Source organism: Pelecanus crispus, chromosome 1, assembly GCF_030463565.1.
Source record: "Pelecanus crispus isolate bPelCri1 chromosome 1, bPelCri1.pri, whole genome shotgun sequence".
NCBI classification, from domain to species: Eukaryota; Metazoa; Chordata; class Aves; order Pelecaniformes; family Pelecanidae; genus Pelecanus; species Pelecanus crispus.
This window is the reverse complement of record NC_134643.1, coordinates 108,322,438-108,394,526: the sequence shown is the minus strand read 5'-3', so window position 1 is coordinate 108,394,526 and position 72,089 is coordinate 108,322,438. Positions and strand designations below refer to the sequence as shown.

The 72,089-nt window shown below is 42.3% G+C and overlaps 3 protein-coding genes across 4 annotated transcripts; 1 reads left to right on the top strand and 2 right to left on the bottom strand.

The window, feature by feature from the left end:
- The first annotated feature begins 22,446 nt into the window (after window positions 1–22,446).
- PDZK1 (PDZ domain containing 1) lies at window positions 22,447–29,239 on the top strand. The gene is made up of 8 exons (XM_009492782.2): window positions 22,447–22,656; window positions 22,969–23,221; window positions 24,244–24,380; window positions 25,658–25,853; window positions 26,114–26,310; window positions 26,818–27,012; window positions 27,829–28,128; window positions 29,134–29,239. The coding sequence occupies exons 1-8, from the start codon at window positions 22,447–22,449 to the stop codon at window positions 29,209–29,211; spliced, it is 1,566 nt and encodes a 521-aa protein (XP_009491057.2). The 3' UTR covers window positions 29,212–29,239.
- Window positions 29,240–30,534: 1,295 nt separating this feature from the next.
- On the bottom strand, window positions 30,535–48,612 carry GPR89B (G protein-coupled receptor 89B). Its single transcript, XM_075712214.1, has 14 exons — window positions 48,571–48,612; window positions 45,745–45,804; window positions 44,753–44,856; window positions 43,138–43,244; window positions 42,141–42,242; window positions 38,850–38,970; window positions 38,508–38,588; window positions 35,070–35,179; window positions 33,685–33,773; window positions 33,164–33,256; window positions 32,725–32,820; window positions 32,066–32,155; window positions 31,355–31,420; window positions 30,535–31,194 (listed from the first exon to the last, which is right to left on the bottom strand). The coding sequence occupies exons 1-14, from the start codon at window positions 48,610–48,612 to the stop codon at window positions 30,988–30,990; spliced, it is 1,368 nt and encodes a 455-aa protein (XP_075568329.1). The 3' UTR covers window positions 30,535–30,987.
- A 9,150-nt stretch (window positions 48,613–57,762) lies between these two features.
- GJA8 (gap junction protein alpha 8) lies at window positions 57,763–58,962 on the bottom strand. Of its 2 annotated transcripts, XM_075709197.1 has the most exons (2): window positions 57,988–58,962; window positions 57,763–57,927 (listed from the first exon to the last, which is right to left on the bottom strand). In XM_075709197.1, exons 1-2 carry the CDS (start codon window positions 58,960–58,962, stop codon window positions 57,763–57,765), a joined length of 1,140 nt encoding a protein of 379 aa, XP_075565312.1. The 2 variants fall into 2 exon arrangements, with proteins under 2 accessions (XP_075565312.1, XP_009483408.1); XM_009485133.2 differs by having other exon boundaries at window positions 57,763–58,962.
- Window positions 58,963–72,089: the final 13,127 nt, after the last annotated feature.

The window sequence follows — 72,089 nt, the reverse complement described above, 5'->3', positions numbered from 1 at the left end:
TAAGAAATCTGTTATCTCAATGAAGGCAAAACCTGGAAGAACTGACATTAGATGCAAGACAATTTCAACTCTAGGACTAAAAAAGGCATGAAGAAATTCTTCTTCTCTGCCTAGGAGATAAATGGGTTGACAGGGAAAGTGAATAAGACCAATGAACCAGTACCAGGAAGTCCAGAAATAAGTCCCTCAAAACCTTGAAGTGTGCCATGAAACACAATGTGAATGCCAGACATTCATCATGCGCAATAAAGTGAAGTTGTTCTTACAGCATCTCAGGAATATTATCATGTTTATGCAAAGCAGCTCAGACTTCACAGTGTCTTCATGGTATGAGTCCTTGGGTAGAAAAAAAGACAAACACATACACACACGCACTAAAAAAAAAAAAATCTACCAGTATTCAGGAGCAAAATGTACCAATCCAAATTAATAAAACACAAGCTTATTCAAAAAGTGACTAATGCAAGACCACACCTCAAGAGGTTATATTGAGGGGTCATCTGGCCAAGAAGAGAGACTTTCACACATCTAATTCAACTGCATGAGCTCAGGCTCAGTATTTAATTTGCAAGATACCTTATGTCACATTAGCACGCAACTACATATTCCCAAAAGGCCATACAGGAGGCATCTGAAGTCCATAAAACAATGGTCCTATGCTTGTTCAGTGCACTCTGTTTTGGCATGACCAGGAATTGGACACTGAGCCAGGTGACTTCTGTGGATGTTGGCTGGAATCCAGCTGTCCTGGTTTCAGCTGGGATAGAGTTAATTTTCTTCCTGGTAGCAGGCATAGTGCTGTGTTTTGGATTTAGTATGAGAAGAATGTTGATAACACACTGATGTTTTAGTTGTTGCTAAGTACTGCTTATGCTAGTCAAGGACATTTCAGCTTCCCATGCTCTGCCAGGTGCACAAGAAACTGGGAGCGGGCACAGCCAGAACATTTGATCCAAACTGACCAAAGGGCTATTCCATACCATATGACGTCATGCTCAGTATATAAACTGGGGGGGGGTTGGCCGGGGAACAGCGATCGCTGCTCGGGAACTGTCTGGGTATCGGTCGGCGGGTGGTGAGCAATTGCATTGTGCATCACTTGCTTTGGATATTATTATTATTTTTATTGTTATATTGTTATTATCATCATTATGATTTTACTTTATTTCAACTATTAAACTGTTCTTATCTCAACCCAGGAGTGTTTCTCACTCTTACTTCTCCAATTCTCTTCCCCATCCCACCGAGGTAGGGGGAGTGAGCGAGCGGCTGCGTGGTGCTTAGTTGCTGGCTGGGGCTAAACCACGACACCAGCTCAGCTGCACCTTTGCAAAATCGCTCAAAACCAAAACGAATACCAATGCAAGTTAGTTGGGATCATTTCACCTTCCTGCCTGGGGAGTTTTAGCCTGCTAACCTCTATGGAATTATTACAATAGGAAAGGGGGAGTCATTAAATATATGGGCCATGCCAGAAACCCACCTGTGAGACCTGTGATTTTATAAAATCAATCATAAGCTTTACCTTCAGAAAAGATAGATGAATAGATAGATCGATCGATCTTCTTACCTTTGACATACACAATTAGCCAGGATATCATGACCACAGCCCACATCATCTCCAGCTCAGAATTCACCCTCAGAGCTTTGTTCCACTCCTCCGTCCACTCTGTGGTATTGTCAGGGTTCTCACCTGATATAATGATGACCAACATGCAAATAAAATTCTGCAGATCTGCATCTTTCCTTACCTGAAACTTGGTGGCAAAAATGTGACTGAAGGTGTAATTTTTGTTTTATTTTTAGTCAAAATATGTTGGAGAAAACTCTGAGAAGGCAAAAGGATTCATATAATCCCTACATCTTAACAAAGCTGGGAGAACAGCTTGGAAGGAATATGAGCTGGTTTCTCAGCCTGCCCCTGATGAAAACCAACCTACAAAGCTTTAGTAGCTCACCACCACCACCACAACCATCAGATGAGAACCTCAGCTAGTTAGGCCAAATAGATATTCCCTTCTGCTGGAGGCTTGGAGCTGAAGTCACTGGGCACAAGTTGAGGACACCATACTATATGATCAGTTAAGACCTGTATAGAAATGATTGCACAGGGGCACTGACACTGTATGTTTCAGCCCTCCAAGTCTTTCTGCACAATATTTTTTTCTCTTCTAAGTAATGAAGCAAGAGGAAAAAAAAAAAATCACCTCAATAAGAACAAAATAATTCACAGTGGTGGCTGACATATCTCAAGTCCCACTCCCTGTAAGCACCAATCCTCCCTGAGGTCTACATACACTACAATGAATTCAAGAGGTGATAGGGCTAGACTATTTACATATGCAAAGGTCTCCATTTAGGAAAATACATAGATCTCCATTTTAGAGACAATAACTTTACATCCTATGAATATAGCTATGGCTATAAACCCAGAACAGATGCTAGGTGAACTGGGGTAGATTTGTGTCCAACCGGAGACTAACATACATCTTTCCACACTGCTTTTTCCACCCAATTCCTTTCAGCTCTGGTAACAGTGCTTGGAGTAGAAATCCCATGGGAAACTATTCACATTAACTCAGAGATCCACAGCCAATCTAAAACAAATCCCCAACATTTTTCACATGTCAGTCTTGCATTTAGCATGCATAGATGAAGAGACAGAGGAGTATGAAACTTATTCCACATGTCACAATGTGGCAGCAATCATTTTTAGTTTCACACCCTAGGAGAAGAGGATACATCTTCGTGAACACAGTCCTTATCATGCAGAAATTTCGCTTCAGAGACAACCTTGTGATATCCCAACTCCCTCTGCAAGAAAGCTCCTGGACACAGAGCTTACCTGTTATATTCACTCTAATAACGTGGGCCACAGCAGTTAGGACAGTATTGTTTATTTTGGCCCTGCATTGATAGCAGGCACTGTCTGTCTGGCTGACATTCTGAATTTTAAGAACCAGAGAGGACACATCTTCCACTTTGGGGTCTGAGTTTTGTGAGAGGTGCAAGCTTTCCATCTTCCTTCCAAACCCAGTCTTGTTTTGCTGCTTTGCTTTTTTATACCAGTGAGCTTCCGTTTGTGACAACTGATCCTGCTGATGCCTGATGCAGCAATTCAAATTCAGGGTCTCTCCTTCTTCCAGGTATTTTGTGGTAGATGCATAAATGAGTTCCAGCATACTGTGTTCTGTGGTGGAAGAAAGCAGACATTAACTGAACTGACCTTTGTGCCAGGCCAACTCCCCCTCCCTCACCATACTTCTCCATTTGTTTATGCGCTATGAAAGCAGGGGCTATCTTATGCTCCAGATGTGCACAGAGTGCCCAGGATAACAGGTACCACAATAAAACCAATGCTTTTTCCCTCATGTGAGAGGAAGAAAAATCTCTGTTTCCTATCATGGATCTTGCAGCAAAGGCGTTATGCTAACAGAATATTCTCTGTAAGTGTTGCTGTTTTCATAAAAATGGAAGATGAGAACATCCTTTCTTCAAAAAAGAAAGCAAAAGCATCAGGGGAGAAAGATATTGGGGGGGGGGGTGGTGTTTGGTTTTTTCCTCTTCAACTTGAATGTTTTTGCTTTCATCAAATATTGAACTATTCCATAGAAAGATAATGTAAAAATACTAATTGGTTCAAAATACTGTTGGGGTCAGATTTCACCTCCTAGCTCCCTAGGCAAAATTCAACATGGAGAACAAAAGGCTGAAAAACATCATGCAGAGCATACCCCGCTGGAAGCTTATTACAATAAACATTCTTTCTTTCCCATAACCCAGGCAGCATCTCCTGGCCACGCCAAGTAACTCCTAAACAGGATTAAAAAAAATGCCAACTGCATGCTTCTCCTTGCCAGGGCTCGTCCTTACCTGATACCAGCATTGCCAGAGCTGCCATTTGGAACATCAGAACAGGGCTGCTGCCTCCAGCCCTAGCAAGAAACCCTGCGATCAGGGTCATCTTCTGCACTAAAAAGAGAAGGGGGAAAAAAAAAAAAAAAAATCAGGCAGTTATCCACAAGTTCTTCTCATGGTACAGAGGAGAGCTAGTATCACTTCACTTGGTACTGCAAGCCTGTCCTAGCACTTAGAGAGCCATCAAAAGTGCACAGACCTTCCCCTGAAGCAATGAGCTTTTAAATGACAAAGTAACCCTCTGCATTTAAATAAGACACAGACATGAAAGCACATATCTCCTTTTTTTTTGGGAAAAAAAACCCCAAAAACAACAACAAACCACAAAACCAAACAACAAACCAACAAGATGACAGATGCCACAAACCAGAACACCCACATATGCATACTATCTGTAAACTCAAGTTGCAGGCAACAGCCTTATTGAGGCTCAGAGGGCACTAGCTAAAACAGCTGAAAGTTAGGACTTAGACCACAATCACACAATTATTTCTGCAGTCTACAGTGAATTGAACAACTGTCAACAAATTCCTAAAAGCTAACAAAATTCCTTCATAATTGTTTCTCCTCCTCAAGAGGGCACCTGCATCAAATTATTTGGCTAGCACAGGCAAGAGCCTGGCTCTTAGCAAACTGTCTCAGGACATTAAAATGAATGTACAGAACAACAGGCTACTGGCATGTCTTTTTCAGCGATGAAAAAAAAAATTCAATTCTTGTTACTAATGTTACTGTGTTTGTACTCTGAGTAGGAGAATTTTGATGTGGGCCTCAGAAAAAAATAGAGACATTCTAAAGAAAAAAAAAAATGCTTACCACAACATCATCCTGTTTCAGACTAGCGTTAAGAGGCAGGAGAGCTTCTTTCTTTACCTCAGAATATAGATTTTCCTTTTCCCTAGAAAAACAAAGCTGTCTTTTTGAAATGTCTTTAAGTGCCAGACCAGCAGGTAGGGCTTGGCACAGTGCTGGGAAGGAGAAAAGCAAGAGTGGTTTGCTTGGCTTCCATTTCCCAAATAGGGAGGTGCCTTGAAAGATTCTGAGGCTAAACAAGTAACCAAAAATCAAAAGCTTTGGTTTTGTTTTTTTCCGCCCCTTCTCACCTACCCCCTTAGACCAAGACATGGAAGAAAGACATGGCAGGACTTCTGGTTGTTCCATTGTCCAGTGCTTGTAATCTGTGTATTTGTGTGAGTTAAATCAGTTCTTTTGGGTATGCTCCGATCTTCCTCTTGGTAGGTGAGGACAGCAAAATGGCGGAAGTGAAAGTGACAACCAAGCATTTATCTGCACTTTTCTATACTGCAAAGAAGTTCCTGTGTAGGCCGTACTTGCAAGAAGTTGAATGTCTGGTTGGTTTCTCTATTATTTTAACTACAATATACATTCTTCACTTATTCTTATCTTTCAGCTTTTTATCAGCTTTCTAAAAGGGTCCCCATACACCTTCTGGCATCAAGCTTTCAGTTATAGTCAGCTGCCCAGGACCAGGAGATTTTATTGGCTTTTACCAGCTAAGGCCGGCTTAGCTAACATGTCCTCTCTTAGATGACCCAGTAATTTTTGGACCCTTGAAAGACTCAGAAGAGGTCTCATTTTCAGAGTGCAGACAAGAAGCACAAGTTCAGTTGCTCTTTTAACATGTGTAGACCATAGTGGTTAATGTAAGGGGAATAACCAGAGGTGCCAGTTCACAGCCTCTGCAACTCATTAAAGAAACCAAAATCCTTGCTATCAGCAGAAAGTAGTTCAGTGTCCCAAACACATTTACTGAAAATGTACACTCTCTGTGTGGCAAAGCCATTCATTTCCACAGTTGCTTCCAGCTTCCTTAAGATGACACCGCATCCATGAAAGGTGCTGACTTGAAAGCTCAGACACAAACACCAGCCATTCACAAAGCATGCACAATTCATAGAGCAAAGCAAGAATTTTTTTTTTTATTTTTTCTCCTTCCACTTTCTCTCATATCTCAGGCCAATCCCAAAGCAATCACTTCTCCTGCAGAGCAAGCAACATGTTCTTTGAAGTCCATTCAGCATCAGGTATGAGCGTAATCCCAGTTACTCAGCCTTCACGGTGGAGCCTGTGGATACATATTCACGAGCAAACAAGACTGAACATGTCTCTGAGGTTTCTCCTCAGAAATAGGGCAGTGAACAGCCTTTTTATTTGAGAAAGGCCTAGGAAGGCTTTAAGCCAACACCGTGAGCTGTGCCTACATTCTCAACAGGTATCTGAGCTGAGTAACATAGGAAAATCTTGAGGGTGCAATGGAACACCCCCTAGCACACCCACCATGTTACTTCAAACAGGGCTTAAAAGAGGAAAAAAATCCCCCATTTCAACCATACCAAAAAAAAAAAAAAAAAAAAAAGCAAGTAGCAAAGTTCTACTTGCTGAGTAAATCTGAATAGGTGCCCATTTGCTTTAAGGCAAGTGAGATCTCCTCAGATGTCTCAGCGTTAGTAAATCCATCAGATTCATTACAACAGTTAACAAATTTTCATTACAAGATTGCAAGGCAAGGATATATCAGGGCTAGGAAAAACATAGATCATAAGATCAGACAATATATTCTCCAGTGTCCTCATGTATCCTATGTATTTCCTGCTTTAAGTATCTACCTCTTCATGAAAGAAGAGGAAAGGAGGGAAAAAAAAAAAAGATGCTTTCATCTCTTGTGTGTGTTTATATTAAAACAAAAGATAACACCAGTGATAGATTTTAGCTATTGAAATCCTGATATTTTCATCCTACTTTTTTTTAACTAAAAAAAAAAAAGGCAACATGGGAGAAATACATACCCTAAAAAAATGTGTCCTGAGGCTGCTTTGACCTACCACCTTCACATATACATGCCCATGATAATGAAAGAAAACTTTCAGGTAAAGCAAATTCCAGGATTTGCCTTAGTGGTATGCAAATCATATTCAGATAGCAAGAGAGAAAGTAAAGTTCAGTTTCACCTAAATCATCTGTTACAAATGACAAATAGAATACTTCATGAGGAAAAACATATACAGAAGATAACCAAGTCAGATGAAGCAGTTCACAGCAACTGGTCTAGAACTAGGTAACACCATAGTCTGTATCTGCAACAGAGGTTCCAGAAACGCACTTCAGAGGACCTGCCAAGTTTTCCTAGAACCGAATCCTGACAGCTCCAGCTCCAGCTTTCAGCTCTGTAAATAAGATGTTGGGAAAGCCTGGTCCTCATCAAATTTGTGAAGAAGGATGTATCTTCTAGGTGGTCTGGAACTGCTCTTTCACCACTTTGGACACAAGTGCACCAGGAAGAGGCATGACACAGCTGTGCACCAGACGCTCTGGACTTCTAATAGTGCTGCTTGTAATCTGTACTAGACACTTGTCTTTGCCCTGATCATATGGCAGGACTGCATTTTGGATGCATTGGTCTGCAATTCAATGATGACCAAAAGGCACCCTTTTACCCTCCCACTTTATCTCAGTTTAAGAGGTAGTTTGCTGAGTTTGCTTTTGTAGGATACCACTTCGTCATTATACATCTTATACACTGGCTTCCATAAATGACAAATGGGCTGTCATTTTTACTTTCTTATATATAGAATTAAAAAAAAAAAAAACCCACAAAAAAATCAAAACCCGGGTCCTACACTGAATTAAAACATAAGGCTTTTTTCCATAGTGATCATTATTTTTACTATTCATACTGTGAAGCAACTTAGAACTAATTTTGAAGAGAAGACAAAGAGCTTACAAATTTCGTACCTCAAGATATATGTATTCTTAACTGTAAAGAGAATAGGCCCAGGTACCAACTAGTGAAAAGATCCACCTTCTTTTTTTGTTTTTTTTTAAAAATCAAAATAATAAAATTAATAATGTCAATCAAATAACACAAAAGCAAGCAAACCTTGAGAAATCAATGCTCCACTGTTATTTAAGCTGATTAAACATGTAACTTCACAGTATTACAGTGAATCAACAGACTAACATAGTCAAGTGATCAAACCCTCAAACTAATATAACAGATTATCACCACTCAAATTCTCCTAGGGTTAACTTTGTAAGACAATGACAACATCCCTTCAGTTTCAATTCCCTTACTTAACATAAATGCCTACCTGATTACCATTAGCTACTTTTTTCTTACACCTTACTGTCACTAAACACAGTTAGGGAGGGTTCTTAGTCCATCATCCTCTTCTTCAAAAGGACACAGTGGGCTTTAAAGAAGGTATGACAGTTAAATCACATAGCAGCAGCTTAAAATACAACCATTAAGACAAAAGAATCTGACTCAGTGACAAGTTGTGGTTTAAGTTTAGGAAATCATTAAAGGACTCTGTTGGGAATCTCTCATGCACAGACAAAGGAACACCAAGAGACAACAGTACAACTCCCCCTCCCCCTGCAAAGGCGAAACAAAAAGCACAAGAGAGTAGAACAAACTACTTCTGCTTAACTTCTTGGGATCTTGCCATTGGCCAAATACTGTGGAGCTTACTGCCACACACACGAGTTCCATTCAGGCTTATGCTGGATTCCCCAGTGACACAAGTCTTTAAGTTCGTCCTCCTCTGGATGACCTACCTGCCCAAGGAAACAGCTTCATGTAACTTCAGATATGTCCGTGGATAACAGAATTTTTCTTTTTCCTTCTCTGGTCTTTACTGCTTGAGAAGGCATGTCCCGCTTGCTCCAGCTCTGAACCCAGTTCAGCATTTCAGGATCACCTAGTTTTTTAGGCCCAGATACAGTCATGTCTCTCAGGATGATCTCCATGACAGGCAATAAGCTAAGATACAGGTGGGTATTTCCTAGAAAGTTTGAGTGTCATCTTCCAGCTGAAACCAGGGACACAAGCTCTGCTGTCACCAAAACCAGTCTGACACTTACAACCAAGCCAACCTTATTTCCATGTATGCATTTTATGGACATTTATTCTGTCCTTAGTACTTAGGCATGGATTTCTGGTATGATCTGTTGCTTGTTTGGAAGGGATTTTAAATGAATAAATACAAGCTCATAACCAACTCTACTGGCTTTTATACCATATTAAAATAATTTAATTTTATACTATTTTTTTCTCATATTAAAGTAATCGTGGGCTCAAACAGTGTCTAGATTTATATTCCTCCCAAAGCTTGTAACAGTTTTCAATAGTTATGCAGGAAAAGGGCTGCATTCTGCATTTCTGTAGTGCCAAGCATAGCAGTAGCCATTTCCTTGTTGTGATAACAGATAACAAGCCTTTCAAAGACACAAAGTGACAAGAACTAATAAAGAGCAGGCATTATCCACCCCCACGTTTCTATTAACAGTTCTATAAGCATCATATAAGCCTCACCAGAGCAGAACACAAGAGTTCCCCCAACACTACAGCAAATATACAGTGACCAAGAAGATGGAAACTTCTACAGGAAGTTTGTATTTCTCTTTGCCTTCAAGGCTACATTCAGACTTTCCATTATGATCACTGATCTCAGAAATGAGAAGAGCAAATTAATGCTATTCCAATTTAAATCCTTCTTGTAGCAAATTTGAAGCAAAAGTTAGGTCCTTGGCATACGGAAGAGAGCCAAAATAATTCTCCTGGATTCTGTGAAGAAACATATTTGCTGAGGCTAATGCATTTTACTCCTCCAGACATCAGTTCAGCCTGAGCTTAGGGTAATGAAATGTCAGAATAGCATCTTTATTGACAAAGTGAAATTAAATACTCAATAATATAGAGGTTAATACAGAAATTAGGGACAGTTTCTGGATGGATTACAGACTTGGAGGGGGACAGGACAAGATGGGACACAGGCAGCAGGAAGACGAATGGAAGATAGAAGAGAAAGAGATTCACACTTGCTGCTGTCAAAGCCTTTGGCCTGGACAATTCCTGTCTCACAGGGCTGTATTTCTGGAGGAAGAGTATATGCTTTCTATAGTGATTGCATTAGCATCTCTTCCTCATGCTCCTTGAAGAAAATAGTGAAGTAGACATAGTACTTATTATTTATACATTTCAAAAGCTTCAAAGAAAAGGAACACAGTCTACTGTCAAATTCAGAAATCCATCTCCAGAGGGCAAGAAATGCACATGCAACTGAGATCTAAGTAACTTACTCAGTTCTTTCATAGATCAGAGAAAAACAGTTTTATAAGGGTACATACCTTAGGAAAAAGAAAGCTCTACGTGCTGAATGGAAAAAGCCAGACTAGTAGATTTATAACATTATTTTTTATGTCTCAGCATCTTGCATGTCCAAAGACTACTGAATGATACAGCAATTAAAAGGCAGAACTGAAGAAATACATGTCCAGAAAATGCCCAATGGAAGGAGCTGGAAAGTAAAGTCTTCCCACATGTTACAAGTGCCAGAGGGAAGAAAAGAATTCCAAAGGTATTGCCATTTGAGCAGCATTAATCAAACCAACTTCAGTTGCCGTTATCCAGTCCTGCAGACAGCCTGATTGCTGTGCATACCTGTGAATATATATACATGCGTACAGCCATTTACTATGCACACACAGCTCCACTGAAAAGTCTACTTAGCTCACATAATTCCTCATTTTTAAGACCTTCAAATGTTTGCTTCAACAGAGATGGCCAGTTTTTAACATCGATTTCAGCCTGACATGACAGCAAAAGAAGCTGCACAGACACACTTCACAGTTAACTCGGTAAAAAATTCTGCCTCTAAAAGCCCAAGTTCATGATCAATACAGAATATTTGTTGAATAGCTAAAGAAGAAAGCATTGTTTATATTCTCCAGTAAAAAGGTCACTAGGGAAAACAATATTTAAAGCACAAAGAGCAAAGCCTGGGGGAAGAGGACTGCCGCTATAATTCCTTACTGACAGGTCCAGGGGATAACAGAATAGCTTTCTTTGCTATTCTGGGACAGCAAATTTTTTTTTTTCCTCCCCCATTTTTTAGGACGACATAAGCCCAAAACACTAGAGGAGGGGTATTCTCCCCTCCCTCTGCAAGCCTGCAAACCAGCAGGATTGCAACATCATTCCTGTTTGCTTCCCCTTTTTCTCCCACTGACTCTTTTTACCATATCAGGAGCATGCGGTCACCAGAAGAGAAAGAATTAATTACCACTTGGCTATGTGCAGGATGACTGATGAATATTCATTTGGTAGCTCAAACGGACTTTGCCTCATGATTAAGGAGGACTTCAGTGAACCAAGTATTTCTATTACCAAATCACATGGTGCTTTATATAACACTTGCCAAACGGGAGTGGAAAAACCATCACTGGCAAAATAAGGGGCAAAGGGAAAGGGCTGTACTGATTTTGAACAGCTTAAATACAAGAACAAATAAAATGTGCCTTTGTGTTACTCTGCTGAAGGAGACCTTAAAGCCGTCCAAGCTCTGATTCACAGTCCCTGCCAGACTTAGCTGTGGAAGGAAAGACTTAGCCGAAGAGGCCGCTGCCCCCTCGGATGGGAACAGCAACTTCTTCAGGAAGCATATCTCTGCCTGACAGAGGTTGCAAATCACAGCCTTCAGGCATCGCAGCTCACAGCCTTGCATATTAATATAAATTGAAAGTGATGTTGCCTCTTGTTAATACATTGGGTTGCAGTGGCTTAGACCAGGTGTATCACCTTCTGGAACTCAGCTGCAGCGGCATCATTTTCTGCAGGGAGTAGGGGACAGCTTTACAGTTGTCGCAGCTAGAGTCAGCAGAGGACATGAATAAGACTGTGTTCTCCCAACATGCTGCATTTGAAAATGAATTTTCATTAACTAGTTTGTTATGAATCCAAGAAAAGAATGGCATTGCAAGGAGACTAGTGAGCTTGTGGTCAGCAAGTATACAGTAAGCTATATAGGTAAACAAGCACTATTTAGAAATCCTCATTACATCAATTTTTAAGAGATGTACATGATCCCAGGCAAGAAAGTTCAGCTGTGATCGGTACAGTCGCCATCATAAAAATTTAAGAGAGGGAATGTTTTTACAGCAAAATATCTACATAAACCTTTTGGCTATAGAACAATGCTGGCAGCAATACATATCATTTGAGCACAACTTTATTTTCAGAACCAAACATATGAATGATATTCATTCAAATTTAGGGTTGGACTCCTTGTACAACTGTGTTAATAACAAAAGGCACCTTTTAGTCTACTGACTTTTGTAACTTTACACTTGTATTATTAATATTAAAGATCTACGCCACCAATTCATTAACAGCTCTGTTTTCTACTCCTCATCCAGTGGAATAGTCATGAAAGTGGTTTCTTCACCGTCTGTTAACACAACCTTGGTGAGTCACAATTTAAGAAAAACAAAATAAAACCACTTACAAAAAAAATTAGAAGTGATCCAGAGGTTAGCTACATTTTTTTTTTTCTCTTTTTTTTTTCTTTTTTAAAAACTCAGACATAAATTTGTATAAACTCTTCAGATGTAAACAAGTTAAATAAGGGCCATCGTCCTGGCACCAATGGGCACACACTCTCCTCATGTCTGTGTCCAAAACAGGGCCAGGAGGTGACCTGGACCACCTACTTCCTGACAAAGAGCAAGACTTTGGTAAATAGTACTTACTTAAACTACGCCCTGGCACAATGCAGCAGCTGCACCGGGTTTGGCGCTCTCCATTCTGCAGCACTCTGCCAGCACTGTGAGACTCTGGAAACAAGCCACATGAACCCCCAGTTTCAGGTTATTAGAACATGTGCAGCACAGCTCTCATCTTATTTCAAATGCTAAATAGGAAAAATACCATTACCTTTAGTGTCACAATTGTCCATTTGCCAGCAGAGGACACATTCACCCTTCCTTGAAGTTAGACAGCTCCTCATGTTGTTATGAAGAATGTGTGGACAAGGATGCTGAGGCACTTTCTGTTACTGCTATGTGCTCATGTCAACTTCTTTGAAAGCCTTCCAGAGGATCAAAATAAGGTGCCTCAGACAGACAATACCAAAACATCTCTACAGTCAGTGCTATTATTCCAGGTGGCCTGCTGGAAGCACTAGAAAGTGAGAAGTTTTTGCTTTGGGGGAAGGAGGCTAGGAGTTATCAAAACCTGTGAATTTACTGAAGCCAGAGATCCTAGCAAGTACCGAAGTTAAGAACACAGGTGCTTCTCTCCATTTTCCAACAAGCTGAAGAAACCATGTGATCACATACAACTACTAGAAAATGCTTATTTCTCATAATTTTTGGTAACACAGGTTAAGTATCACAGAATTTCTTCTAACTGAACATCAGAAAAGCTTTCGCAAAAAGAATGATTGAAAATATTTTGTAAATGTTAACCCACAGGAGAATGCAATGAGGATAGGAACAAAGGTCCTTATATTACTGCAACCAGGCTATAGATGAAAAGGGACATACCTTGGAGAAAGGAGACCCCCCTAAGTCTAGTCCCTATGCTAACAAAACCGTACCACCTAAGTCACTGTGGCCAACCCCTGCAATATAACAATACTGTAAATTCAGAGGTTTTCCCAGGTTTTATCACTTTTCCTAAAGTGTTAAAAGGTAAAATCACTTTTTTTTTTTTTTGAGTTAGGTTCCTCATTTTTGTAGCTGCATGAATACGCTTGAGAACATTCTTCCAAAAGGCTCAAGAACCAGAAGAAGAGATATTGCAAGCTGCCTTTACTCCCATCCATTCTTAAATAATTTTCATTCTAGTGGTGGAAAAATAGGAGAATTTTTGAATTTTTGGCCTCAAGGCCTTGTCAATATTGGATGCATTACTACACCTTCCACACAATTTACACCTCAGCCCCACAGATGCAAAGAACAGCTCTAAGACACACAGGGTCCTGTTCTTGAGCAGTCATAGAGATACATCCTCCTTGCACCTAGTCATCAGCACCCCATTCAACCTCCTGTCATGGCCCTAGGGCTAACCGCCAGCCTCAACTCAAAGAACCTTCCCCTTGCCATGTGTATATACTAACATTTCATAATTCACCATGCCAGACTGCTAGACCTTTCTCCCTCATCTTTCTTTTCAAAACCTTTTGAAACTGCTGCACAGCCTCCGCCTCCTTCCCATTTGGAACATGACCATACTTTCCCTTCTAGAAACACAGAATGTTTCTATGTTTCACTAACATTTTACATTTGTGTAGCACCTTATTCTTGAAAAATCTTGTCTGGACCCAAAATGACTTCAAGTGACTATCACATTGGCACTACAATAAAAAAGTACATCTTGCTTCAAATGCTGTGTTGCTTCCTTGTATGCTGACCTGAGATCCTTGCATGTGTTCCCATCTCCACTGTGCTTAGCTGCAAAACTATGAGCCACTGTGATTCCCTTTCTCTATGTCTCTCCTCATCCAGTCTTTGTCTTACTTGTCTGAAAGACTGCAAGCAGAGGACAGGGCAGGGTCTGACTTCTCTGGTGCTTACAACATTAGAGCTCGCTCACTTAGGTTTGTAGATTTATGTTACACAAAGAGGAACAACTCCTAGTCACAACAGGCTTGCAAATCTACTTAGAGTAAGTGGATTACAGTAAGGCTTTTAAAACATCAATGACTGTTCTGTTGCAGCACATTTAGGTTATGCTTATTTCTATTACCTTTCCTTTGAATTAAACAGTTGGAGCAGACAGCCAAGGAAAACACAGGTATTATTTCTAATAATCGAATTCCACAGCAAGTTAATGAGGGAAATAAGTCATTTTAAAGCTTTCTAAAATTGAATGAGATTTTTTAACAAGAACATCACACTTCACACAGTCAATTCATTAAGTATCTTGGTATACTAAGATCTAAAATTTGGAGGCTTCCCTCCTCATTAGAAATGCCATCAGTTCAGTCTGTGCCTATAAGCATATCCTGCACATGCTTACAGCCAGTGGATAAGATACGCCCTTGTAGTAGGTTGACCCCAACCAGCAGCCAAACACCCACCCTGACTCCCTCTCACTCCTCTCCTGCAAGATGGGGAAAAAATAAAAGGAAGGCAAGAAGACTTATGAATCAAGATAGCGACAGTTTGATAGGGAAAGGAAAGCTGCACATGCAAGCAAAGAAAAACAGGAATTTATTCACTACTTCCCATCAGCAGGCAGATCTTTCGCTACCTTCATGGGAAACAGCACCTCAACACGCACAACAGTTGCTTGGGAAGACTGCCATAACCGCAGACATCTGCCCTTCCTTCTCCTTTCACTGAGCTTTTAATGCTGAGCACGACATCAAATAGTATGCAATATCCCTTTGGTCAGTTCGGGTCAGCTGTCTCGGCTCTGTCCCCTCTCAACCTATGTCTCAACCCCAGCCTACTCGCTTGGGAGGGCATGGGGGAGAGAAAGCCAGCACTGTTCAACAGCAGCCAAAAAAGTGGTGTGTTATTAACACTGTCTTAGCCACAAATGCAAAGCACTCCATCCCAGCCAGACCCAGTACAACCTCATCCCCTTATTCCACACATCATGCTCAGTTCACATATTATCTGATACATCTAAGCATCCTCTGTCCCATTCATACACTGTTTAATTTCTATACCCTACTCAGACCTTTTCATTCCATTTCTCATTCCCGAAATTCCTTCTTACTAACACTTACAACTTATACTACATACTTAAAGCATCTCTACATCCAATAGCCAGGCTTATACATCCTCATTAACCACTATACCTTGTCCTTTGACATATATACAGATATTATCCCCCATTTCATGCTCCCCCTCCCCCAAATGTCCATAAGAACAGTCGATGACTTTGGTCCTATCTGTCAAGGAGATCACTCAGAATGGGAGAAGCAGCGTGTTGGATTGTTGAGCACCAAGACTGCTTGGGCTGGGTCAGTGCTGCACTCACGTGGTTCCTTGTGAGGCTTGTTCTCTATTGGTTCACATGATTCCTGCTCTATTACTTCCTATGTCATACAAGTGAAAATCATGGATTATTTTCCCCCAGGGATAAATCTCCTTGAGGTACACACCAGATTTCCACTTCCTTCTGCACTACCCACCAAGTGCAGCTGGGCCCTTGAGCAAAGACAATCCCATAAATGAGCTTTCCTTTTCCCAAGGGAGAGCAACCCACACTGCCTTTCCCAGCCACTTACCTATACGTACTACAGGGACCTCATCTCCTCCCACAGTATGTAGGGGCTTTCTTTGGGTAGAAACAGGGCAGTTAGCAGATCATCTGGCGTTAACCAGCCAAGTGGCTTCTGCTAAATTTACGTCCCACTGCTTCCATTCCCCAGCACCCTATGCTCTCAGCATAGTCTGTTGTTCAATCTTTCCAGAGGCTTGTGGGTGATTAGGGTACATGATGCACCAAATCAATGCCCTGTTTCTTGGCCCAGGAGTGTGTATGAGGTTATTTCAGACATGAGTTGCACTGTCTGACTCAATTCTTTCTGGGTACCATGACATAGAACTTGACTTTCAAGGCTCAGAATGGCATTTCAAGCAACGGCATGGTTTACAGGGTATGTCTCCAGTCACCCAGTAGACACTTCCACCGTGGTAAACACACAGCACTTGCCTTGGCAGGTTCAGAGCAGTGGTCCAGTACAGCCAATTTGCCAGGCCTCACCTCACTGATATCCCAGCTACCTCCCTCCCTCTATTCCAGGGAGACTTTACTCACATGGGTCACTTGATTGCAGTGCATGTTTCACATGTGTGATTGCCTCAACAGTCGGGGCCACCCCTCAATCACGAGCCCATTTTTTTATTGTATCTCTCCCAGTTACTGTCCTTATCTTGAATTCTTTAAGCTTTTTCATCCTATTTTCTCCCCCTGTCCTGCAGAGGAGGGGAGTGAGAGCAGCTCTGTGGGCATCTGGCTGCTGGCCAAGGTTAACCCATCACAGTCCTTTTTTTGGCATCCAACATGGGGCGCACAGATTTGAACCGGTAACCTCTTGATCTGCAGTCAAATGCTGCTGGCCCAGGCCAATCCACCACAATCCAAACCTGCACCCTTTAAGACATTTCTTATAGCTGGAGAAGGCTCTTGCCCAGAGCAAAGATCGGGCTTGCCTCAGATGACCTCCTTGACTGAGTTTTTGAATATAATTCTCAGTGGAACAAAATTCAAAGGTGGTGAGAAATGCATGTGATTAGCACTTCTGCAGACAAGGACAAGGCAGCTTATCAAGGTGTTGAACATATTTAGTGAAACTTGGTTAAATAAATCATCTTTTAAATCAACCTTTGCCCAACCAAAGTCCAGCCTTACTTATAGGTACAGCCACAGGAAGGACAGCAAAAGAGAATTCCTGTGAAGGCTGCTCCACACAGACATACAGGTAAGAAATTCCTTTTCTGCTAATCCCTCTTCCCTTAGAAAACTCCTTTTTATGATCCAAATAATTTTGCATGTAAAGCTTTCATGGACTAAAAGGGGTAGCAAGCAGTGCACTGTAGCCTTCCCTCCATTTCTAAATATGAAGCAATAATCTTTCCCATAAAAACCTACTGTTTCATCAGCTTTGTGTACCACTGGTTTTGCATGCTAACTTCAGGAATTACCACAGATTCCCAGTGTTTGTCAAGAAAAACTGCTTTGAGTTGTAGTTGCAATCAATGCAGTCTGATGTTTTCCAAACAATGTCCAAATAATAGGGCAGTCCATCCCTATATGGAGTTAGTCCCAGTGCAACTACACAGAGACTCAAAAAAGCACAAGGCACCTGACCATGGGGAACAAGTGAATCATGATCTGCAGGTTTCCTATCCCTGCATGCTGAAATTCCCCACATTGTCAGCTTCAGTGACATCTGTGCCAAACCCCCACCACACATCCATACTGTTCTATATGCTGCCCAACTAACCTCAACAATGCACTTTCGGCTTCAACAGCAAACAGTCCATAGCACAGTTAGCCACAGAGGTGGTTCTGCAGTAGGCTGCTATCATGGAAGGATATGACTGCCAGCTACTTCCAAAAAAAGGAAAAGAAAAAAAGGCCAATCCCCACATACTGTAGTCACACAGGTGATACAAAGAGAAGAAAAGCCACGGAGTTGCAAAGAAATCTTTACATGCAAACAGATGAATGATGTTAGTATTTATTAGGCTGTGATTAATGTCTAATGTCTGCAATGCAACTTTGGCCTTTTGGCAGACTTCTGTCACTAGAGAGGCAGGGAAAAAATCTTTCCAGTAAAATACAAATCAAGTTTGCTAATTACCTGGACTTTCCAACTAGAGGATGTTGTCTTCATGCGTCTTGTTCCTCTATCATCATGGATCTTTGGCAGGAGTTCCGAAGACAACTGTCTTTGGAGTTGCTCCCTGGTCACAACTATTGCTTACTTTCAGTATGTAGTATTCCTACTAATGATATGCATCACCCAAACCAGAGTTTCATTACATCATAAAACCATAGAAGAGTTTAGGTTGGAAGGTCATCTGGTCCAATGCCCCATACAAAACAGGGCCAACTTAGATAGGGTTGCTCAGGTCCCCATCCAGGTAAGTATCTCCAAGGACAGAGATTCCACAGCCTCTCTGGACGCCTGGTTCTAGTATCCGACAGCCCCCAAGATGAAAAGCTGTCCTTATGGCTGTCTATGGAATTTCCTATGGAATTTCCCTTGCTGCAGCTTGTGTCTGTTACCTCTCATCCTACCCCTGTTAACAAGAAGAGTCTGGCTCTGTGTTCTCTACACAATCCAGTTAGGCAGTTGAAGACATCAATAAGATCTTCCCTTTACTTTCCCTCCCCAAGACTGAACAAACCCAGCTCTCTCTGTGCTGGAGCGTGTCCAGAGAAGGGCAACAAAGCTGGTGAAGGGTCTGGAGCACAGGCCTTATGAGGAGCGGCTGAGGGAACTGGGATTGTTTAGCCTGGAGAAGAGGAGGCTGAGGGGAGCCCTTATCGCTCTCTCCAACTACCTAAAAGGAGGCTGTAGTGAGGTGGCTCTTGGTCTCTTCTCCCAAGTAGCTAGCAATAGGACAAGAGGAAATGGGCTCAGGCTGTGCCAGGGGAGATTTAGATTGGATATTAGGAAAAATTTCTTCACGGAAAGGGTAGTCAAGCATTGGAACAGGCTGCCCAGAGAGGTGGTGGAGTCACCATCCCTGGAAGTGTTCAAAAACAGGTAGATGTGGCACTTTGGGACATGGTTTAGTGGGCATGGTGGTGTTGGGTTGATGGTTGGACTGATGATCTTAGAGATCCTTTCCAATCTTAATGATTCCTAGTTTTTACTTTCATTATAAATGATCCAGCCACCAAGCCAGAAGGCATGGGGTTGCTACTCTACCCTTAATTGGTTTAGTGGTGGACTTGGTAATGTTAGGTTAATGGTTGGACTGGATGATCTTAAAGGTCTTTTCCCACCTAAACGATCCTGATTCTCTCAGCCTCCTTAAACATTATGTGCTCCAAAACATAATTCACCTCAGTGGACTAGTTACAATATGTCAATTACTTGGGGAGCTCCAAACTGGAAACAGTACTCACATGTGGTCTCACAAGTGCCAAAAGGAGGGGAACAATCCCTTCCTTTGACCTGCTGGATACATTCTGATACCAGCCAGTATACAGTTGACCTTCTTCACCGCAAAGGTACGCCACTGACTCATGTTCAGCTTGGGCACTTGAGTGCTGTCCAGCAATGCTGCCTTCTGGCCAGCAGTCAGCCTGTATCATTGTGCATGGTCTAGATACAGATTTTTTTTTTCTTTGTTGAACTTCATGAGGTTCCTGTCAGCCCATTTCTCCATCCTGCTGAGGTCCCTCTAAAATAGCAACCCTAACCTCCAGCCTATTGACTGCTCCCCCTCAATTTGGTATCATCTATCAGCTTATTGAGGATGTATTCGGTCTCGCCGTCCGTATCATAAATAAAGATGTTAAGTGGTATCAGCCCCAGTACCAACTATAAAGAATGCCACTAATAACAGCTGGATTATATACTACTGATCAAAGCCCTCTGAACCTAGGGGCCCAGCCAATTTTCTGCATCATCTAGTAGTCTGCTTATCCAGTACATGTCACCAATTTGGCTACACTGACTGTACTAGAGACTGTATCAAAGTCATTGCAAAAGTTAAGGTGAACAGCATCCACTGCTGTCTGTCACTGAGCCAGTCCACTCATCATGTAACATTATCAGGTTCATCAGATATCATAAAAATCAGTAAATCCATACTGTCTGATCCCAAACATCTTCCTGTCCTTGCCATATGTGCCTTGACACAGCTTCTAGGAGGATTTGCTCCAAAACCTCCATAGGACAAAAGTCACTGCCTAATAGCAATCTGGTAGCAATCCCCAGCATCAAGTTTACTCTTTAACCAGCTGGCCTCAAATTCTCTGGGGAAGTAACACAGCACCCTGGAGACACCGACTGGAAATTCTGCTCCAGTTGGCACACATTCATTGAGAAATCATTTGAATCAAACTACTGCAGTTACTTCAGCAGCCTGTCATTTCTAAACCAAATTTAATTTCTTTCCTTTCTCACACATCACATTTTTATATTGACTACATCACATGTCACTGTTAAAGTCATCAGGGTTGGAGACAAAGTTTTAGTCAAGCAGCAAATTGAGGCTTTATGGTCATTTCAGGATTCATGCGAGAACTGCAAGATAAGCACACTGTCTCAACTCCTCTGTTTTGTTCCACACAGACCACGCAGTATTAATTACCTCTCCTTCAAGTGATTACCTGATGGCACATTCACATTGTCAGTAGGTGTATGCCTGAATATTCCACGCTTTTGTTAGACCTCATAATACCTGCATTCATATCTTACCCAAGTCTCACATAAAATAATATGCCAAAGTGAAATAGCTCTGTTAGCTCCTCCTCGTAACGGAATCAAAGAGTGTTTAATTAATATTCAGAGGCAGAGGAAGACATGGACAGCCCCAAGAACTTCGACTCTACCAGTAATGTCTAAGGGACACAGAAATAAAGCAAGTGCACCATTTTGTATGAAAACTGAGACATAGAGATATCGAACCCACCTAGAAGGAAAAAAAGCTTTGGAAGTGGAGACAAGGGTCTTCCTAGTTCCTTTATGGTCCTTGCTTTCCACCCTCCAACCCAAACCCTGCACTCATTAACAATAAGACTCCTGTTACAATGTCTTTTCTTGAAACTTAATTTTGTTTAGCTAAAATAATTAAGAACAACAAAGCCTGGTTAGGACAATGAGGTCCTTCCTTGATCCCACCTGTTCATCCATCTGCACAGGTTTCCCAGAAAGTTGTAAAGTCTCCATCCTTGGAGATATTCAAAAGGCTGAGAGAGCTGGGACTGTTCAGCCTGGAGAAGCAAATGCTCAGGGGAAACTGTCGTGGTTTAGCCCCAGCCAGCAACTAAGCACCACACAGCCACTCGCTCACTCCCCCTACCCCAATGGGATGGGGGAGAGAATCGGAGGAGTAAGAGTGAGAAACACTCCAGAGTTGAGATAAGAACAGTTTAATAATTGAAATAAAGTAAAATAGTAATGATAATAATAACAATATAATAATCATAATAATAATAACAATATACAAAGCAAGTGATGCACAATGCAATTGCTCACCACCCGCCAACCGATACCCAGACAATTCTCAAGCAGCGATCGCTGCTCCCCGGCCAACCCCCCCCAGTTTCTATACTGAGCATGACATCACATGGTATGGAATAGCCCTTTGGTCAGTTTGGATCAACTATTCTGGCTGTGTCCCCTCCCAGTTTCTTGTGTACCTGGCATAGCATGGGAAGCTGAAAAGTCCTTGACTAGCATAAGCAGTACTGAGCAACAACTAAAAACATCAGTGTGTTATCAGCATTCTTCTCCTACTAAATCCAAAACACAGCACTATGCCTGCTACCAGGAAGAAAATTAACTCTATCCCAGCGAAAACCAGGACAGAAACTTACCAATGTATAAAAATACCTGAAGGGAGCCAGACTCTTTTCAGTGGTGCCCAGTAACAGGACAAGAGGCAATGGGCACAAACTGAAACACAGGAGGTGCTGTCTGAATGTAAGGACACATTTACTATGAGAGTAATGGACCACTGGCACAGGTTGCCCAGAGAGGTAATGGAGCCTCCCTCCTTGGAGATATTCAAAAGCTGTCTTGGACTTGGATCCTGGGGAACTGGCTCTAGGTGGCCCTGCTTGAGCTGGGAGGTTGGACCACATGACCTCCAGAGGTCCCTTCCAACCTTGACCATTCTGCAACTCTGTGAAATACCATTTTGTCACATAACTTTCCTATAGTGTTCCAGTATTTTTGTGCTGCCGTTATTTTTTCTCTGTCAGACTTAATTCTGGTATTAAAGCCTCACCTTAGTTTTCGCCGTTATCACAGGCAGATAACTTCTTTGTTCCAGTTCTGCATCTTGCTTAACTTCATTTGAGACAAAGAGACAAGAAAAGCGACGAGGGAGAGGAAGAAGGGATTGGTTTCTTCTCCCTAGCCTTGTTAACTAGCTTCAACTTTGCACAGCTGGATTTCCTGTGAAACAAAACCCCAAGAATTGTGAAGCAAACTGTCTCAATATGTATTTAGAGAGAACATATCTAGGTAAGCTTACTGGTTTTACTCACACATATCTTTTCCATCCTGTCTGGTAGAGATGACTTCTGCTCTCCAGCCCCGAGAATGTAAAGTGACCAAAAAGCCCCAAAAGAGCTACGGATTCTACCTGCGTATTGAGAAAGACACAGCAGGGCACCTCATCCGGAATGTGGAAAAGAACAGTCCAGCTGAAAAGGCTGGCTTGAAGGATGGAGACAGAGTCCTCAGGGTTAACGGTGTGTTTGTAGACAAGGAGGAACATGCACAGGTACATCTCTGTTTAGTCTGGGATCCGCACTACTCCCCCATTGCCCACACCCACTGCCACTATGTGAAGCTTTCTCTTCCAGTTTTTACGGCATCTTTGGCTAGGAAATCCAAGAGTTGAGTCAACTGCTCCGAGTATCTCCCTGCATCATTCATTACCCACCACGGAGATGATATATCTTTGAGGTGCCTCCATAGTTCGTAAGCAGAGGGATGAGATAACAAAAAAAGCAGACAGTGCAACCCTTCCTGGGGGGAGCTTTTAGGTCAATCACTCTCGCACCTGCTTGACATTTCACCTTGTCCACTACAGGTGGTGGATATTGTCAAAAACAGCGGGAATTCTGTTGTACTTCTTGTTCTGGATGATGCATCTTATCAAAAGGCAGAAAAGGAGGGAGTGAACTTGGAAGAGCTGGGTCAAAAGGTGTCAACAGGACAGCAGGAGGAGCAGCAGTCCCCACCAGCCATGGCCAATGGAGCGATCACTGCAGTTCCACAACCCCGGCTCTGCTACCTAGTGAAGGAGGAGAAAGGCTATGGCTTCTCTCTGAAAACCACAGAAGGTGAGAGCCTGGGGAGAAGAGATGGTGTGTGTGTATATATATATATATATATACACACACACACATATATATACATCATATATATATATATATGGCAGCAGGGACAGAGGCAACCACAGTTAACATGTGGGGGCTAATGGGGACACACAAACTGCTCTTGCTAACAGAAAGCGAGAAGCAGCAAGATGATTTCAGATCCATCTCTAGTCCATTTCTGTACAGAATATGCAGTGCAGTTTTCTGAGGACCATATTTCTTATGGGGTGAAGATAAAAAAAAAAAAAAGATATAAAAAGAATAAGCTATTTTCTGCTTTTTATTTAAGCCCACTTACCAAAACCAAATTTGCAGTCCCTGCTCAAATACCAGATATACACCCAAGATGCTACATTAAGCCCTGTTCCATTCCTCCAAATCACCTCAGGAATCTGCACACAAGGTTCTAGATAGCTGTAATAAACACTTTTCCTGATTTGTAAGTTATTTCATTTAGAAAGCAAGGGATTTTGAACCTCTTCCATGTATGCCTTTCTTCCAAGGCCAGTAAACAGAATAGGAAAGTCTTCTGGAAAGTATCACCTCTGAAGACAGTATTTTGGAATGCAATATAACTGAAAGACCAAACATGGGAGTCTTCCAAACACAGGAAATTATGAAGTGTATAAAACAATAAAACCAGCTCCTCCCTTCAAATGGTGGGAGTTGGGGGGGGGGGGTGGAGGAGGAGGACGAGGACAGGAATCAAATCCCTTTCAGCTACCTTTGGCAGTCTTGGTAGAGAAATAAAAGATTGTCTGAGATGCAGATAGTGAACAAATGCCTGCCTCCCCCACAGAAGTGATTTTTCAGGACAGAATAAGAGACAGAGGTGTGTCTATGTGGAAGGTTTGTGGTGCCTCTGTAATCTGCACGTAAGCAGAGACCAAGAGTCTCTAAGGACATCAGTGCTGAGTTTCCTTAACCATTAAATTCAGGCATATTTCAGTGACTTACCCTGTGTAATGAGTTTTCATTTATTTTAGGACAGAAGGGATTGTTCATAGTAGAGCTTTCATCACAAGGAGCAGCTGCAAAGGCTGGTGTCCAAAATAACGATCGCCTGATTGAAATCAATGGAAAAAATGTGGAAAATGACACACATGAGGAAGTGGTGGAAAAGGTATTTGTTTGTATACTGATTCACCTTCTGTTCTGGCCCACTTTCACAGCAACCTATCAGGGTTACTGAGGAGGCAGGTCTGGCTGATTTGAATGCTTCACAGTAAATCCTGGAAGCTACTGTTCATGTATCATCAACACGGCAGAGTACCCCTCTGCTTTGGCTCTGTTGTCAAGCAGTCTCTTGAACTGACTATGAATGAATACTGCCATCGAGACAGGCCAAAGAATTTTAAATAACAGAAGTATACTGCTGCCAGGAACCCTATTAAAACAAATCATGCTCTGTTCCTAGAAGTCCTGGACATATGCCTAATGGTAACAGGGCAAGTCATCAAATGTGGTTTTCAGGGCAGGAAGAGGGGAAACTCTCTGATGATACAGTTAGCATGGAACAGGGAAAATTCATGATTTTAGACAGTAGTTCCTTTCTCCTGTTAAGAAGTCCAACACTAATGAAAATTACTGTGCAAGTAATTTCACTACCTGGCCTCAGCTGCAAAAAACATTGCTAATGAGGCTTCCAGCTTTCCATTATCAGCATTGCTAAAACACAGCTGGAGCTGAAGAGATTTCAGAGAGCCATGAGACAGACAGTACCTGCTCCAACATTCCAGCATCACAATTCAGTGCATGCTACTAACTATGGAACTGTGCAACACCTCTGTTTTGTTGAGCTGCTACAACATCAGCAGCAGAGTAACATTGGTTAAGATGAGTAAAGATGGCACCCACTAGACTAGAAAGGAATAAGAGAAGGATGGACTTGGACAGGCTGAACAGACCAGAAAAAAAGCCCCAAAACCTCAGAATCAGTAATACAAGGAGAAGGAAGAGGACCAGGAGTGACAGAAACTTGACTCTTGTCACTGTAATCTAAAACAGTGGTATAGATGGCATGATATGTCTATGTTGTAGAGTTCCACATCTAGATAAGCCAAGCACTATCTACTAAGGCTCACTGGATTCTACCAGTACTGTATGCCACCTTCATGGCACTCTACAGCTAATTCCCTAGAGGTCGGGAACACAGTATGAAACACAGAACATTTCCTCATTTATATGCTGGATCTTACATGCCTGAGATCTTGTCATAGTCCAAATTTCTGACTGGGGGCGGGGGGGGGAATCTACTTACAGTAGCACAGCCTACACCTTATGGCTCATTCAACACCACCCCCACATCACTACATATCAGTACACCAGTCACCAGAGTATCTACAATTCCCACATGTTGTTGAAGGGGTGACATCTGAGACTGTACATGTACTATCACAGGTAAAGAAGTCTGAAAATCATATTATGTTTCTACTTTCAAATGAAGAAACGGACCACTATTACACAAGCCAGAAGATGGTACTGAGCAAAGAGAGTGCCAATCTAAGACTGCTTCCCCTCAAACCACGACTTATTGAGATCCAGAAAGGAAAAAATGGTTATGGCTTTTACCTACGGATGGAACAAAATACTGGTGGTAAGAACCAAGTTAACACACAGACCATGATATTTGCTATACAGTTTCCTCCTGTACAAGGTTTGCAGACCTCATTCTCTTTGGCTTCTTACTGGTCATCTAGAAGTCCTCTACAGATGTGTTGCAAACAGGCCTACATCAGGGAAATGGTCTTGACCTGAAGTGCAATTCTGACAAAAAGCCTTTGCCATGCATTTTAATGTCTTTAAACGTACCAAGCATATGCCTTCAAATCAGTCTTTTTTCCCTTCTGATCTTAGATCATGTAATCAAGGATGTTGATTCTGGGAGCCCAGCAGCCAAGGCAGGTCTCAAAGACAATGATATCTTAGTAGCTGTCAATGGCGAGCAAGTGGATGGTCTGGATCATGAAAGCGTAGTGGGAAAAATTAAGCAGTCTGAGGCAAAACCCACATTGTTGGTAGTGGATAAGGAGACTGATGCCATGTATAAACTGGTAAGAAAATGCAAACTATTGCTAAGAACTGATAATTTATCATTATGAAGAGACATATGCAGCAATGAAAGGGCCAGTCTGCTCTGACAGACACTTCTTCAACTTGCAAGAAACTTTAAGATACACCCACATTCCAGCAACTCCCCTTGCACTTGTACAGCAAGTCACTGAACAGCCAAATTTTTGGCCTCTCCCAGATTTTTTATGGGCACTATTGGAACAATTCTAAACTTAAACACACCACAAGAAAGGTTAGAAGATGGCAAATTTGGAGCTATGCGGCCATGTAAACATTTATGAACAAAACAAGTAACAAAATTCCCTTCTCATATAGATCAACACTGTAGTTTTCCACTTGGACAGAAATTAATAGCAAAGAGTTCATTGCAGCTCCAGTCTCAGTCATTAAAAAGGTTTCAAACAAAACATGTTGAGCATGAAAGCCTAATACAGATTTCACAACATAAGTTTTTATGTTAAAAATATTTCATTTGTCACTTTTTTCAGGCTCAAATTTCCCCCTTCTCATACTACTACAAAGCACAAGATTCAACTCCAGCTAAAATGGAGGAAAGAGTGGAGTTGCGCACTGAGCAGGAAGTGAACCACAAGCCAAGGATCTGCAAGATGGTGAAAGGGCCTAGTGGATTTGGCTTCAGTTTAAACATGATCAAGAACAAGCCTGGACTGTTCATCAGTGAGGTACTAATGTAGAATGAGGAACAAGGGAAAACTCAAGTACCCTGTCTTACAGCCTCCTCCTTTCCATCCTGCAAATACATTCAAGAAAAGCCACAAAAGACAAGTCTCTTCTCCAGCGCTCTCAGATTACGAGCTGTAATTGTTAAAGTCAGACTGACACTGTAGGACTAAGATAAAAAATAAGCACCAGAAAACTTTCCTCATTTTGTTAAACGTCTAGAGAGAAGGGCAATCCAGCTTTTGCATCATTTTTGCTTTTGTTCATGAGGCTGGCATGCTAAAATTAGTATTTTAAATAGATTTTTTTGACTGTAGAACATCCTATATATACAAGAGACAACTTCACCCCACTTTACCCCCCTTCTCTGAACTCCACAGCTGGGGCAAAAGTCAAACCTCTACTGTCTCAAATTATGTCTGTGCCTTTAGCTTTCTTGAAAGGAGGGGTTCCAGTCACTACTAAGAAATCTGTGAAATGTAGTAAAGTTAACTTTAAAGTTACTGGACAGGGACCTGCAAATAATAAGAAAATCAGTTTTCTACCTGTCTTCATGATTCTACCATGCCACATTCCTATAACAAAAGTCTATCAAAATCAAGATGCATCTTAAATTTCAAACTGAAGTGTTCTATGTTGATTATGTCTAGGCCTATTGCCTCTCCCAATTCATTTCTGTCCCACAAATCTTCCCTTCCCCATGCTTATTTTGTCATCTTGTAAGGAAAGCAGTTACACAGTAGTCTAGCTAACCATCAGTTGTTAATGCATCTTTCCAAGTTTTATGCTAATATGACAGTTTGAACTTGCCTTTGCAGGTACAAAACCACGGGCCAGCTGACACAGCAGGTGTAGAAAATAATGACTTTTTGGTGGAAGTGAATGGGGTGAATGTGCTGAATGAATCCTATGACAAAGTGGTGGCAAGAATCCAAGACAGTGGTGACAGACTAACACTACTGGTGTGCAGCAAAGATGCTTACAAATACTTCCAGGGCCAGAACATTCCCATCACAGCCTCTATGGCAGATCCAGTCCATGACACTTCTGAGCCTCCTGCTTATACAGAAAACCATCCATCAGAGCCAGAGAGAAACTCACCTGAACCAAGGGAAAGGGTGAGTAATACTGCACTAAGTAGATGTTGAGGGGTCATCTAGGGGATAGGAAAATAACTCTTTTCAACTAGTATGTATTCTTGAACTAGGATTTTTAACCTGAGCCTGGACTTTTACAAGTCAGTCTATGTTATTAAAAGGGAAGCTGTGGTCTGATTATCATAAACAACTCTTCCTTTCCCCACACATAATACAGGTGAGTATCTTTAATGCAAAATTAAATCACAGAAAGGATACGCATACAAGATATTTTATGGAACAAGATAATCCAAATATAGTAATCCTTAATGAAGATGGGAAACAGGCAATACAATCCTGAAGGTGCAGGGGAAAAAAGTGCTTAAATACACAAAAAGCATAAACCACTTTTGGGGAAATCATGTGAAGTATTTCAAAACCAATCACTTGGTAGAAGGAAGAGCAACTGTTATGACATTTTCTAGGAAATGTACTAACTTGAAATTATTTTACTCACTTCACGCCATTAGAAAGAATCTGAAGCACGACAGAAGTCAGAAAAGCAGGAAGGTATTTCTTCTTGTAACAGTCTTGAAACAGAAACCCTCTGTGTGGTCAGCCTTAAATATTTAAATGCTTCTTTTCTGATCACGCAAAAGAGACAGACAAGGAAGAATAAGACCAATACTGTCTCCTATTCATTTTCCATTAGCCTTGTCTCCAAATGTCCAGCTGCAAGTTTTTTTGGAAAAGTTTCTTAGTCACTAAGCTGCATTTTGCAGATCTGAAGTTAGCACCACTTTTGTGTGCAAGTTTAGCAGGTATGGGAATTAAATAATAGGAAACCTCTATTGAACAAATTTCTCGCTAAATGTACACAACCAAAAAGCACTTCAACAACAAAAATCACATTTGTTGGCTCATTCTGCCATCCAAACAAGTACATGATTAGTGCAGATGAAAATAGCAGTCGTTCGTAACACTGCAGACTATCAAGCATGTTTACAAACTAAAAATAATCGGAATGTATTTGTTACTCCTCTGCAGGCAAGCTCATCCTCCTCTTCACAATCATCTGCCTCTACAAGAGCAGACAGTGACAACAATGATGACACAAAGTTGTAAGGAGACAAACTATGCCAAGAACAAAAAAGAAACCTTCTAAATCCTCTGTCTTCAATCATTCCTTGCTACTACACCTCCCAGAACTTGACTATTCCTAGGAGTGCCCTACCTGCAAAGGACTGCAATCTCTTACTGAAATGCAGCTGCCTGAAATAAACACTTCAGCATAACTTGCATTCATTTAACACGCTACAATTGTACTGCATTGTCTTTCTGCCTTGTAAAGTAGGCAGTTAGTCACTTACTTCTGTAAAGGCTTAAATAACTAGAAGTGTATAAGTATACTGCAGCAGAAGGCGGAAACATTTTATGGATTCATAAGCATCTTAGCCTTTTAAGGATAAGCTCTTAATAAGGAGCAACTGGTTTCCCCCCACCTCCCAGGAGAGGCAGTTCTCCCCCTAATCCAAGTCCATCAACTCAATCTCTGTGGCAACTCTTCCATGCTATACTTACAGCAGTACAACTGCTGTGAAATGGCATAAGCCCGTGTACTCTGTGCATTATGCTCCTTTCTCCTGCTAACATTGCAGATACTTCTTTCAAACATTAAGCTAACTTCATAATTCATAACTCAAGATGTTTAAGCACTATTCTCTCTTCTCTGCATACAGTTGTGGATTGTGGTAGAGTAGCGTACATAATTCAGTCATGCAGGTTTGTCTAACTCCAAGTCAACACCACATTGTCTTGAATGTGACATAAATAGCTCCAATACTGCTGCTGTGTACTTTGCCTCCTTGCTGTACACTGAAGACAACACAGAAATAAACTGTTTAGACTGGCTATTCCTCCCCCTCCCTGGGTCTTAACTCTTAACCACCTATGATTTATGTTCCGGAACAATTTTAAAACAAAGCAAGCCTAGGAGAGTGACTATGGGAAGCTACAAGTTTAAGTCACATGAACACAATTTACTTTTATGCCTTGAACTACATAAATAAGGGGAAATGGGCTACTGTAGAAGGTTGTGGGGAACACCAAATTTACAGCATATAAGGTAAACAAATTTGTTTACCTTAAGAGGTAAACAAGGCATAGCTGTGGTCTTTGACTACACACTAAACTCTAGCAAAAAGGAATCCAAAACCTCAGTTCCATTTATGCAGGGAAAAAAAACAAAGTTGAGACTCAGCAAAAGAGAGCTAATCTCCATCTCCTAAGGACAGTAAGTGCTAGTGATACACACTAGCATACACTCCATACAGAAACAGAGTGAAATTCTCTCCACTTCACTTCTGCCAGGCAGCAAATCCTAGCCACTTTCTAGCTCGCTTCCAGCCAAATCTTTGGGGCTGACAAAAAACAACTGTGATGCTTGCATGAGATATTACAAAAGCTTATTTAATTCCACAGACTCAAACATTCCACTCGAGAATTGCCATCCTCTGAATCCCAATTATGAGTTGATTTTCAGAAGAAAAATCACATTTCCTTGGTGCCTTCTATGAAGATGTTCTTCCAACAGTAAGAGGTCTTGCATCATACGGCCTACTATGCAAGTTCCCATGCCCCTAGATATTGGTGTACCAAGGAGTGCCCTTATTCCTTGGCAGTGAACTATCTCACATTCAATACGTGCATCCCCTTTCCTTCAAGCTGTGGCACCTTAACGAAATGAGCCACAGAGCTTGATGATGACGTGTGGAAGTTCAAAGAGCCAGTTAAAGTGCTGGAACACACAGAGTAGCCCTGGCTCTCCAAGTTTTGCAGTCCACAGGAGTCGCAGCAGTGCCGTTGAAAGGACAGAGAGCAGTGCATGACTGCAGTCCTTACTTAGAGGGCCATATGCTTTTCTGGGGCTTGTTTGTGTGCTAAATAGAGAAAGAGGATACTGGACAGTGCACTAACTAGGAATATCACATCAAACCAACGATGATAGAAGTTGAACTGGAGCTCTCCCAGGACTTCTGTAATAATAGTGCGATACTCTAGAGGCATACTCATCCGGATCAGGAGCACTGATGACACAAAGTACATACCCTGTAAATTAAAAAAGAGAAAGTAGTTATTGTTTCACAATTGGCTAAGTGGCTAACATGGGTAAGCATACAAAGATTTTATTATGTGTATATGTACACACACACAAATATGTATGCATGCATGCATAAATGTATATAGGTGTGCCCAAGGTTCTACATACCATTATCTGTGCTAAAAGCAGAACAATAACATTGGAGGACTTGCTGCTGGAAATGGCATAGAAGAACTAGAGAAAAAAAAAAAGCACTGGACATAAGCAGTCAGATAAGTCTGATGTGCCTTAGGACAGCATGAAAGGTACATACCATTCAATACCTTTTATTCTAAAAGCATACTTTCTGGAGGGGTACCTGTACCCTACTTTCAGAAACCTGCAGTCTTAGTCTTAAACATTAATCTCCCTAAGCCAGTGGCGCCATGTGGTAAAAGCCATATAACAATATATATTGAAGTTCAAGCTTAGATACCAAAAGCCAGGTCAAGACAATGAGCCACGTCTCTTGAGTTAATGCCTTCCCAGTCCTACCAGCAGCTCAAACTAAGCAATCTAAATTCTTTTAATCACCATCTCATCAACCTTACTAATAAGCCCTGGCTACAGCATCATTTTGAACCCTTGCTTACGTTTAGCATCTCATTTAACATCTACATCTCTTCCCGAGAGTAATAACAAGAGACTGAATGGGGAAATACACTGCAGAAGGTATTTTTCCTCCCTTCCTCCCTCTTCAAGTATTTATATTCAGATATTTAAAACATAAATGTGCACTGAAAGTTTATAACTTTAGATGGGACAAATACCGTAAAGATCTGATAACAATTTGATAACACCTTTCCTGGTCCAAGACCACATAAGAGTCCTGGCTCTTACCTTTGTAAGTGTGATTAACAATCCTCTGATAGAGGTAACAATGATTATTCCAACAAGAATAAAGGAAATGTGCTGAGACCAGAATTTCACCTGTATCAACAAGAACACCACAGTTAAATCTCTAACACTAACCCCATTTACACCACATGGTATAGCTGCCAGTTCTTCAGGGTCTTTGTATTTCCTCATTGTACAGCTATCCATTGTAGACAGGTTTATATAACAGACATTTTCACAAATATATTAGCAATTTTATACTCCAAACACATGAGAAAAACAGATCTAGCTTACACCAAAGAACCCCATATTCACAGGGATATATTTAAAAAGTGTAAATGACAGAACACATATGTGCACAAGCAAACATAATTACTCTGTAGTTAAATGTATGAATCTAAGCAAGTTGACTAACGTGTTTCCATTTGCCCAAAACAAACAAGCAAATCACTGCCTCTCTGGCAAGACCACGTTACCATCCCAGCACAAAAATCAGTGTGAAAGCAAAGTTCATGGTACATTTTCCCTTCCTCCTCAATAAGTCAGAAGTCAAAGACACGTTTTCAGGGCTCTATCACTCTCTCCCTATCAGCAATATGATTTTATTTAGATAAGATAGGAATTTCTGAAAAGGCTATAAGAATTTATTAATAAAGCCTCACATCAAACTGGATTCCCAGATAATTTACAGTGATCTCAATTCCTCTTGTGACTGGATCAGTCTTCCCCACACGGTCAAATACAATATTGATAGTTGCCTGCAAGAGAGAGATGGATTTACACTCAAACAAGAAAACAAAAGCATACCTCACTGTTACACGTGAGACACATGCATGACTCTTACTCTGTATCACCAAGGAAAGGAGCAGATTGTCTAAGAAGGTGCAAAATGCACACGTGAGAATTGCTTATCTAATGCGCTAGACAAAAAGACAGATCCAGAGCTTTATTTCAACCAAGGGCCAGTTTCTTTCCGAATTTCCAGAAGCAGGATTTTAAGCAAACTGGAGCATTACTTGATGAACTGCATGTATAGCATAATCTATGCAGGGTGTGACATTTGCATAAGTCTACATAAAATGCATTAAAACACTTACATACCATGAAGATTTTCCAGACACAATAGATGGAGAAAAAATAGCCCAAAAAATTAAAGTATTTTCCCTGGAAAGTTTTGGAGTACTCTATTCTCTCCTGGAAATACAAAAGGAGGGAGGGGGAACAGAAAACACACACCAAGAAATAAAAAAAAAAAAAAAAAAAAAACCAACAACCAATCATTTCCACAATCACCCACAACACAAAATTTTAATGGAGCACCAATACTAGCAAATACAGTTTTATCCTTCTACACTTCTTAATTCAAATGTTTCTGAACTCAAAAGTTCTAATTCAAAAGTTTCTGAATGGCTTTAGGGACACAGGGCATATTCCAGTATGTACCTGAACTGGAAGGAAACTGCCATCTAGACCCCAAATTAAAGAAACAGATCCTCACTCCACCACATCACAGCATTTCAACAGTTACCTGCTGAACAGCTTTCAATTTCTGGTAACATACATTCTCTTTCAAACTACTCTGGCCTCCCAACACCCTTCTGCACAGTTACTTTGCTATGTACCTTTGTTGCATGCAAGTCAGCAGTTTCCAGAAAAAGCTGCCGACTCAGCTCTTCTAGGGCATCTACTTCTTGCTGGATAAGGGACAGATCTGGCAAACCAGCATAGTCAAGGCCAGAATACGTCACAAATTCTAAATTAAAACCAAAACATTCCGCACCTTCAGACCAAGGGCCACATCTAATGGTTTGACCACTTTTTTGATCCAGATCAGTTCTTTGATTCAGGCTTGATGCTCCTTGTTAATACTGCACCCAAAGAAATCTCAGGGATACATACATTGCACACTACTGCATTTTAAGAAGGTAGGCAGTACACGGTATTTAGGCTCTCATGTAACAAGCTCTTTGTTTGTCTGCCTGGGGGAACACATCACAGAATAGAACCAGAGCTCTCAAAGACTGCTGCTCCACTTTGATCAGTGTCCCTTATCACTGAAATGCATCATCATATGTCACACTCACATCATCTTCATAAACAAAACTGCTGAGTAACTGCTCCAAGAAATTAGTGATTATTATGAAAAGGCTAGTCAAACAGCCAAATTCTGATTTTAACAGCTAGTGGGGAAGGAGAGGAAGAAGAGTCCTCAGCCTTAAATGTGCAAAGTGCACACTTTCGGTGGTCTGGCAGAACCTGTCGGTAGGTAACGGTAAGTTAGAGAAATACAGACCCTTGTAGTTCCCAACAGATTCCTTCTACCCCTTGCACACAGGCAGAACAACTTCTGTTCACCTGTTCCTATCCACCTTTTTGTCACACTGGTATAGCACCAGTGGCCAGCCTATATCATGAGAACAATTTATTTGGTCAACAAGTTGCTTCCTGCCCTTATTTTTTTCACGGCTTTCCAACAGGGCCAGAAAGCCAACTATAGGCTAGGTAAATTGTTCCAGCACCTCAGCCAACCCCATTGTTTTGCTCAAGTACATCACAGGTTCTCCATCCTGGAAGAGCATATTTCAAGTCACAAGAAAAAAATGCATGCAGGTCAGTCATATGAGCAGAGGATACATAGAATAGAAAGTTGCCTCCCATGTCAGTGATGTGATGCAGTAGACTTCTCCAGTGCGACACCATAAGTGTGCACATCTGCCCTGCCACCTGCTGTACACCTCAACCATGGAGATGCAATAGCACATTTATAGGGCAGGGCAGCAACATACAACTCTCAGCTGTGTCACAGTAGAACTACATGTCCAAGCCCTGGGCAAAAGGTCGGACAGTACAGTGCTAGAGAGCAAACTTCCCAGGAGACATTAAGCCTTTTGCTCAGACTGCTGAAACACAAATGATTTGTAACTGGCCCAACTAACACTCTTCCTTGCAAGAGAAGAAAGCTGGAGCCACCTCCTCAGGCAGGTGCCAGCATGCAGATGAAGGATACTTTCACTGCCTGCAACAGATGTTGTAACACTTTTTATCATTCCCCAGAAGCCAGTGGGTTTGTTATGCACTTCTCCTCGCTGGAACATTGTCCTATGAGCCACTGCTATCCTGAAAGAACAGAACACACAAGACCTTAGGAATAAAGTATTTTTATAAAAAAATCAAAAACAAACAAAAAAAAAAACCCCAAACCCAGTAAACAGTTCCTTAGAAGACACCATTAAACTAAATCCACTGCAAACAGATGCCCCCTTTTTTTTTTGCCCCTAAGCACCAATCTTGCTTTGTAACATTATCTTGATTACCTCTGGAGTAGAGCCCAGATCTAATCAAGCGAGATTCAACGAGACATTTCACAAGACTTCCATTCAGGATCTGCTTCAATCCTTAAAGGGATTTAAACCCAATTAAAAATAAAAAATTCAAATGGATTTCTCAGTCATATGATTAGTCGCTTTCCTTTCCTCTAACACATGACTGTGCTATCTCAAGTTCAGAAATGGGAAGACTTCTCGTGCTCCTCCCTCCCCTTGAAAACCTCTTCTTTATCGCTGCACATCCTCCTCCTCCACAGAACTGTGAGCGCTGGATGGTATGCAGCAGCACTCTGATATGTTGTCACTCACTACTGGGCTGCATGACAAGCTGTTATGAAGCAGAAACACATAAATCCATTATTGGACTGAACCACTGGATGCTTCAGGCAATCTGAACGTGACTCCTAAAGCTAATTCCAACGCTACAGCAGCAGCTGCATATTGTCCCTCACACTCCCATGTGCACTGCAGCATAATCCCCACAAGCAGCACTGGCTTCTGGCCTCATTCTCTCACATTTCTTCCCATTGAAATTTGTGAGCCAGTTATCCACTCCTAAGCTGAAAACTATTCATAGGATTGTCAAGGCATGATTCAACAGTGTTTAGGCCCTTTCTTGTAGCTGCAGACAGTATTGCTACATTTGGCACTGAGCCCTCTTCACGGTTGTTGATAAGCAGGGTAATAAAAAAAAAGCAGTGTAATTAAAAAATAAAAAAAAATATCACTCCTTCATATTCAGCAAAAGAAACACCCTTAGGGCACCCCACATAACACACATAAAAGCACGTATGGCCAAAGACTACAAATAACAGAGATCTTAGAACAACTCAATTCATCCTGATAGTTGCCAAATATAAGAATTGCATTTTTAATCCTTGCTTTCTTCCCAGTACACAATTCACACATTCCATCCAAAATGATCCACAGCATTGCAACAAAAATGCAGCTATGTCAAGGTGAAGCGTGAGGCTGTAAGTATACAAAGGCAAATCTTTTCTTTCGAGATGTGACAGGGATCTCTGTATCCACACAGTAGTTAAGAGTTCTGAAGACCTCACAGAAAGGATCCACAGACAAAAACCACACACTTTGCCTGTGGAGATATGTGATATACCTACGTCAAATAGGCTGATTTGACTCCAACATGAAGCAAAATGAAGCAATGGCGTCACAGAATCTAGGCATTTCAAACCTGAGGCTGAGTTATGTCATACCTGCAAGGATGAGTATAAAGAACCTGCCAACCTTAGAGGTGAGTTTCCATAAGGCTTTACTTGATTACACTCGGGAAGGAGAGAACAATAATTACTGTGCAAAAAGCATCAGGGAAAACAGCTTTCAACAGCTATCTCCTACTGACAAGGAAGCCAGTATGAATAAGGGTTGGTATGAGAAGAAATACCAAGATCAGCAAAGAAAACAAAAAAGCTTTATGTTCTATTGCCTTATATCCCTTGTGTGCATTCAGAAGTTCTGAGTTATGAGAAGTAGTACTGAAAAGGTGGCCAGCAAGTAACTGACAGTTTTTGGAACTATAGCATTTACCCTACACTGTAAAATACTGCTATTCCTGCTCATTCTGCCAAATGATTTGGATTGCATTCGGACTGATACAAATCTAACTTTTTAAGCTCTGCTTTATATAAGCAAATAGTCCAATTATGCAAACCACTGCTCCCTGTCAAAGCAAAAAGAGAACAAAAAGGTACAGACCTCAAGCTTCTCCTATTTCTTGCACATTTCTGAGACTACACAGTTTTGGGGTTTTTTTAGTTTTGTTTGGTGGTTTGTGTTGTTTTTTTTTTTTATTAAATACATGAACTTCAGTATAATTCCCAAGTAATTACCACACTTTACAATAGTTAGAAGGTTGCTATATTCAGAAGATTTCCTGGCCACAAGAAGACAAGAAAGTACTAGTCATTTACAAGTCTTAGACATCCCCACTTTTACCCTAACATCACCCTCCCTGGACCAGAGGTCCAAAAATGCTGTACAAAACAAAAAAGCACAGTCAGAAGCAGCACTACACAATATATTTTAACTCCAAAGCCAGTATTTTAGTACGGTCCTAGTCAATTAAATCAATTAAAGCTAAATAATTAAATTTTCTCACTACTTACCATCTCACACATGACCACAAATACTGAGTTAACATTTGTTCACCACTTAACATTTTCAAAGGGGAACAAAAAAAAGTTATGCTTTAACTACACTTTCATATGCTAATACTGATCAGCAGATACACACTGGTGACTAATTCAGCAAGGTTAGACTACCTAAAAGCTCCCTTGTCATACATTAAAAGGTTCCATTAAAACATTAGTGCACCAAAAGTAAAGTCTGGGGGACTGCTGTGAGAATTCAGTGTCAGACAGCCAAACCTTTAAAGTGACTATAGTATATTTATTCCACACAACTAGTAAGGTATGTAATATATAATTTGTAACAGCACACAAAAATCTTTTCAGTGTAAATGAAATTACCTAGTTTCCAAAAGTAGCTTTTTCGCTTGGGGTACATGGAATAAGCTAAACCAACAAAAGCAGTGTTCTGATGGCATGTTTGTGCACTACACTACATTCACGTTAGCAATGTTTTGCAATTCTGCAAAATCTAACTACTGTAAACCTTGCTGTTTGCAAGAACATAGCTGTGTCTGCACCACTGCGCTAGCCTGCTTCAGCTTTGACCAGGAAACACCAGCTCCACAGAGCAGGAGAGCGTTCAATATGTATGAGCCAATTGCTGTACTGAAACCACCAGTTAAGAGAGCCAGCTGCGGTAGCTTGAGGGTCACTTATCAGGAGAGAAAGGTGCCCATCTTACAGACTAGTCAAGCTGCCATCAGAGAGTTACAATTTGTCTTGGAAGCCTAATCTGTGCCACTGCAGTAAGAAAGGGTGCAATTTAGTGCACATGTCTGGGAAAAACATGATGTTGTGTATCAGGCCAGAATGAAACACCACACAGCTCAACCCAATTCAGCCACCTGTTTCATCCGAACATGTAGCCCTGACAGGACTAATAATTTTGGTAATTTCAAGAACCATCTTATACCATCCTGACTGAAAATCCTTGAAATAAAGCGTTTCATGCTACTGCTGCCTTCTCACCTTTTTTTCTTGCTAACAATCATGTCCATAGTCTGAAGGAGTCGTCGCTCCAAAGCCAGAATATCTGCATCTGTCACATTCCTGCAAAATGATGACACCCAATTAGGCCTGCTATCCCATTTAAAAAGAAATATACACATGCCCATGTGCATTCATGTGCAAAGCAGAGAGAAGCCTGTATGAGTAGAATATACTTCAGCAACAGAAATGGTTCTAGCATGTAGACATGTCAATAGCTAGATTCAGGAAAAAATTTATGAAAATACTTGAATCAATGCCACAGGGAAAGCCAAAGAATAATCTCAAAAAGGCGGACAAAATATTTCAGAATGCTGCAGTTACCTGAGAAAGTAGGACATGTAAGTGTATGGACAGTTGACAGCCCCAAATCCTGACAGCAAAGCCATGAGTGTCACCCCAATCACACCCACACGGCTGATGAGCTGTTCTATAGACAGGATTCCTGAGAGGGGAAAAACATGGCATTAGTAATCTTGCTCTCTTCACTCTGCTCCAGACTTGGTGCCTTCACAACATAACACACATACAGAGCTGCTTAATTAATCTGACTGCCTTACCACTGCAACAAACAGAGGTAATATGAAGTACAGACAGGGACTATGAAAAGAAAGAGGTAGAAAGTCTCCCTCAGAAAGCACATTACCATGCTTACAAACAGGGATGGGAAACTCTAGCTATGAAGAAACTTAAGATAAATCTGGAGGGGACTAACAGTCAACATCTTGTTTTTAAATTAATAAAGCATTAGTGATTGCACTTTGCTGAGGTGGGAACGCAGATCATCCACCAAACACTATAAAGGAGGCACCTTCCACAAAGCCACTTCTGCAATAACCAGGATTAAAGTTACCGAACCAGTCAGTCCTGGCAAACTGGCCCAAAAATGTCTGGACCATAGAGGGGAAGTCCCATTCTGTCAATTGTCATTAGAAGTGACCCCTCCAGATCAGATGCAATTAGTGCTTGTAGGACAGTGGAGTTATGACAGTATGGGAAGCTTATGCTGCTCCTGGCTCTTCAGTATTCCTCTTGTGGACACACACACATTGCTGAGGTGACCACCACAAGGCATTCCACCTGAGCACCAAGCAGACTCTAAAACATAATTCACATAATACAGCATGAACATCAAGCCTGTGCTGTAACCAACACCAAGCACTGAAGTTGCATTTATTCTTCTCAGCCATTAAACACAGACCTCAACCTGACTTCTCAGGATACAGCACCATGTGCTACTAAACATCACTCACTTTTTTAGGGCACTAGTTACAGAGCAGCTGCCACACACAGCACATTTGGAGCTTACATGATTGCAAAGCTGAGATGGCCAAGCGCCAAGCCACATTTCATGCTTCAGAGAAGGGGAATAAATGATGAAAACAAGGCAAAAAGACTTCACAAAGGGAGACTGAGACACCCAGTCATGTGCAGCTGCATAGAGATTTACACCAGCTACAGAAAGTGCTACAATACACTGGCCTTTTGCCCCACACACTGTCAGACAGCAGCAGTTAAATCAGAGGTGCCTTCAAAATGACATGACATTCCACTGGTTAAAGCAATGCTCCCCCATAACACTCACAGCAACTCTACTCTTGTGATCAGGTCAGACAAAATGAATGTTTTATCAACTCAGATAAAGATTTTTATTAGAATACTAGTGTGTAACTGAGTAAAGCATAACCTTCCTCCTACTACAAGCTCCCAAACTCAGGTCTATTAAACAAACTGCAGACCAGCCAGGGCTCCTGACTTGGAGCCCTGATTGATGGTGCATTTCCCAGCCGCAGCACACTGCCATCACATTCCCCAGGCAAGGCACCCCGTGACACAGGATGCCGGTGCAGGTACTTGAAAGGGCCGCACTTAGCCAGCACAATTCCCCAGCTGCAGCACCCCACTGTACGTGCAGGTGAGCAGGGTGGGGCACACTGCGAAAGGCACTACAGGTAATGTACCACAGTGTGAGGGGCTCATTAAGCATGGCCTCCTGTCATGTGTCCCTCCACAACAGGATCCTACCTGTCTGAATTGGGCCACCACCACGCAACAAAGCCCTGCAGCAGCCTTGTCAGTACATGCAGGACAGCAGCACCCTAGCAGTACCCTAGCAGCACAGCAGGGAAAAAAAGCCTAGAATCCTTTGCTCTAACCTCATGTCTACACACGGTAGGATAAGACACTGTATAACTGTTTAGTGGAGGTATCATCCTGCAAAGCTGAAGTTAAAAATAGAAAACACCCCACTACCAGTTCTGGACATCTGCGGTTGTTACGCAGCTTCACGGAACCTTTTCAGAGATCTCAAGAGGATTACCTAAACCCCATGGCTAAGTTCCCATTGGGTTATTATATTCTGCCAACTCAAGCGCCTTCTGCAACTCACACATTTTTCTTGGCAATGAAATGCTGGGCAGAGGGATCTGCACTATATACTAGCTGTTGTATTTCAGCAGCAAGTGACACAATTACAAAACACAGATACAAACTTTCTCTTAGGAAAGTTTTAGGATCACAGATGAAAGGGTGAGCAGACCCTACAGCAGTTGGTATCCTTCAATTTGTCTCTTACAGATTAGCACAGAGTAAAGTAGCCTCCTAGAGAACAGAAAGATTATGCAGACCATTATCTATGCAGACAGACATTCACCAATTTGAGTGACACTGACTGAATTTCACCTGTTGAGAACAATACACAATTTTCCAGTGCAGGGGACAAGGGCAACATAAGTTACACAGAAAACCCAGGTGACAAATAGTCTGGTTCTACAGTGTTATAATCCTTTGGCACACTTAGGTGCCTGAAGGATTCAGTACAGTTAGGCACACACTAACAAGCTCTGTTGGACCCAAACTGACCAAGTGCACACAGCATCTTCACAGTATAATCACCCTTGGTTCCATGACTGCAACACAGAGATACCCAAGCTAATTCTGCACATAAATAGCACTAGCATCCAGCAGGACTTACCAAATCACATTCTAGTACATTACCACTATACTGCCTCTGGGCTCAGGCGGTGTACAAAGCTGTACTAAAGCTAGCACGCACTGCCAGCCGTGTTGCTGGCTACAGTCTATATAGCTCTGGTGTTTAGGCACCCTGCGATGTTTTGTCAACTGGACAGCCACCTGTGCTAAAGTGATCTGATTTCAGTCACAAGGAACAATAATCTGACTGAAAAAAAGTCCGATGAAGGATTGGTTGTCAATTCCCTTCTTAAATAAATTAGCCTTAGTCTTCACAAGAAAAGAAACAAGTGAACAAAAATTGTCATCAACTTTTTGTGGAGATGAAGTTTTTGTGCCCTCAAAAGGTACACTGTGTTCTTACATACCCGGCTTCAGTTAGGACCCATTCACTTCCCTAAAGTTTTCCTGTGGTACTGGAAGAAAACTAATGCAAATCATTCAGATGTATCCACCCATTTCTGTCAGTCTGACAATCTTCAGATTGCAGATTTCAAAGCAGAGCAGACGCTCAGTTGCAAGAACTACTTTCTACAGTCCCAGCTGTAGAGATCAGATAATATAACAATAGCTCCAAGATAAAAGTGAAATAACAAAGCCTATTTTCAGAAGGAAAAGAATAAGCAAGAATAAGAAACTCACCATGTTTTGGGCTGAGGATAGGAAATGGATCCCCCAACTTCCAGAAGAAATACATGAATGTCAACCACAGAACACACGCAAAAAGCAGTTTCTGTCTGTGCACTAATAGAGAGAAAAAACAACAGTATTTTAAACACATTCTTCCTTTAGGGCTTTTTCTAGCTTGCAAAATTGCTACATTGGTCCAAAGGCTGCTTTGAGCACAGGTGGCCAAAACAGGTGTCAACTGACAGAGCTACAGCTAGCAGTGTGCACCACTTCATTTCCTACAGAACAAGCTATTTGAGGCACCACCATGTGTAAGAGCTAATGCAGCAACACACCACTTCAGCTTTTCCCTACGGATGCATGAAGAGGGCTGCACTATGAACAGGGCATCACTTAGCTGCATCTTTCTCGTGTGACCCTGAACATGAAACTTGGAAACTTCATCTTCATGCCAACACTACACATCTAATACTCCCAACCTACATGCCTAAGCTTAATACCAAAGAGTGAATAATATCAACAGCTCAAGGGTAAATGTCCATTAGCACATGGAATAGCCCTCATCCAGACAGTAGTAAGCAAAAAAGGCAGAAGTAATTTATTGAGCTTTTCTGCCTCAAGAGTAATTCATTGAGCTTCTCTGCCTCATTTCTTTTACCCCCTAGAAGAACAACGCAGCCTTGCCAAGGGTTTCAGGGTTTGGCTGCAAGCTTGAAATTGTAAAAGAACAAATTCCAGTAACGTTACTCTAATGTGCTCAACTTTGTCAAAATCCATAAAGAAAAGCTACATTTGTTGGGGTCACATAAAGTATCTCCTAACTGCTCAATAAACAGTTCATGCAAAAGCACTAAGTTCCAAAGAGAAGTTACCTAGCCAGAAGAAAGCAGAGGAAGGAGGGAGCTACAGGGATAGTGACCACCCCATCTCTCTCTCTCAGAAAAGTTATTTCTCATTTGTACGTGTAGGCTCAAGTTAGCAGCCCTGCTGCTATAAACCCAGTACTCACATAATCTGATATTGCTCACAACAAAGTAACCAATGTAGAAGGGTACCATGAAGACTAGGATGAGCAAAATGACACAGAGGTTCAGCTTCCAGTGAAAATATCGAGAGCTAAAATAAAGCCAAAATACTGATTAGCATACTATCATAATAAAACAAATTTCTCAAAGACAATCACATGTCAATGCAATCCTTTCACCTACATCAAACATTGGATAATATTGGCCTAGCATATAGAATATTCTGGATTTTGCTTGTTGTTTGGGTTGGGGAGGAGGGGTGGTTTGGGTTTGGCTTTTGGTTTGGTTTTTAATACAGAGCTCAAGAACATGTATTTCAAAATTAACAACTATCCACAAAAACACATTGAGCTATTTTATCGAATACTGTATTTTCTACGGTGACTAATGCTGGTTGCAGCATGATTCATTTGATTTACTGCTCATCTAGTTGAACACTAAATCAAAACTAAGTATAAGCAGTAATTTTGTAATGAGTGGCTGAGTCAAAAAAAGGCTAATTCAAATTGAAAAGATTAAAAACATTTAATGTTCATAATTCGACATGTTTCACTTCAAAGTGAGTTGTTCTATGTGCAAGACACTGCAAAGCAAGAATTTAGAAATACACATGTATATCAAAATGATCAATACTCCTCTGACCAAAGGAGATTAGTCAAATGCAGATGAGATTCATCTTGGCTGAACTGACTTTTCACTTAGCTTGAACAGAAAAATACATGTCCTGTTCCCAGTATTAACTCGTATCCTCTTTACGCCTCAGGGAAGGAGAAATTATGAGGATCCTTGTCACCTTTTCCTAGCTAATTCAGAGGCAAACATTTTCATCTATATTGATGTCCAGCCCTTTATTGAAGCTTATAAAAGCATTCTCCTCAGTGATCACGCTGGCTGCAAGCTCTACAGATTAATAACATACAGTCAGAACTAACGTTACCTTTTACCAGTTTGAACTTCTTGCCTTTCAACTCCTTTGACTGCTCTCTTACGCTAGTATGATGAGAGAGAATAAATAGGTACCCCAGCTAGCCTCTATGTGTTACTGTTCTATCTTCTCTTTCCTACCGACTTCTGAGGTAGACAATTTTTAACATCCCCTTCATGTAGAAGTCCTCACCCTATGTCAAGGGAGGACGTGCTTTTGATTCACAAATACCGTGCTATTATGGAAGTCGTTTTCACTCCATAATTAGCTTCACATCTTATTCACTATTCCGACCACCACAGAAAAACTAGTGCTTAAAGTTTCCATAGTCCTTAACATCTGAAGAGTGCTCTTCAGCATGACCTGAAGCTTCACAACACTCCCATAAAAGAAACTGTTTCTTTTAACTTCACAAATGAAGAAAGTCAGACTAAAGCCTTGCCCTAAGGACCTAGACCACACTAATAGCAACTGCATGGAAAACGAGGAGCTTATGGCTTCTAGTCTCATGTTCTGTCAAATAAACAAATCCTGCTGCTCAAACATCTTTGTTGAGCTGTTGATAATTTTCTCACATGACTTCCCGAACCCAAGTCTAATCCATTCATTTAGAAGCTGGGCCGAAGCTGCTGAACACAAGGCAGGCTAGTCCTTGAGGGAGCTCCCAGACTTACCTGCTGTTCAGCACCCCCAAAATCTCAAAGATGATGAGTTCAAACATGGTACAAGAGAAGGCAAAAGTCACAGAGAAGATCACCTGGACCACATACTGTCGCACCTGCAATGGAGAAAACAAGTGAGAGACATCAGGCATTTCCATTCCCAGAATGGCATCTTGGTATCTCTCAGGTAAAATCAGATCACAAGGTACAATGGCACACAACTTGTGGGTCTCTTGCTTCACGGCACCTTGCCCTTTATCTAAATGGGAATAAACCAACAGCCTGTTGACTGTTGGAACAGCGGGCAAACTCATTAAGTTGCTCAGGATTACAGTGATTGCAGCTATTGTCACTTTTAACAGAGATGCCTACACAGAAGGCGTGTCAAGCGTGTAATGCCCTATGTCAACTTGACTAATGATATACCCCTGTTAACAGAGCTCTGTGGTCTTAAGCTTAGGTTTAAAAATAAGATCCACATCAGAAAAACTTTTTGGGTCTGAATTTGGCTCGCACTTAAGCCATCTCTGACCTAGACTATATTCTCTCATACCCCTCCAGGGGTAAGAGAGTGTGACAGTTTTATCCCATCCAATCCTCACAAACAACTCGGGCACAATGAACACATCCCACTGAGTTTAAAGTTAACCACTGAATCTGATTTTGTCTCAAATATTTTACAATTACGTAAGGCAGGCTTACTCAAGCAAAAGGCAAAATAGTTTCCTATTATTGCTGCACCTCCTCCACTTTTTTTCCATTTGTTTAACAGTAGCCAATATGGAAACTTTCACTGACCCCAGGAGAGCCCATTTCCTCAGATATCTAGGAGTCTTTCGAACAGAAGCACAAAAGGAAATGAAAAATAAGTAACTGCAGAGACAATTAAAAATAAGATAAGAGGGCTTAAAGAGAGCAAAAAGGCCAAATGCAGTTTTTAAAATATTTCTATAACTGGGAGTAATTTTTGAGATGTAGAATTGTAATGAAAGGCCCCTTCTCACCTCATAATCCTTGAAGAGCTTACGCATGAAGAACAGCCACCCAAATCCAAAGAACAGCACCTGCAGAAGAGATAAAGCACTTAACATTTGTATCCAGCAACTTGCAAAATACAGAGCTGCTTCACTACTGACTCCAGATGAAAGAAATGGAAGAAAAGAGCTGGGCCAAAGTACCCAAGATCCACAAAAGATTAAAACTTGCCACAGTACCAAGGAGAGAATAATACTTTAAATATTTGAGCATAGCAGACACTAAAGGCTATGGCCTTACAGAAGATCCAGTCAAGACAGCCCATTTCTGTATTCCCAAGTTCTCAGCATTCCTCGGTTCTTTCTTGTTTCACTCTTCTAATCTACAGAATTAGAGCTTATAGCTTTTACAGTAACAGAGGCAAAGTAAACGCTGGAATGTCCACAACATACAAATCTTCTAGGGATGAGCAAGTTTTAAAAAAATATCTGCTCTTTCTTTAGGACTAGAAGTGCATATGATTTTTCTGGAGAGGTCTTAACACTAAATCTGGTTATACTCTGACACAACGTGAGAGAAAGGTGTTAAAAGCATCTTTCCTTATCTTTGGAAAAGGCAGCGTTGAATGCCTCAAACCACAACCTGGAGTTGCAGGAAAGCCACATAGAAAAGGTAGGTGAAGCAGGAAAAGCCAATAATGCTTTGCATTTCAATGGCTCTCAGAGCACTTTACAAAACTTAGTGCAACACACACCTGAGTGTGTGATTCCTAACAGCTGGCACAACTTCTTTGAGGAGGACTTCGGACTTTAAAGTAACTGATAGCAAAATGAGAAAGGTAAGATATTCCACAAGCCTCCTATCTACAGGTCATAAGACAAAGAAGTATGATAAGCAAGTGATATTTACATAAAGTAATTCCACATTTAAGAGCGTAAAGGAGGAAAAAGGTAGAGACAAACTCTTCAAAGAGAAATAAGTAAATAAAGTAAAAAGAAGAGATGAGGAGATAATCAAGTACAATAATAACAGAGGAAGTTATGTATGAAGACTAGATTTCCCTTATGTTAGGGACAGTACAAAAGCAAAGAAAGACATAATCTTAAGAGTTCATACTCCGAAACACTGCAGATGAATGCGACACATTAAGTCAGAAAATTCTTGACCATTTGACAATTACATGCAGCAATTTAAATATCTACCTTGATACCTTTGAAGGTGATGGGAAGATGCAAAGCTGCCACCACAAATGAAAGAAAAGCAATTAGATAACTTAGAACTTGGAATGCAAAGCAAACGATAGGAGCAAAAATCAAAGCATTATCAAGTAGGAGGACATCGTACCTCTAATGGCCAAAAGCTGTCCTGAAAACTGCCAGGAAAACTACAGAGTGAAATTCTATATAAGATAACCAACTGCTGTTGAGAGGGGAAAGGTCCTCTTTCCTCAGCTTATCCCTCCTCATTACAGAACAAAAATGTCACACCAGCTCGGAAGCTTATCAGATCCTTCTGTGATCCAGTTAAACTTATTTAAACCACATATTGGAGAAAGCACAAGTAAGAGAGTATAACCACGCAGCAAAGTGGAAGTGAAGAGGGAGCAGAACCTTCCCCTTCTGGTGGAATCAAACAGTTGGACCATCTCAGTTGCCAGAGAGGCAGACAGGAAGAATGGGTATTTAGATGCTTACTGAGAAGGGAGCAGGGTAGCAAGGAGGAGAGGAAGGTCAAAGAGAACACAATGACAAGATAAATTACTAGCAAAGGAAGTTAATGAAGAAGGAGGGGGTGTTTCCTCCCACAAAACAATAAGACAGTTTCAAGTATGTTAGGACCACAGCCCACTTTGCGATGATAAAGAGAGGATGACATGAAAAGGTTTAAAGGGCTCCTAGGTGGATTCAGCTGGTGTAAAACAAAGACTCGTTGAAAGACGACTTTGATGGCAGCAGAAAGAAAAAGCTGAAGGAAGTACTGAATCACAGATGGATCAATGGAGATGGAAGCATTTAAGATAAAATAGTGGCATCTTTTTAAGGTTCCTTAAAGCAGATCATGAAAAATCTTCCAAAGCTGTAAACTCCTTGGCAGCAAACCAGGGGTAGAAGACACAAATGATTAGCCTTCCTGAAGAATATCAGACACAAAGTAAGTATTTTGTATATACATATAGAATATCAAAATAAACTTTCCTGTCTGTTCCAACAAAGAAAATTTAAGTTTATAGAAGTGAAGCAGTTTTACAAGAAAAGCTCCATTCCCTACAGCCTTATTTACTGAACCTTTTTTACACTTCACACTCTGACTTGACAATTGCAGGAGAGCAACAGTCATGGTGACACATAAGGAAGCAGTCCAAAGATGCATACACCTTATCTTCTCCTGCGATAAGGGCTCAGGCGATAGAAAAGGGGGGGGGGGGGGGGGGGGGGCAGCCAGAACGAGACGAACTAGCAGCCTAACACCCCTAAACTTGCAGCGACGAGGTTTTTTTCCACCTTGCTGCTGAGCAGCGGACGGTGAACCCATTCGGGCGCGGAGCCCTTCCCTGCGCTCAGCAGGCGAGGCCAAGGGGCCCCGGGCAGCGGGGCGAGTACCGCAGGGGCGGCGAGGCGAGGCCAGGCGAGGCGAGGCGAGGCCAGGCCAGGCCGCCCGCGCAGCCCGCCCGGGGGGTCCGCACGCCCCGCGCGCCAGGAGGGTGCGCACGCGCGCCGGCAGGCCCCGCCCCCACGCACTCCCAACGGCCGCTTCCGGAGCCGGCGGCGGGCGGGCCAGGCCGCGGCGAGGCCCAGCTCGCCCCCCTCGCCCCTCCAGCCAGGGTGGGGGGCCGGCGCCGCGCAGCAGCGGGGTACCTGGGAGGTGACCATGATGCTGGAGTCGATGAGGAAGCTCATGGCGGCCACCACCGGCCCCGCCGCCGCCGCCTCCCGCCCCACTTCCGGCCCCGCGCTCGCGCCGGCGGCTACAGTGCGCAGGCGCGCGGGGCGCCGAGTCTGGCGCCCCGCCCTTCCCGCGGCGGGGCGGGGCCAGGGGCGGGGCGGGAGGATAAGCTCCGCCCCCCTCATGGAGGGTACAGCCGCGGCGGGCGCGGCCTCGCGCCAGCGGGGGAGACGCGAGTGAGCTCGCGGGCTGAGTGGGAGTCCCGGAGGGAGCCTGCGCTATTTTCCTGGGAGCCCCGGGGGGAACCTGCGCCCTTTTCCTGACCGCCGTGGAAGCTCAGGAAGGGTGGTGCCCCTCTGGCCGCGGAGGGAAGGGGGCCTGCAGCTGGGCGGGGAAGGAGGTGGCCGGCTGGCGGTGCGGGTGCTGCTCTGCCATTTTACCACCGCTTTGACTCCAGCTTGGCATAGAGTAGAATCATTGAGTCGTTTAGGATGGAAAAGACCTTTAAGATCATCCAGTCCAACCATTAACCTAACACTACCAAGTCCACTACTAAACCAATTAAGGGTAGAGTAGTGATTTCGTGTTTCCTGGCTTGGCGGCTGGATTATTTTTAATGAAAGTAAGAACTAGGCATCATCAAGGTTGGAAAGGACCTCTAAGATCATCAGCCCAACCATCAACCCAACACCCCCATGCCCACTAAACCATGTCCCATGTTGCACGGCACACCGTGGCGGCTCCAGGCCCCTCTTCCCACTGAAGGGGAGGTCGTTCTCCTACGTGGGGCCCGTTCCGTCCTCCCTCTGCGCCAAGAACTGGGCTGGGGCTGCCTCTTGGGCCTTGCCATTATAGCCTATCAAGGAATGGGGCCAGAAGGGAAGTAAAAGTTCAAACAGGGAATTTCCTGATGCCTATCGGTGTGAGATCCAATCCTTCATGTCATAGTCACGTCCCCACCTGAACTTAATGGTGTCTGTATCTTTTTTTTCCTCTTAAAAACACACCTAACCTTTGCCCCTCAAAACTCTTTATATTTGGAATAATAAATCATAGGGGAAGAGAAAGAATCAAGCAGCCTTAAGTTGAGAGTTTAACAAAGCATGGAGCCCTTGCTGATTGAAAATCAGGAACCTTTATTCATTACAACTGATTTCACTAGGAAAACGAAGCTACATTTGGTTGTGCTGAGTCACCAGATTAGTCCCCAGTCTCTTTGATTGTTTGGCTTTCTGTCTTGCTGTCAGTCATCTTGGTTTGAAATTTGTCTCCTCTACAGCATTGCAAAGAGAAAAAAACATTCAGCTTTCATGGGGAAATGAACTGAAGGAGCAGATTATTGTATCTGATCTGAGGCGTCTTTTTTTATGGCTTCTGGTATTGCTGCCAATTAACACAGAGCTGAGATGTGAGCTTCCCTGATCTTCCTTTCTGCATCTGCCACTTAGAAACTGATCTTTCCTAAACTGATGAGATTCCTGAGTTTGGAGGGATCTTCTGTGTTGGTAGGTTGTGGGGCAAGGTTAGTTGCTGGTTGCTTTTTAAAGACAGAAGTTAACAGGAAATCCTTTAAAGACTAAATTATACAAAGCCAAATTCTGCTCTTGTTTACACCTTGGCAACTCCGCTTATTTCAACGCAAGGTTAAAAAACAAGGCAGAGTTTGGTCATAGGTCTTTAAACTTTCTTCTTTGCATGTGTTTATAAATAGGTTTGAAACATGCCTCTACTTAGCTGTAAATTACTGATCCCTGAGCCCTGGGAGAAACACACAGGGAAGAAGATAATTCCTACTGGAAAAACCCAGCTCCACCCCCTAGCCCCAGGACTTCTCCCTCCCTCAGGGAAGACAAAAAGTGTAAAAGGAAAATGGGAAATGTATTCCATGTTGTTCCTCCTTAGATAGCTGCTGATGTTCATGTGTGGGGAGAAGGGTCCATGGCACTTCACAGATACAAAGGCAACTTCTCAGTTGTGAGAGGCTGACAGTTTCATTAAACAGAATATAGATGGAGGTGGCCAGAGAGGAAAGGCAGCGCACGAGGAAGAAGGGCTGGTCAGTACATTGGCAGGTTTCCGCTCAGTTCCATATTTTATTCTTCCACATATTAAAGAGTGAGTGTAGCTATTTTATGTTCAGTTTGTAGAGGGAACTAAAGTCAAGTCTTTCAAGTGAAAAGGAAAGGTGGAGCATATTGAATTAAAATAGTTTGTTTGCAGAGAGTATATTTAGAGATAGCACAGGTTTCCAGAAGGTGCTACAGGGCATATTCATGACAAATAGGCGTAGCTGGCAGCCGGCCATCCATTTTCTTTTCTCTTCTCTTCAGAGGTTTTCATAAACAGGAGCTTTGAATCTGGGAGTAATCCGACATCATTCTGATTCTGAATTTCTTTTGATTTTATTTGTGGTGGGTTCAGGAGGATGATGTTTACTGGCAATAGATTAATTCCTTTATGGGGTTGTCTATGACTTTTCTTTGAACTAACATATATGTATTGAGAAACTTACCTGAACATTTTTTTCCCAGTAATTCTCCATATACTTAGATAGAAGGATTGGGAAAAAAAAGCTTTACCCGTGCTAGTTCTGTTTCTCAATTCTACTGGGTAAATAAAGGAACCAGTGCATAAAAGTTCAGTTAAATTGTTTTAAATTTGCTGACCTTCTTAAAATCCAGAAATACCAGATTGGGAAACAGGCCGGGTTTAATTTATGTCTCAAGTTGGCTTGCCTTACCCTTACAATTAGGTACTCGGCCGATGAGCTCACCGGTTTCTTTACTTCGGCTTTTGCCTGCAGCCTGCTGGTCAGCTGGCATGCTGCGCCGCTACCTGGGACTCCCTGCTGCCCTCCTGCACAGCCTCTGCCCTGCAGCTGCCTATACCTCAGGATTTTTTGGTATGCTCATTTGTAACTGGGTTTCATTATCCTGGTCATCCTTCAATCCATCTCTCAGGGCTTCAGGGAAACACCATAGGAGCCAACTTTTCTGATTAATGTTTCACCATAAATTCTTTGCTGTGTTGACTTAAAAGTTTTTTTGGTAGGCTACTCCATGACTTTTCCAAGCAATATAGCCTTTCCTCCTTGGAAACCAATAAATGACTTGTTCTGCTTTTACTATGCCAGGCTGGATCTAGCAAGGCAAAGGCCAACAGTCTTTGTTTTTTCAAAATGTTCTGTCAGTATCTCTGTAATCACCATTTCTATTCAGTTCTGCTTCATCCCAGATCAGCAAGATTTAAAATACACAGGTTTTTGTTGACACAACATTAAAATGTGGTCCTGTGCACTTTCAGATGGATTTAAAGGCACACTTGACACTGAAATTAAAGGGTGCTGGAAAGACCTAAGCGCCTTATATTTCCATGGTTTTCTCTGTTGACAAGCATACTCTTTTTTATTTATTTATTTATTTATAATGTTTTTCCCAAACCAGTTACACAACACATAGTTCTGGCCTTAAGCAGCTTTTGTAGCTACCAAACATCGGTTGACTGTGTTTGTGCATCGGCCTCTGCTGCGGTGCCCAGTTAGTTGGTGTTGCCTGCTGGGACAGTCTAAGCAAGCTCTACAAGAACACCCCGGCGAGGCAGAAAGTGCCCTACACCTGTTGTTCCACCATGCAGTGGCTGCACTGAGCTTTCAACCTCCCATGAGATGGATAATTTGGGCTGGAAGGGACCAGCTGATCCAACCTTCAGTTCAATGCAGAGTCAGACCAGGGTGCTCAACATTTTTCCCAGTCAGGCTTCATCCCCCAAGGATGGAGATCCCACCATGTCTCTGAGCACCTGCTTTAGTGCTGAACCACTCTCCATTTGAACAGTTTCTTTCCTCATCAGAATTTCTCAGTCAAAATTTTCCTTGCTGCTCCTTGTGATTGTTGCCTCTGATCTTTTGCTGTGTGCCTGTGTCAAGAGTCTGTCTCCATCTTCCCTCTAACTCCCCATTAGGTACCTGAAGAGAGCAGTTAGGACTCCCCACCCCTTTAACCCTCTCTAGGCTGAACAAACTTTCAATGTCTCTTTGTACATCAAGCTGCTGAGAAAAAAAAACTTGAATTTTTGAGAGACACAAGTCTCTGTTCTACTGAAATAGGTGCATGCCAAGCTAGTTGCAAGGAAAGGATTGTGTGCCAGGCTACATCTTGGCAAGTCAACACACATTTATTTGCCATGGTTACTACTCAACTGTATAAGCACATTTGGTGTTGGCAAAAAGCCTTTCCTGAGCCACATTAAAAGGTGTAGCACACACAGAACCTAACAAATGGTAGTGTCATTTTTTGTGGGGGGCGGGGCGGAGTTATTCCAGTACTTAAACAAGTCCCCTGATTTTGGTAAGTTTATCCAACCCTGGCCCTCAGGAAATCTGGCACCATCTACCATTTTATCACAACTGCCTCGGGCTTATAGGAAGGCTTTAGTCTAGTTCTCATGGATGTTCCTGTCTTTACTAAACAAAACTATGCCTAGGCTAGGATTACTTTCAGTTGTCAGCCTGAAAAGCCATTTTCTATACAAAACAGCAAACTGCCACTTTTTTTTCAGCATTGTGTGACACAGCCGCTCTTTAAATGTAAAACTGCATGGTCAGTGAGTTACTGAATGGCAGGAGAGACTGGACTGTCCTCCCTCAGTAAGTAGATTTCATGCCCACACAGACCTAGAGAGCAGATCCCCCCGCCCCCCCCCAATCTCTCCCCTCCTACAGGAGGAGGAATCTGTACCTCATTGTGTTTCAGCGCTAAGAGATTGTTGATATCTATCTCACTTAGAGGAAAAAATCAGTGTAACATGATAATTTGTGGGTTTGCATTCATGAAGGGTGGCTTTTTTTCTGTATGCCGTAAGAAATTGTAAACTCTTCCATGGAGACTCTGGAAAATTTACTTGGAGTTTGCACCGAGTGGTTTAAAACAGAAGCCCAGCAATATTGTGCATTATACAACCCTCTCCCACATGCCTTGCAAGGCCCTTAAAATTGGTAGAGTTCCACAAAACTGCACCCCTGTCTTATTTAAGCATAAATCCTGCCCCAGAATGGATGCTGGGAGTGGAGAAGAGGGGTCCGTGTAACCACACTGTCACCACTGCTTCATACAGCCAGGCCAAGGCTAAGGTGGGAGAAAGGGGTGGGGCATCAATGAAATCTTTTTCATTCATGGCAAATCTACAGCTGTGTTGCTGTTGTCAGTGCAATGCAGTGTTTGCATTTTCAAACTACCGCCCTTCGGGTCGAGGAGTCGTATATTAACCAAGTTAGCCGTTCTGCCGGGAAATAACAAGGATACCATGCATTTCAGCAGTGCTTTTCATCAGATCATTCCTACTTACTTTACAAACAGAATTAAGGAAGCCTCACAACATCCCTGTGAGGTAGGTGGAAATTCTTACACCCATTTTACAGGTGGAGAAAACAGGCACCAAGAGGTAAAATGATTATCACAGCAAGTCAGAAGCAGAGCTGGAAATAAATCTAAGATTGTTATCCTAGGTCCACTGCTCTAGACACTAGAGAACACCAACTCCCACATGCTATTGTAAGCTAAGACGCTACCTTTCTCTTCTACTTTCACCTCCTTTGGTGATGTTGACACTTGCATCTTATGCTCCTTGCAGAGAGCCATGTGATCAGTTAGTAATTTATTTGCACAGGGAGCCAAGGGGGTACACACACCTTTAAATGATCCAGGCATGGCTCTAATTATCCAGTGACTTCCCCCTGCCCAAGAAGATAATTTTTCCTGTTCTTTACATATAGATCTGTTGTTTGCTTAATTATTTTTTGAGTAGAATCATACACTGAATCCACAGCTCTGAGGCTTTTCTGCAACTTCACTAGGAATTTCTTGAATAAGTGATTAAACTTGTCTCATTGAGAGGGAATAAAACACATTTATATGCTATCACATCCAGAAATACCAATAATCCTTTGCTCATCTGTAGGGCCTTCCATCCAAGGACCTCCCATTCTATTACTAACACAATATATCAAGCCTCACATTGTCTTTGTGAGGTAGAAAATGATTCCCAATTGTACAAGAAGGAAGAATGACTTGCTGACAGTCCCACAGTGATTTCATTGCAGAGATGAGGCTGAATGCCGTAAGACTGGACTGTTAGTTCCCTGCCCAGTTTGCCGAGAAGCGCTGTCTTGATGCCGTAGCTCGTACTTGGTGGCTACAGGTTCGCTAGCAGCCTGGCAGGGTACTTGAAAACTGGCTCCAAAAAAAAAAAATCAACAAGCAGTTGACTGGGTGCAGGAGGAAAACACTGCCCTGTTTCATTATGCGGTCATGACCCGGAGGAAGAAACAAGGTTTCTTGCGGCAGCTGCGAAAGAGCCACAGTGTCCACTGAGAACGCTGCATATAGTGCATTTTACTGAGGCACTCCAGTGAAAAAGAATGACATACTCCGCATCTGATGATTAAAGACTGGACCGCCTGACAGCCATATTGTGAACTATATACTCTGATGAATAAGCACTCATCTTAATTAGTCCAGTGATCTAATGAAGGTACACATGTCAGAGGCCAGGAACAGGGATGGTTATTAAAATACTTTGTATGTAAAAGGCCTTGTCAAGTAATTAGAATTAAACAAGGGTGGGGATGATTCATCTAGTCCATTGGTATCTGAAAGGGTCAGATGCTCTGAAGAAGGTAGAAGATACCTCATACTGAACTGTTAGAGAGAGAGATGTATTTTTTTTACCTACAGGAAAGTGTGTTTCCAACCCCCTTCAACGAGTGGGCTGGTTTATGCTTAGAACCGTTAAAACTCTCTTATATTTTTCTGTGAAGAAAAAAAAAGCGATAGATCCAGTCTCATGTAAGTATGGTGATTTTGCTGTTCATCTAAATCTTTGCCCTTGCTTGAATTCTAGTAGAGTATTGGGCACAGTGAACCCTTTTCCTGCTGAAAAACATTCTTTCCTCAGTTGCCTTTCATTTGGGTTAACTGTTCTCCTGTTTCTGTATTAAGAGTGTGGATAAATGGTAGCCTCCAGATTCTCTCTCTGCATGTTCCTTTGCATATGTTGCTTCGTCATATTCCTTCCTAAAACTGAGGAGGTACCTTCCAGTCTTCCTTCACAAGGAAGGACAACATAACCTGTCCAGGGAGCAAAGATTTTGACTCAGGCTGCAAACCTTGGGAAAACACACAGGCCCAAGAGGAGCAAAAGGATTAATAGTATAAAAAAAAAAAAAAAAAAGGTGGCACCGCTATGGTGCTGAAGAATTGCAATGCACCCTACAAACTCTCTACATATGTACAACTTACTTCACATGTCAGTGAGGTCCAGCCACCTTTGCACTCATATAGGGCAGCTGTGTAACAAGGCAAGGGAACTCCACTAGACGGGTTGGATCAGCGAGTGACAGAACTGACTGTACTGGTGGCTGCCGGGGCTGGGACATGGGGCAGCAGGACTGGAGGTGTGAGCCCAAGCCTACCCAGAGCTCTCTCAGAGACCCGTTTGACTTCCATGGGCTTTGAGTCAGCCCTGCTACAACGGGAGACCGCACGGGGTCTTTTCTAGCTAATGGAGGGATGAGTTTTATGCATTATGCCAGAGACCTTTTTTTTTCCTGACCTGGATTAGAGCCTGCCCTGTGAACAATGGGATGGGCTGCAGCCCAGCAGAAAGAATTTGCTGAGCTGGCAGGGCCTGAGGTTTGCAGAGCAAAGCAAATTAGAGTGCATACCTGCACTTTTCTGGCATGAGGCTCAGTTTTGGGGGGACACAGCTGTTAACCTGAAGCTTTCGAATGCATTGCTGCACTGTCCCAGCCAAAAGCTGCTGCTGTAGTCCTAAAATTAGAAATCCATAGACATTTAAACATTTGCAAGCACATGCTTTTCTGCCTTTTGTAACAAAAAAGGTTTTGCTGAGGCTCTGAGAGCTCTGTACAGACCTGTTGGCACAAAAGGTCTAAATCACATTTGAAAGTCCTTGTTTTACTTGAGACTTTGGCATTTAATAGAGAAGTAGACCACTGGATGGCTCCCATCTATCAAATTAAAAACAAAGGATGTCAAAAGACTATTATCATATCAGACTTTTCAAACCTGAACAACCAGTTTTGTATTTTGAGGTTTAAATAGTCACATAGTTATCCAGACCCCTGGTTTAGGTTCACAGGTGCCCTCAGGACTCTGTACCTGAGATTTGCTGAGTGCCTGTAAGTCTGGGAGCTCCAGGAACTAAGCACATGTCAGGATCATGCCATGAAGGCTTATATTTGGTTTCATGCTCTGGGGGCTGTAGCTGTTTCCTCCTTTCACAGAAGCCTTCCCACGCTTGCTTTGCAAAATCGAGTTTCAGATCTTTAAGTCACAAGACTACAAGTAAAAATATCACTTGAATTTATTCTTTCCAGTTCTCTGAAACAGGCTCAGGGCTGGATGACCCCCTTGGGAACAAATAATCCATCTGTGGGCATCTGCTAAATACTAGTAGAGAGCTACTGTTAACCTTGCCCACTGTCAATGTCACTTGAGCAGAAATATTTTTGACAGAGGGAAAATATTTTTACCTAACTCAGATTTGCATTCACGGAGAAAGTGGGGACGTTTTGGCCTTGAATAGAGAGGGGAAATAGTGCTTACTATTTTAGTGTAGTGATGCTAAGCACAGAATTCACTTTGTGAATTAAATAACTGCAATTCCCTGCCAACAGTGAAGAGGAGATCTGCCCAGCATGCCATGGGTGGAAACAGAAAAAGAAATATAGATGCAGTTGTTGATCAGTCTTCCCCCTCGCTGGCTGAAAGGACAGATCCTCCCCACGTTCCTAGAGAAATGTGGAACACAAACCTTCCAGTAAATACGTTCATCACAGTGGTAACATTTGGGTTTCACTGCCACATTAGGTTTTAAAAGTCATCAGTTATGTGTACAGTGTAGATATTACTGTAAGGAGTGAGCTGGCATGTGGAAACAGGGAAAATGTTCCTTTTCAAATGGACATACAGGGCAAATAAGGCACAGTTACCATGATAGTACTTTTCCAGTTGAGAATCTCAAGAGGAAATAATATTCAAATGGCCATTTTAGCACTTTGCTTAAAAATATCTTTTGATTCTTTCTCTATCTCTGCTTTTCTCTCCAACCTTTTCTTTTTCGTGTGCTTCCCATATCCTGTACCTTCATACAGTCAAATCGTCTGACCTGGCCCGGCTGCTGGCTTTACTTAGCCTGCTGAGGGGTCTTATATCAGTGGCAAGTTCAGGAGGTGCTGAAGGCCCTTCCACTTCGTCACTCACCACCTCCTCTGCTTTCTTCACCCCTGGCTCTTCCTGAGGTCCAGGCTCCTCTTCTTGTTCCTCCTCCTCCTCCTCTGCTCTTACCTTCTCCTCTTCTGGTTCCTTCACTTGTGCATACGATGGTAACCTCTCATCAAATGCCCTGGAGAGATCTTCCAATGGTGCCATCCCAATCTTCTCCTCAAACTCATTGAAGGCTGATGGAAGGGGACTGGGCTCAACTCCTACTTCCGTGAGAGGGAAGTAATGGGGCACTGGCTTCTCTTCTTCCAGCAGCTTGTAGCCTTTGGCCTTCTGGATAGGGGAGACTGTGATGGCATGGAGAGGTTTCTCCGGGACCTCCCTCAGTTGTTCCTCTGCTGGTCTTCTCAGAGCCCTCCGGATCCTTTTCAGGATCAAGTGACTGATCTCCACCAGGTTGAGGAAGAGGGACACGGAAGCCACCACCAGCATGAACATAATAAAGATGGTCTTCTCCGTGGGCCTGGAGACAAAACAGTCCACAAGATTGGGACAGGGCCACCGCCCACAGCGGTAGAGGGGGAGAATTCGGAAGCCATACAGGAAATACTGGCCTACTATGAATCCCACCTCAAAGAGGGTTTTGAAAATGATGTGGAAGATGTAGGTTCTCAGGAGGGTACCCTCCAGACGAAACTTCTTGGTCCCGTCAGGGTTGTTGGCTTTGTTTTGATTTGGAGCCAGGGGCAGCTTCTCTTCATCCACCTCAGCTTGCTGACGCCTCTCAGCTTCCTCTCTCTCTCTTCTCTTCTCCTCCATGCGGACATGGTGCACTGCGTGCCCAAAGTACATTAGCGAAGGCGTGGATACAAAAATGATCTGCAGGACCCAGAGCCGGATGTGGGAGATGGGGAAGGCCTCATCATAACAGACATTCTCGCAACCAGGTTGCTGGGTGTTGCACACAAAGTCTGACTGTTCATCTCCCCACACTAGCTCGGCAGCTGTTCCCAGGATCAGGATGCGGAAAATGAAGAGCACTGTGAGCCAAACTCTCCCGATGACAGTGGACTGCTCGTTCACCTGCTCTAAAATGTTCCCCAAGAAACTCCAGTCACCCATTTCTTACTGTCTAAGGAAAGAAAAAAGAAAGAGAATGACCACAAATTATGCTAAATTTAAAAGATTTCAGGTTTTCCCACTGATGCCTGTTTTTGCTTTCAACTAGCATTTTCCTAAAATGCTTTGAGAACCAAAAGAAGGTTGCTTGCTTGCTTATTTGCCTGATCACAACGATTTATTAGCAGAAGAAGGGCTGGGAAGCCAGAGCAAACTGCTTGCTAAATTCTTTCTTCCCCGGCTCTAAATGGGCAATTACTTTTCAGCCAGGGAGTATATTTAGCTTCTTTTCCAGGTAAGAGTCTTCTGTGGTGCCTTGTAGGCTCAGTTGTTTGAGCCTGCTTAGATTTTGTACACGTACAAACACTCAGCAGCAGTACAGAAATACAGATTTATCAGCATGCAGCTGCAGTGGTTAGAAAAGAGAGTGAAGCTTTCAAGCACCCAAGCTATTCTGCAGCAGAACCTCACATGGGTCAGACAGATCTCAAATTGGCGCCCATCTTGAACCTACACAAACCTGAATTCTCTGTAGGTTACATATATTAATTCTACATTAGAAATCACTCTGTTAGCTAAGAATTGCAATTACAACACCATTACTATGTTAGTAATACTGTATGAGCTTAATAAGTACCATATCTACTAGTTTTGCTATATAGTATGCATTGTATGCAATATAATTATTCAGTGTTATTGGCGCTATTCATTGTATCCTCTCCTGAAGTCAGTTGCCACACTGACATTGGAACCAACCTGGAGTAAAACACAAAGGTCTATACCTGGTACCTAAAATACTATTTTCTCTCTCTAAAATGTCAGTGCTGCTATCTCAGGCTAACACACAGCTGGAAGCCAGCTACAGATATCCTATACTATTAGAAAGCTAAGAACGTAGTCCGTTTTTCAAGTAATGCAAGTCACACATTACATCTGTCATTATTTTTGCATGATAAATTATTCCTAGGCCAGGACTTCATCCTGCGTATCCTAAACTTCCCACTATATAATTTTAGGCAAGGAAAAATCTGTGAATGAGGGAAATAAAGAGGAAACTTGTTTGGGATAGGCTAATTTAACACATCAGTCTGAAGTCTCTGAGGAATGCAGAATATTACAGTGATCCAGAAAGACCAACTTATAGACCATGACAAGTGAAACAGGGAACATTATTCATAAAGGAGCTGTTCACAGGGACCTAGAAGTTCATCTCTTAGATACTACCTCCATCTATAGTTTCCTAAATGCAGACACACATACATAAGTGCTGGGAAAAAGAAGGACAGACAACAGCATGGAAATCTGAGTATCTAAACTTCCTTCCTCCTTCAGATCCCGCTGGGATATATTTGTAATGCCATATGTTATGACACACCAACGCATACCAGTCTGTTTCAACTACTGTGTGTACCTATTCACACATAGACAAACACACAAAATATTGAGAGTTCTATGGCTCTGGGGAATATCACAAATTTTCAACCAAAAAAATCCTTCTGATGTTATTTTTCTAAAACAAGATGGACTCATTTTCCTTGTCTTCAAACCTTGTAAAATTTTAACCCCAGACACCCATGTTAGAAAACAAACAGAATGCAGTCCTTCAGCTTGCACAAACACCTTACAAGCATAAGCGGCAAACATATAATTTAATCACCAAAGAAAATTGCTACTTTCTCAGTCATTAAAGTTGTGTAAAAGAGTGTGTTAATGTCAGCACTTACATTAACAAGTCTAGCAGAAGATTATGCTGTTTACATACATTATCTAAACTGATTTAAACATTCCCTTTCTGCAAATTCACAGAGCAAAGTACACCCAACAGTTACCAATCATGTGCAACTCTGTAAAAAACACGACTATACACAATATAAACTTCGTCGTCCCCCGGGCACCGCAGTTAACTCCATCCCTTTCTTTCTTTGTGAGTCACACTGGTATCCACAGCTACCATTTGAACATTTCCACTGCAGCACGCAAGAGCGACATTCTAGATGTGATAAACCTTATCATATGGAAAGCTCACTGTACAAGAGAAGGAAAAATGTTTCCTGTCTAACTCCATTAAATCTTTCACTTGCAGCTTGCTACATTTGGCTAAATTCTTCCTGAGATCACTTCCAAACTAGTCACGTTTTCCAAAAATCTGCCATGACCAGCCTCTCTGTTTTCTGCAAGTGAAGTTGTTCAAGGTTGCTCAGTCGGTTCAACTGCAAGGAACAATTTTGGGTGGACTGAAGATGAGTGGTACGACCAGTTCGAATGTCTAGGATTCCACCTGCAAGCAGTCAGCCCCTCAAGTCTCAAAAAAGGTGCAAGCAATGAATGTAGGCAGTCACCTTTTCCCTTAAATTGCCTGTCAGGAGAAAAAGAGCAGGAGACTGCCTAAGCCCACTCAGAGTCAACAGACTCGTGTTCTTAACTCACATGGGCTTGTTGCAAACCCCTACCCTGCACTTTCAGACGTTGCAGCCTGAGAACACTACCAGCAAAAAAGACTGTATAGATTAAGGACGTTGAGCAAGCAACTTGCCGCTGTGAAAGGCTCCACCGAAGAAATGTGTCCCCCTCCTCTCTTGGCACTCTGCAGGGAAGAGTGAACTTTTGTCTCTCTTCTTCCCTACCCTAAAAGTCCCAATCTTGTCGCACGACTGAGCAGATATGACTGAATTGGCTCTGATGGTGGGTTTTAGTTGCCCTGCAATATTTAAGCTCCAAGCCAGACGGCTTTATGAAGTGAGTGACAGTTAGTGACATGAGGAACAATAGGGAGAAAAAAATAGAGAAAGAGAGGCAGAGACACAGAGAGGAGAATCCACTGAACATGAAAAAGTGGAGGGGGGAGAGGAACAGGCAACAGGCAGTGAAAACCTAATAGATGTATAAATGGGAGTTTGCCCAGTTAAGCAGGGACCAAAGCATCTCTGCAATTCTGCCATGGTTCAGCACAGCAATGTGTGTGTCCCCGCTTGCTAGTCTTTAGGTGTCGTGGTGTGACAGGTGAAAAGGGAATGCCAACATCCCTGATGGCGGCAGAACTAATTGAATTAATTTGTTACCTTGCACCCAGCTCTGACAGCCAAGTTGCATTGCTTATTTCCAGCACATGCGGTCACTGAGGTACTGGACCTGTACATTGGCATTGTCAGATAATTTGGACTGCTCTTTAACATCTTTTACCAGGAAAAAGAAGCAGTATGGGAAAACTAGATCACCAGTCAATATTAATCAAAGCTGAGAATACCAATTTTACAACTTAGCCTTTCAGCATCTTAGTTCTGCTTAGTTTTTCGTCCAAATGCATCTTGCACATGCACATGCATCAAAAATGTCTAAAACAAACTGTTTTGTTAGGGAGTGTAGCCAAATTCCAGCAGTCCAGCAAACAGGAATGTTACCCCAGGCGCACTCGCCTACCCCCAGCCATCTGCAAAAATGCTAGAGAGCCCGCAGAAGAGAGAAATCCCAGGCTCAGTAATGCTTCCACAAGTACAACTAACTGCTCTGTGAGTTTAGATTATGAGCCAAAGGATATAACTTTATTCTCAGGTGCTATTTTTGTAGTCTTTCTGTATGAATCGCTCAGGATGTGCTCTTGGTGCTCAGCTCTGAGGAAAAAGAGGATTATGGGAAGCAAGATCTGCGAAGCAATGATACAGATACCAGGCTCACAAAGTGATAAAGGAGCAAGTGGTTCTCCTCTCTCTTTATGCAGACTCAACACTGAATTTAATTCCCCAGAATGGCACTGGGAGACGCTCTGTCTCTAGAAGAGCTGCCATTTGAATGAGATATTACAATATGAGGGCTGCAAAATCAATCTTCAAACCAACAGTTTCAGGCCTCTCTTCAGTGTTTCTGGGCATTTGTGCCCATGTAAGCTGAGAGCCTCATTTCAGCAGTTGTCTTCCCAAACAGTTTTTAAGCTGAGTTGCATAGCTCCAAAGTCCAAAGCACAACTGGAGGCAGAGATGATGTTTTTCAAACTGGATTTCAAAAGAGCTAAAGGGTAAGTGAGAGATGGAAAACAATCATATTTTGCAAGAGGGACCAGTTTGGAGACACAAAAGAAAAATCAATCTCTATGCATGCAGTTGGAATGAAGGTCATATTCTGAACACCTTAATAAATCACTCTCTTAATAGAGAAGTAGTAGAGGTCTATACATGACATTTTTCAGCCTGTGCTACATAAAGCTTGGGAATAGTCTTCCTGGAGAGCAGACACACAGAAGAAAAGATACAAGTCCCAATAACATGAAGTGAATAAGAACAGGCACAGTTGGGTCAACAAGAGGAACAAGAATAGTGAAGAAGGAATACCTTTGTTGCTTTGTTTTGCTATATGCTACTGGGATAAACTAGGATTAATACATGAGTGACCGGCCACCACTGCCACCCTCATCCCGTCTCTGGGAAGCTGTAAGAGAGGGAGGACTAATGATACCACCAGCAGCTGACACCTTTAAAGAGTGCCTGCAAGCTGCTGCATAGCGGAGGCCAGATGGTTCAGATGTTAAACTGCCCATCCCTTTTCAGACTGAAACTGTCTTTTTGGAAAACTCAGCTCTGGCTGAATGTGCATGTCCCTTTCTGGGCCTTATCTCTCTAATTAAATGAGCCAAAACCCAAATCTGGTATGTAACTACATGGCTGTAGTCCATCTCTAAATTACATCCAGCTACTGTCAGAGATGCTTCCCATTAACCTTCTATCTACCACTTGCAAACACTATCCAAATATCAATCACTATGTGGCAAGTTGCTGAACAGCTTGCAAGATTAAGCTGATGCAGAAACTATATTCAAGTCACTGATCATTGGGAATATGTTACCTTCATCTGAATGATCAGGGTGACTTTCTTTGCTATCACTAGGGTGCAGAGCCTTTCACATGGGGCACACTGAGTTTGCTGGACATTTCTGGTTTGGGGAAAACCACACAGTCCCTTCAACTGGCCTTAAAAAGGCACCACTGAGCGCTGAGCCAGATTCTCCAGCTCACTAGGGCCTCCTCCCCTAAAGAAAATGGCCACAGAAAAAGGCCTAAATGAAGATGAAGATGGCTGATGAGGAATTGTTCTTGTAGTGGGGCTACACAGGGAAGTAGTTGTTTGAGATGGGGATGAAGAGGAGAGGGCAGAGCAGGAGAAGAGCAAGAAGGGGACTTGATTCTCTCAGGCATCAGGGTAATGCTGGAAGCCAGGGCTGCCTCTGTAATATGAAAGCAATGGCTGTGAAAGAAAAGAGTAGAGACCATAAGGTCTAGAAGACTGGACTTCACAAGCAGCATGTGACATTCGCTGAGTCTGCAAAAGAGCTGCAACACTGACAGTGCCAGGCTGATAATGGCCAACACTTTCAACATGTCTACCTGGCCCAGCATTTACACTCTCATTAGGCAACCTGTAGAAGTGCTGAGTACTTCCATCTCCAAAAAACAGTGCCAGAAATAGTAGCAGCTAATGAGAGTAACACTGTTACTCACAGTGACTTTTTCTTGCCTTTGCGACTTTTCTTGCCTTCAAAGAACCATGGACATCTCCTGCACTTTAAAAATGTTCTTTTCTTTGGAAGGAAGTTTGCTTCATTGCTGACTTCTCATCCTTTAGCTGCTTTGAGGCTGGTGACTGTGCTCCCATCTCTGGCACTACTGAGACTGTAAAGTCTCCACGGCAACTCAGCCTTTTGCTCAGAGACTACGAGGTCACTTGGGGAATGTGGGATTTTTCATTCCAAATGGATTTCCAACACAGACATGATGTCAGGACAAGGCAGGGCCATGCTATTGAACAGCTCTGTTCATGCATGATGGCAGATTGTGCAATTATATAGTGCACAACCCTGCATAACGATACCTCTCCCTCAAACAAAGTTATCTTCTCCTGATCTGCTTAGCCAGAGAGTGGCACATGCTTCCTGTTCTTCTGCTGAACACACAAACCTTTTGCTCATGGCTGAAGCTGAACACTAGATATATTCAGCCACCCTAGAAGAAGCTGGGAGCTTTACCAACACTCTTGTTTGCTAGATGCTACCCAACTTAGTGGACACCTGCTTTCTTGCAACACGTCTCTTTTCCATCCTAGAGCCAAAGCGGTCTATTGGTTGGATCACTAGGACCAGAGTCTCCCAGATTTCGTCTTCTCTCAGCCACCTACCATCTTCTCTCTGCCATGTCTCAGAAATCATTTAAATGTAGCTAGCCCTGGGAAGGTCTTTAAGGAGAACATACTATGTCCCTGCAATACTGGCAAATGTCACTGTCCACATTTTAAGGGCAGAGCTCTGAGATTTTTCCAGGACTCTTCAGAGCCCTCAGGGCACTGGGGGATATAAATTGCTGGGAAATATATTCTGCTAGGGAACTGCAAACAAACCATAAAGAAAAGAGAAGGAGGAAGATACAAAGCATCAAGAAGGAGAGAAATTGGGAAGTATGTAAGTTAACAGGAAGGTTTGGGCAAGAACACAGGAGAAGAGGTGAAGGCAGGTTTGGATTGTGCTGAGCCTCAAGTGGAGGATAAATACTTACAGGAAACATGTTTTTAATTTAAGGGATGGAACAAAACTAGACAATGAATTAAGATAAGCAGGGCAAAAGTGGAATGTCTTTCAATCTCTGTTTAACTTAAATGCAGTTCTTCTCTGAAAATTACTGTTGTAAGAGAATCTGGGGAATTACAGGCCAGTCAGCCTAACCATGATACCTAGAGAGATACTGGAACCAATTATGAAACAATCAATTTATAAGTAGCTAAAGGACAATAAGGTGATAAGAAACAACCAGCAGGGAATTTCAAAGAACAAATCCTGTCAAACCAGGCTAATTTGCTTCTTTGCCTAACAGGCCTGGTAGATGTGGAGGAAATGGTAGATATAAAATGCCTTGACTTCAGTGAGCATTTAGAAAATACCTAGATCGCAGACTCCCAGAGCAGCAAGTAGATGAAGTCACCATGCAGAGGCTGCGCAGGTTGAAGTACCATAATCAAGGGTAATTATCAGGGCTTCACTTTTCCAGCTGGGAGGATGATATTCCTGAAGTTCTGCCTCCAGGGCTGCTCAGTATTTCCTTGAATGTTTTGAAAAACAGATTAGAGGACAAAACCAAAAGGATGACAGCTGGGCTGGGGGGGCAGCAGTCCCTCCTGAAGGCAGGGGAGCTGCGGGATAGGAATTTGAAAGGGACATGAGACACTGGAGAGCTGGGCTGCCCTCTGCAGAGGTGACTGTACCAAGGTACAAGTCAGGAAAAGTGACTGCACAGGCAGCAAATGCCCTGGTCCAAACTAGATCGTAATCATTTCGGCAGCAGTGCACCAAAGAAAAGCTGGGATGGGACCTAATATGAGTCTGTTAAGTGAGATTCCCACAGAAAAAGACAAATCTCATTCTGAGATGCTGTAGGGAGAGTTTTGTGTATAAAGCAAAGGAAGTAATTATTGTGCGCGTTTACTCGATACTGCTGAGCTCTCAGCAGGAATAGTGTGTCCAGTTCCAGGCACTACATTTTACAGGAAACATAGACAAATTGGAGAGAGTCCAAAAAAGAACAACAAAATGATAAGAGATGCGAAAAAACATGACATAAGGAATGGATAAAATAACTGAGTTTGTTTTCTCTAGGAAAAGAACAACAGGAGGGGAGGCATGATAACAGTCTTCCAGCACATAAACATTTGTTATAATGGGTGGAGAGACTAAACAGTTGTCCTCTACATTCACCAGAAGTAGAAGAAGAAATAATCAGCTTAATTTGCAATAAAAATGATATAGCTAAACATTAGAAAAACACTTTGCAATGGTAAGAATAGCAAAGCACTGCAGCACACTGCTTGGGGAGGCTGTAGAATCACAGGAGGTTTTTATGAAGAGGTAAACAAACATCTGTTAATGATGATCTTACCTCATAAGCAGGAAAACAATCAGGGGGGAGAGAGAGGCTTTCTGAGGTCTTTGGCCCTACAGTTTTTTGTAGAGCCAAAGACCTAGAGAAATCTCAGAGAAATATTTTCAGTTTAAAAAAAAGGTATCTTGCCACCAACCCTGAAAACTCAGCCTGGGCATCCTAGGTTGTCTACACCACCCGGTGCAATGATGAGCTGGGGACATACCAGCTCGGGTCTGGGAGTGGGTTAGCTGTGTCAGCAAAGCATTCCACTTGAGCTAATTATCTCCTCTCTGGAGTGGGGCTAATTAGCTGGGGCAGCATGAAGCACACTGGCACTATGCTGCTTCCCATGCTGGTGCTAGCTCACCCCAGGCTACCAGAGCTATCACCAAGCCGCCCTGCGAGGAGGGCTGTCTTTGGGGAAGCTTCGGGAGGGTCTCCGCTTTGTTCTTTGACTTCAGTGATGGCCCTGAACGTGCTGCAGATTTGGAGGTGTTTGCTCACTGTAACCACATTTCAACCAATTTGTTCTCTTACTATAGTAACTGTAAGATTAAATTCCGTAGCTTATTTAGAGTGTTTCATCTGGACATTGACAGTATACATGAAAAACAGGGTGCGAGCAACCCATGCCACTTCCAGTAAGAACCTCTTTTCTCGCTTAGTTCAGTGCTGACCTTTTCCAGAGATCCTGATTTTATCTGAGGGCAGGAGGAATGACAGCCACCCACCTTGTGCCAGTCCAATTGCTGCAGTAGCATCAGCAAAGCAGAAATAGGGAGCAGCCTCTGCCAAGTGGTCTCCTGGGCTCCTGCAGCCTAAACCACTAGCGGGCGGTATTTTCTCATTCATGCTCTGTACAGCACCAGGAGAGACCGAGGGATGCTATGAATGAGAAATGAGAAGGCACAGTGTGCCTGTTACACTGTATCTAAACCTCGCCTTTCTCTTCCCTCATCCCTCATTTCTTGAACTTTTTCTGCAAGATACAAAACTAAGGCAAAGCAAACACAGGAAAGTTGCGGCGGTGCAGTAACGCCTATTGTGAATACCATTTTTAATAGTACTTTTACAATGGTTAAATAGATGGACTTAAACTGACATGAAGGTCACTTTTATGTCATTGATTTTACCTACAGAATCAGTATAAATTTTGTTGACAAAGCACTCTTTTTGCTAGTATAATCTGCGTTTCCACTTGAATCTTCATCCCTTATCCAGCAAATATTTCTCATGTATACCGGCTGACCCCCATGGTTCTCCCTTTAATAACAGCACGGTTAATAATGAAAAATGCACTAAACCTACAAAGAACATGTAAGGCAAAGGAGATGAACTCACACATGTCAAGGGTAGGTGCTGTGGTACTGCAGCAGCAGCACAAACAGGGCTAGGAAGAGAATACCTTTTTAGACACATGATCTCATGGATAGGCATGATTTCACTTAAAACTTGACCAGGCTATTCCTAGGAACGCAGACCTTTACAACAGTGTCCTGGTTAGAAATTCCAAGTTCTCATGCCGGCGCAGATGCTATTTCTGAAGAGGTGCACTGGGAAAGGGCCCAGAGCTTGTAGGCAAGGTGTAGCACATGTATTATGGAGCCATCATATACAAAATGCCTTTCCTAGGCTCCCACATACCCTCCTCTTACCTATCCCTTTATCTGCCCCCTGTCTGGAACCTACTGCCTGGTCGGACATGGAGGTGGAGCACATCAGCTGGAGGACATCACTGAGAAGATCTGAGAACACATGCAAGCTGCATACTTAGGTGGTCCATGGACTCAAATTTCTCTCTACATATATTCTAGATCATGGCTCTTCCACCACTATTGAGATCCTCCTCACAGAAATGGATTAACAACTGCTATCAGGAGCTGTGAGGTATCAGACCAGTTAGGGAATACGTAGCTTACAGGCAATCTGGACTACGTGAAGTGGATCCAGGGAAAGCAGTGACAAGTACCTGGTAATACTTCTGTTAATAATTAATTGTTCCAGGTCTGCCAGTAAAAGAGGGGCTAATAATATCTCCCAGCCTCTTGAGGGGATCTCTGTATGTTTGTTTTATCAACACTTTTTGTACATTCTCTTAACATCCTCAGGCACAAGGAGCTGGAAAGGACAAAGCTTCTGAAAGACCTGAACAAGTGGGTACATCTGGAAACATGCCATGTTACATCACTGTCCATGAGGTTTGTTGCCTTCCAGTTTCTGCTAGGGGCTCATTCCCTACTCTCTTATCCCTTTTTCTGGGCTCTTCTAACACCACCAAAGCTTGCCTTGCTGAGTGGTAGGCTCAGGGCTTTCAGGAGCATTGTCACCACCCACTCTCCACCTTTATCTCCCTGCCTTCATTTCCACACCGTGGAATGACGTGGTGGAGGTGGCCTGAGAGAGCTCAGAAGCAAGACAGGGCAGCAATGGAGATGGCAAAACAGGCCATTATCTCTATTCTCCCAGTCCCAAGATGAGCATACCTGCCGTGCACTTTGGCTGACCTCAGCTTCCCATTTCCCACAGCGGAGCATGTTCCCAGCCTCTCTGGGGAGGACATCCGTGGGGACGGTTCCTGTTTCCCTCCCCTTTCAGTCATTTGCCTTCCTGATCCTGATATGATTGTTTCTTTGGGCACAGTGTAAAGATGCCAGCAAGGAACGGAAGCCTCTCATGCCTCAGCAATTTATTAAGAAGAAAAGGAGGTTATTGAACTTGGAAGCTGTTGAGCCAGTCATTCTCTTTTCCTGATCAAGAAGATAACCTGTCCATAGATAAATCATCCATCCAAAGGTCTTCAGCATTCCCTGAGACAACCTGGCCTCAAACTCATAAACAACTGGGTGGAGGGAGGCAGGGATTATCTACATACAGACCTGCCAGAAAACATAGGTGGTAGGGCTGAAGGGCTTCCAGTTTGGAGAGAGCTGTCTGTTTTTTTTCCTTTGTTATTTCCAGCAAACTTCAATCCCTTGAAGTCCTGTTACTGCTCAGTGAATGTGATATGCTTAACAGTGATATGGTTTAAAGCATTATCAGGATCCTTGTAAGAGAAGCATTAAGACTCTTTGGGGGTCCACTGTTCTGGATGAGACCTGGCAAAACTTTCAGCAGCTACTTCTATGGCAAGTCCTGCCTTGGCATAGCAACTGTTGATTACTCTTCCACATGTCCCGTGCTACAAGGCCCCATTCTTGTCTGATTGATAAACACCATCATAATGAGCACAAATTACAGGCATGTATTTTGTATTAAAATAAATGGCCCGTGTCTCTCCAGTCCCTGAAGCTCTGAAGTGAGAACGTGAACTCTAATATTTCTGCTGGCCACCCTGCTTTGGCCCAGGGTGCAGCAGGTTTGGTAGGTTTCTAACCTCTCTGCTGCATATCAGCTCCACTGACCAGTGCTCAGTGTACTCAGCTGCAGCCCTGGCTCTTCCTTTCAAAAGTGTGACCTCCTTTACCGAAGCATCATATAGAAGTCAATTCCGTTCTAACACATCCTCTTTAGCAGTACACAGTTGTGGCGTCCCTTTCCATTTTATATTCATCAAGGCTTTCCGTGCCCGGGAGGCTACAGCTGTAAGACATTGAAAAAGATGCTGGGATGGTTTGTACAACCGAATGTTAAAATCAATGGCTATAGCCCTAAGAAAAACTGAGTGGGCAGAAGTGGAGTAAAAAGAAAAAGTATTACTTGCTTGCTTGTTTGTGATTCTGATATCATAATTTCCTAGTTAACAATATTCAGTATTTGTGAGTCAGTGTTCTAGCAACCAGATTGATGATTTGGGTCTGCGACAGATAACCGAGCAGTGCTGGAATATGGGACCACTGGTTATTCGAGCACTAGCCAAAGAAAAAATAAACCTAAGTTATTGCTTAGTTTAACACATGCTGATGTTGCTGACTCAAAAACAGCCTTGGGGATTTTTAAATGTTCTAAACAGCTTCCTCGTTTTGTAGATCTTAAATCCAAAATGAACAAAACCTGTCATTCACCTCATCCAGATGGGTAAAGTGATGGTAGAAATGAGAGGCTGGCAGCAGGTTTACTGATGCCCAGTTAACTGCACTGTTATATGAAAGCAGAAGAAGGTCCAAAGTGGTCATGCAATGTATTGAAAGACAGGATGCTTTAAAAAGTCCGGTTTCCCAGCCCTGAGTAGAACCCTGGGCTAAATCAACACAAAGAAAGGATTTAAATAAGAAAATATAAATAATCATTGAGAACTGCTTAAAACTTTTTTACTAGGCACCAAAAATACACAACTCCCTAGTAAAGAAAGAATAGTGTAACTGAAAAAAACATAACCAGATTTAAAATGGAAATGGGGGTGGCTGTAAGTAAGTAAAACACATATAACAAATAGTAAGAGAGGAGAAGCTGAATACAATTTGGAAGATGGGAATTATAAAAAAAAAAAAAGATGATTAAAGTGAAAGGGAAAAAAAAAGACTGACAAAGCTATGTTTTAAAAAAGTAAATTAAGAACAAAATTAGTCCTAATCATGGTATTGATCTGTTATCAGATGGAAATGTTAGATTATTCAATAATAATGCAGACAAGAAAAATGAAATCAATATATACTTCTATCCTACTGCTGGGAAAAAAGAAAGTAGATGATGAAGACATTGTTGATGACATGTCCATTCTTGTAGTATCTCAGAGGAATTAAATATCACCTACTAAAATCAGGCATTTTAAATCAGCAGGACTGTATACCTTGCACTGAAACTTTTTTTTTTTTTTTTAAATACGCTGCACAAGATGTCTCTGCACTGTTTGTGTTGAATTTCTGTACTTCTTGGTGCAATGCGTAAGTCCTGGAGGAGAAGAAGAAAACCCATAATCTGGCATTTTGTAAAGACTATGTAGAAGGGCATAATTATTTTAGAATTATGTCATAACTGTAATTACTGAAAGGTAACTACAGACCTATGATAGGATCTCAGTCCTGAACTAAATAACAAAGTGGCTAACACAGAACACAGGGAGTAAAAGGAGGGAAATATAACTAGGGGCAATCAACAGGGTTTATAGAAAATTCACCCCATTGAGCTGTGAACTTTTCTGTGAGGAAATGGCACATACTGTTGTTAAAGATAACAAAGCTGGTACAATATACTTAAGATCCTGGAAGGCAGTTTCCCTTCTATCACATGGCAATTTGATTAAAGAACTTGCTTGACATAAAAATAAGATAGCAGTCATTAAACAGACTATAAATGACCTAT

Coding starts and splice junctions, on each gene's coding strand:
- GJA8 (XM_009485133.2), bottom strand. CDS start 58,962: ATGGGTGACTGGAGTTTCTTGGGGAACATTTTAGAGCAGGTGAACGAG.
- PDZK1 (XM_009492782.2), top strand. CDS start 22,447: ATGACTTCTGCTCTCCAGCCCCGAGAATGTAAAGTGACCAAAAAGCCC. Junction 23,222..24,243: donor CTCTCTGAAAACCACAGAAG/GTGAGAGCCTGG, acceptor CATTTATTTTAG/GACAGAAGGGATTGTTCATA. Junction 25,854..26,113: donor GATGGAACAAAATACTGGTG/GTAAGAACCAAG, acceptor TTCTGATCTTAG/ATCATGTAATCAAGGATGTT.
- GPR89B (XM_075712214.1), bottom strand. CDS start 48,612: ATGAGCTTCCTCATCGACTCCAGCATCATGGTCACCTCCCAG. Junction 35,180..38,507: donor ATTGTTAGCAAGAAAAAAAG/GTGAGAAGGCAG, acceptor CTGTTCTTTCAG/GATAGCAGTGGCTCATAGGA. Junction 31,421..32,065: donor TGTTAATCACACTTACAAAG/GTAAGAGCCAGG, acceptor TTTTTTCTCTAG/TTCTTCTATGCCATTTCCAG.